Below are 71,875 nucleotides of genomic sequence, written 5' to 3'. Positions count from 1 at the left end.
TGGAAAAAATGGCCACCAGAAACAGTGGATTCATGGTGCTGGCACCTAGCCCCAGCAATAACCCTGGAGGAATAATAATAATAATAAAATAATTACATGGAGTCCGGCAGTAGCACAGCGGGTTAAGTGTAGTGGTGCCAAGCACACAGACCACCGTAAGGATCCCGGTTCCAGCCCCCGGCTCCCCACCTGCAGGGGAGTCGCTTCACAGGCGGTGAAACAGGTCTGCAGGTGTCTGTCTTTCTCTCCCCCTGTGTCTGTCTTCCCCTCCTCTCTCCATTTCTCTCTGTCCTATCCAACAACAACGACATCAATAATAACTACAACAATAAAACAACAAGGGCAACAACGACATCAATAACAACAACAATAATAACTACAACAATAAAACAACAAGGACAACAAGAGGGACTAAATAAATATTTTTTAAAAATAAAATTTAAAGGGCGGGGGTAGATAGCATAATGGTTATGCAAACAGACTCTCATGCCTGAGGCTCCGTCAAGTCCCAGATTCAATCCCCGGCACCACCATAAGCCAGAGCTGAGCAGTGCTCTGGTTAAAAAAAATAAAAAGAAGAAGAAAAAGAAAAGAAAAGAAAAAACTAAATACATGAAGTAAGTGTCATAATACTTCTAGTGTCGATTCATGGGGGGTGGAGGGAGATGCTACCATAGCATGGAAGCTTCCTTCAAGACTGTGGGTCGGGCTCAACTTTGGGCCTCACACATGGCGAAGCAGCACACTATCCAAATGAGCTATTTCATCAGCCCTTAGCTTCACCCAAATAGGCCTTTCAACACTGTCCAGACTTTCTCCACTCACAATAATCCTATCAAAAGACTTTACTTCACCCACTCTGATGGCTGCTGGTTCCCAGGGAACTCTGCAGAAAGAAATGACCCCTTTCTCTTTTGTGCTCATTTGTTTCCCTGCATTTCCTGCATCTTACTGACTGACCTACATGAAGGTAAGTTGTAATTCATTTAAATTCAGGTTCCCAGTGTGAAAAGGGGTATTGCTTCACTCCCAGGGCTGTGGCCTCCAGTGTGAGGAGAGGAGTGTCTCCTTTCACAATCCAGTGTCTTTGGCAATCAAGGTGTGGTTTCACTAGAACTAAAGAGCCCCAGTCCAGTTAAACGTGTTTCTGTACTGCTGCCTTCCATTGTGAAGAAAATGTTCACATCCGCTGCTATAATCCTCAAGGAAAGCACACAAGTGAAAAAGAGAAAAAAACAAAATCATCATCCTCAGGCAGGGGAGAGAGCATAGTGGTTAAGCAAAGAGACTCTCATGCGTGAGGCTCCAAGGTCCCAGGTCCAATCCCTGCACTACCATAAAACAGAGCTAAAAAAAAAAAAAAAAAAGAAAAGAAAGAAAGAAAAAAAAGAAATCCTAAACCAGAAATCATCAACAGTCCCTGAAAATTCATGGATGAAAGTCATGGGCCACACAACTCCTGGCTAGTCTCAGAGTGTCAGAGCAGGGCCAGGAGGAGAGAAGGGAGGGTGACAGGCCAAGGTGGCTCCGTGACAATGAGGAACTGTCGTGCAGGCCAATCAAGTGGCACAACCTTGAGCCTTGTGCTTGTCCCCACTCCTACAAATAATAAGCAAGCGGCAGGATCAGGTAGATACAGAGACACACAATTGTGGTTGCCTGACAGCTGTCTGCTCCAAGAGATCAGGAGGTTTAAGAATGAATTTGGTTGGGGCCTGGGAGGTGGTGCTATGGAGAAAGCCTTGAACTCTCAAGCATCAGGAACCAAGTTCAAGTCCTGGCATCCCATGTGCAAGATTGCCAGACTGAGGCTTTGGGTCTCTGTTTTTAAGGGATACATAAAATAATAACAATAAAGAAAGAAAAGACAGACAAGAAAAAGATGATTTCTTTACTTATAAATTTTTATTCCCCCAGAAGACTCTTAGATTTAGAAATGAATTTTCTTTTTTTTTTAATTTTCATTTATTTATTTCATAAAACAGAGAGAAATTGAGACGGAAGGGGGGAAGATAGGGAGAGAGAGACACCTGCAGACTTGCTTCACTGCCGGACAGACCTTGTCCCATGAATTTTCTTTATTCATAAATTAACTAGTTCATTCAATCATTCAATAATTGTTAATAATTAGGGAGTCGGGCAGTAGTGCAGCTGGTTAAGCACATGTGACGCAAAGCCCAAGGACCAGCGTAAGGATCCGGGCTCCCCACCTACAACAGAGTCATTTCATAGGCAGTGAAGCAGGTCTGCAGGTGTCTGTCGTTCTCTCCTCTCTCCATTTCTCTCTGTCTTATGCAACAACGATGACAACATCAACAACACCAACAATAAAAAAAAAAAAATAAGGGCAACAAAAGGGAAAATAAAATTTATTTTTAAAAAAATGAGGACAAAAAAGAAAATACATTGTTCTCAGTTTCCACATGTACAAGCAACTGTATTTACTGTCTACTGTAAAACATAAATAAATAATAAATAAAAACTTTTAAAAAGTAAATAGAAATACACTGTTATAGAAAAATTTACAGGTGGGGGTAGATAGCATAATGATTATGCAAAGAGACTCTCAGGCTTGAGGCTCCAAAGTCCCAGGTTTAATCCCCTGCACCACCATAAGCCAGAGCTGAGCACTGCCCTGGTTAAAAAAAAAAATCAGTTGTGTCTCTTTCAAAGAAGAAATGTCCTAGGGCCTGGTGGTGGCGCACCTGGTTAAGCACACATAGTAAGAAGCATAGGGAGGAGACTTCCAGAGGTGGAGCTACGAGCAGCAGCAGATCTCTCTCCTCTCCTCTTCCGGATCAACTAGGAATACCAAAGGAGACCACCCGGGACCGAAACAAGACAGGACTAGAATGACCACAGGAACCTAGTAAATCACCGGTGAGTACAAACACGCGTGGCTGGTGACAGAGGAGTGTAGGGAGAGATTAAATGACTGCTAACAGTCCAGCAGTTTATCAGTTGAGACACCACCTGCAGTCTGCTCCACCAACAAGGGGACAGCTGAAGGGAGGAGAGGACTCCCCAGAGACTCACCAAATGCAACTCTGAATCTCCATTGCTACTACCCTCAGAATCTGGAGCAGCAACAGGGAGGGACACCAGGGGACAGAAATCTAACCGGGAAACTCAGGAGAAGATCTATACCTCTGTGGCATAGCTGTGGGGCTGTGAAAGTCTCTTTGCATAACCACTGGATTATCTCTGCCACACCCTGCTTTATCTCTTGGTCAGGAGTCAGTGATTAAGCTAAAAAGCCTAATGATAGTTTAAAAGCCCTCATAGCCTACAGGGAAGAAAAAAAAAAGAGGCTTTTAAATCACTGAGCTCCAACTTAGGGATAAAAATACTATTGAAACAACTGTTAACTTCCACCACTATGAACCCTTTAATTAACTTACTTAGACACAAGTCAATCCAGGAAATAGTGATCAGTAATTTGAAAAGTACTGAGAGAGGGAACTCATAACATAATATATGAAATGGTTAAAACAAGAAGAAATATTGAAGAAATGAACCAGGACAAGAGTCCAGCTAAAATTTCCCCAGAGGGTGAAGCACAAAATAACGAGTTCAACATCCAAACACTAGTTAAGGAAATAATCACAGGAGTGAGTAAAGAATTTGAAAAAAATGTAATCAGAAATGCAGGAACAACAAATGAGACTATGGAAGAAAATACTAATTATCTCATGGTTATTAGAGAGCTGAAAGCTGAAATCGCTGAGGTAAGAACGCAACTAGCTGAACAAGCTAAAATAGTATCAGAATAGGGCAACAAAATAGATGAACTCCAGAACAGTAGAGGGCAGAGAGAATAGAATCAATGAAGCTGAAGACAGAATTAGCAAGATAGAGGATGAAATAGAGACAACTAAAAAAGAAGTAAGAGTTGCTCAACAAATTGTTTGGCTTCGTATGTTAACTCTCTTTTCAATCACCAGGTTCCAGATGCCACCAGGATGCTGGCCAGGCTTCCCTGGATTGAAGACCCCACCAATGTGTCCTGGAGCTCAGCTTCCCCAGAGACACACCTTACTAGGGAAAGAGAGAGGCAGACTGGGAGTATGGACCGACCAGTCAACGCCCATGTTCAGCGGGGAAGGAATTACAGAAGCCAGACCTTCTACCTTCTGCAACCCTCAACGACCCTGGGTTCATGCTCCCAGAGGGATAGAGAATGGGAAAGCTATCATGGGAGGGGGTGGGTTATGGAGATTGGGTGGTGGGAATTGTGTGGAGTTGTACCCCTCCTACCTTATGTTTTTGTTCATTAATCCTTTCTTAAATAAAAAATTTTTTTAAAAAAGTAAGAGATCTCAAAAAGAGATTAAGAGATGCTAAAAATAACAACAGAGTCCTATGGGATGACTTCAAAAGAAATACACATTATCGGCATACCAGAGGAAGAGAGAGAAGGAGAGGAAGAAAGAATTCTCCAGGCCATAATATATACAATATCAAAGACATAAAGATTCAAGAAGCCCAGGGGGTCCCAAACAGAATTAACCCAGACCTAAAGACACTAAGACATATCATACTTAGAATGGAAAGGAATAAGGATAAAGAAAGGATCCTGAAGGCTGCAAGAGAAAAAGAGTCACCTACAAAGGAAAACCCATAAGATTAGCAGCATGCTTCTCCATACAAACACTACAGGCCAGAAGAGAATGGCAAGATATCTATCGAGTGCTCAATGAGAAAGGCTTTCAGCCAAGAATACTATATCCTGCTAGACTGTCATTCAGACTAGATGGAGGCATCAAAACCTTCTCAGACAAGCAACAGTTGAAGGAATCAACTACCACCAAGCCTGCCCTGTAAGAAGTTCTGAAAGGTCTCCTATAAACAATCAGACCACCATAAATAGGACATATATCAGAACACCCTAAAACTCTACAAGATTGGTGTTAAAATATCTCCAATCTTTGATATCAATAAATGTCAATGGCCTGAATTCACCTATTAAAAGACACAGAGTAGGAAGATGGATCAGAAAACACAACCCAACAATATGCTGTCTACAGGAAACCCACCTAACTTAACAAGACAAACACAGACTTAAAGTGAAAGGATGGGAAAATATCATACAAGCCAATGGCCCCCAAAAAAGGGCAGGAACAGCTATTCTCATATCTAACACGATAGACTTTAAAATAGATAAAATTAATAAAGATAGGAATAGACACTACTTAATGCTCAGAGGATCAGTCAATCAAGAGGACTTAACAATTATTAACATCTATGCACCCAATAAGAAGCCATCTAAATACATCAAACTTCTACTGAAAGAGCTACAGCAATATATTAACAGTAACACAATTATAGTAGGGGACTTCAACACCCTACTCTCTCAACTTGACAGATCATCCAGGCAGAAAATCAATAAAGACATAAGGGAGCTAAATGAAGAGATAGATAAACTAGAACTACTGGACATTTTCAGAGTCATTCATCCCAAGAAACAGGAATACACATTTTACTCAAATCCACATGGGTAATTCTCTAGGATAGACCATATATTAGGCCACAAAGACAGCATCAGCCAATTCAAGAGCATTGAAATCATCCCAAGCATCTTCTCAGACCACAGTGGAATTAAACTAACACTTAACAATCAACAAAAGATTAGTAACAGTCCCAGAATGTGGAAGCTCAACAGTACACTTCTTTTTTTTTTTTTTTTCCTCCAGGGTTATTGCTGGGCTCGGTGCCTGCACCATGAATCCACTGCTCCTGGAGGCCATTTTTTTCCCCCTTTTGTTGTAGCCTCGTTGTGGTTATTATTATTGCCCTTGTTGATGCTATTTGTTGTTGGATAGGACAGAGAGAAATGGAGAGAGGAGGGGAAGACAGAGTGGGGGAGAGAAAGATAGACACCTGCAGACCTGCTTCACCGCCTGTGAAGTGACTCTCCTGCAGGTGGGGAGCCGGGGGCTCGAACCAGGATCCTTTCGCCGGTCCTTGCGCTTTGCGCCACATGCGCTTAACCCACTGCGCCACCGCCCGACCCCCAACAGTACACTTCTTAACAACTTCTGGGTCAAAGAGAAAATAAAGGAAGAAATCAAAATGTTTCGAGAGTTCAATGAAAATGAAGACACAAGCTATCAAAATATTTGGGACACAGCTAAGGCAGTCCTAAGAGGGAAGTTCATAGCTATACAAGCACACATTAGGAAACAAGAAAAAGCACAAATAAACAGCCTGATTGCACATCTTAAAGACCTAGAAGAAGAAGAACAAAGGAACCCTAAAGCAACCAGAAAGACGGAAATCACTAAAGTTAGGGCAGAAATAAATAACATTGAGAATAAGAAAACCATACAAAAGACCAATGAAAGTAAATGTTGGTTCTTTGAAAGAGTGAACAAAATCAACAAACCTTTAGCCAGACTCACAAAACAAAAAAGGGAGAAGACCCATATAAATCGGATACTAAATGAAAAAGGAGTTATCACAACAGACACTGCAGAAATTCAACATATCATGTGAGGCTTCTATGAACAACTATATATGCCACCAAGCTAGAGAACCTGGAAGAAATGGACGATTTCCTAGATACCTACCAACTTCTAAAACTAAGTAAAGAGGAAGTAGATAACATGAACAGGCCCATCACAACTAATGAAATTGAAACAGTTATCAAAAATCTCCCCCCCCAAAAAAAAGTCCTGGACCAGATGGTTTTACAAATAAATTCTACAAAACCTTCAAAGAAGAACTAATACCTCTACTTTTAAAAGTCTTCCAGAAGATTGAAGACACTGGAATACTCCCTCCCAGCTTCTATGAAGCCAACGTCACTCTGATACCAAAAGCAGACAGGGACAAAACCAAAAAACAAAGCTACAGACTAATATCTCTGATGAACATAGATGCGAAAATATTGAACAAAATTCTAGCCAACCGGATACAGCAGTATATCAAAAAGATTGTTCCTCATGACCAAGTGGGGTTTATCCCAGGCATGCAAGGTTGGTTTAATATACGTAAATCAATCAATGTGATCCACCACATCAACAAAAGCAAGACCAAAAACCACATGGTCATATCAATAGATGCAGAGTAAGCCTTTGACAAAATACAACATCCCTTTATGATCAAAACACTACAAAAAATAGGAATAGATGGAAAATTCCTGAAGATAGTGGAGTCTATATATAGCAAACCTACAGCCAGCATCATACTCAAAGGGGCAGTTCGGGTCGTCTCTGGCTCCCCAGCGATGGAACATAGCGGCACACCAGCCATGGCCTGTTCGATAGCTATTGAGGAGGGCCCAATCATAACATGCTAGGTCAAAGCCGGGTTGACGCTTGCAGGGGTCTGTGATGAGGTGTTTGTTCTTTACCTCAGCTGACTGCCAATTCTTTTTCCAAGAGTCTGGAACAGAGAAGTTCAGTGTAGGCATAGGGGACCAGATTGGGTGATGAGACGTCAAGCATTGGACAGGGTGGGTGAAGATATCCGTGTATATTGGCAGGTCACGTCAAGCGTAGACGTGGGAAATGATGTGTTTCTTGTAGGCAAATGACATCTGCCTGATACTGTATCGCCAATTGACCAATAAGAACGCGTTTGGCAAAGGACAGCCCCTCAACATTAAGTTGGAGGACTCGAAGAGCAGGACCAACAGCTTGAAAGCTGTCAGGAGCTGCTTGTTGTTGGCTTTGAAAGTGACTGGGATCCATGTGCATTCAGTCGGCTAGGAAGGATTGTCAGTTTCCCCAATGAATGGGTACTCACGGGATGCACCATGGGAAGGTCGATCCAATGCATCCCACATCTTCAATGAAACGAATCCAATTACAAAGAAGACTAAGGCAAGTATATACCTATGGGACTACATCAAATTTAAAAGCTTCTGTACAGCAAAAGAAACCACTACCCAAACCAAGAGACCCCTCACAGAATGGGAGAAGATCTTTACATGCCATACATCAGACAAGAGGTTAATAACCAACATATATAAAGAGTTTGCCAAACTCAACAACAATACAACAAATAACCCCATCCAAAAATGGGGGGAGGACTTGGACAGAATATTCACCACAGAAGAGATCCAAAAGGCTGAGAAACACATGAAAAAATGCTCCAAGTCTCTGATTGTCAGAGAAATGCAAATCAAGACAACAATGAGATATCACTTCACTCCTGTGAGAATGTCATACATCAGAAAAGGTAACAGCAGCAAATGCTGGAGAGGGTGTGGGGTCAAAGGAACCCTCTTGCACTGCTGGTGGGAATGTCAATTGGTCCAACCTCTGTGGAGAACAGTCTGGAGAACTCTCAGAAGGCTAGAAATGGACCTACCCTATGACCCTGCAATTCCTCTCCTGGGGATAGATCCTAAGGAACCCAACACATCCATCCAAAAAGATCTGTGTACACATATGTTCTTGGCAGCACAATTTGTAATAGCCAAAACCTGGAAGCAACCCAGGTGTCCAACAACAGATGAGTGGCTGAGCAAGTTGTGGTATATATACACAATGGAATACTACTCAGCTGTAAAAAATGGTGACTTCACCGTTTTCAGCCAATCTTGGATGGACCTTGAAAAATTCATGTTAAGTGAAATAAGTCAGAAACAGAAGGATGAATATGGGATGATCTCACTCTCACGCAGAAGTTGAAAAGCAAGAACAGAAAAGAAAACACAAGTAGAACCTGAAATGGAATTGGCATATTGCACCAAAGTAAAAAGACTCTGGGGTGGGTGGGTGGAGAGAATACAGGTCCATGAAGGATGATAGAGGACCTAGTGGGGGTTGTATTGTTATATGGAAAACTGGGGAATGTTATGCTTGTACAAACTATTGTATTTACTGTTGAATGTAAAACATTAATTCCCCAATAAAGAAAAAAAAAGCGCAGGGACCATTTCAAGGATCTGGGTTTGAGTCTCTGGCTCCACACCTGCAGGGGAGTTGCTTCACAAGCAGTGAAGCAGGTCTGCAGGTGTCTATCTTTCTCTCTATCCCCCTCCTCTCTCAATTTCTCTCTGTCCTATCCAATAAAATGGGAAAAAAATGGCCACCAGGAGCAGTATATTTGTAGTGCTAGTACCAAGCCAGCGTGATAACCCTTGGGGGGGGGGGGGGAAGAAAAAGAAAGAAAGAAACATTCCCATGTCCCCACACCACTATAAGCCAGAGCTTGGGAAGGTAGCATAATGGTTATAGAAAAAGGATCAATCCCCTGTACCACCAAAAACCAGACTTGAGCAATGCATTGTTAAAAATCAAGTAAACAGGGCAGGGGTAGATAGCATAATGGTTATGCAAACAGAATGTCATGCCTGAGGCTTCGAAGTCCTAGGTTCAATCCCCTGCACCACCCTAAACCAGAGCTGATCAGTGCTCTGGTAAAAAAAAAAAAAAATCAAGTAAACAAAAAATGAAACAAAAACTTTCCTCTGCAGTAAACTGTCCCTGTAGGGAAGTAGGTACCCCTGGATTCTAAGACTGACCCCTGGGTTTATCTCCCCCCCAAAAAAAATGCCCAACAAGAACAAAAAATAGTTCACAGAGACTTCCTTGTGGTAGCTGGTGATTAAAATGGTTTTGGAGGGAGAGGGAACTGAGAGATAACATGATGGTTATACAAGAGTCATCCATGCCTGAGGCTCTTACATCCCAGGTTCAATGCTGGTACCACTAGAAACCGGAGCTGAGCGGTACTCTGGCAGAAGAAAAAAAAGAATGGTGTGTGCGTGGTGGGGGTGGGGTGGGGTGGGGTAGAGGAAGTGACTTGAGGAAGCTGGGAGCTCATGCACAGGGCCAAGCCTTGCTGTTTAGAAGGTTCTGAGTTTGAGTTCAGCACCATGATGGTATTGAGGGAACTCTCTGGATAGCGAAGGATGAAAAACTTGGCAGGAAAAGATCACTTCATGTTGGCATCTCAATCGCACGAGGTTCTGGGTTCACCCTCCAGTACAGAAAAAAATAAATAAGCAAACACATGAACAAACATAATGGGTTAAGATTTTCAGTGAAACTGATAATATAAAACACATAGAACTGGGGTGTGTGTGTGTGTGTGGTGGGGGCAATAGGTATTTCCTACTTCTTTCTGACTGCCAATGTCCTTAAGGTGCCGCCAAGAAACAGAAAGAAACAGAAAAACATTAAGCACAGCACAGAGAAACACTCATGTAATTTTTTTTTTCTGGTCCTTGTTGGAGATGTCTCTTTCTGAACTTGTTTGTTTGTTGAGATAGGAAGAGAAAACACAGCACTGAAAGCTCCTCCCAGTAATGTAATGCTCCCATGTAATTTATCAGGGGCTGAAAGCTGCATAGGCACATGTCAAGTTGGGTACCTTACCAGGTCAGCTACCTTGCCAGCCCCAGAAATACTGTTAGGGGGAGTCAAGCGGTGGGGGAGTCTGGTCTTAGCGCAGCGGGTTAAGCGCACGTGGTGCATAGCACAGGGGACTGGTTAGGGTCCTGGGTTTGAGCCCCTGCTCCCCACCTGCAGGGGAGTCGCTTCACAGGTGGTGAAGCAGGTCTGCAGGTGTCTCTCTCCCTCTCTATCTCTCCCTTCTCTCAATTTCTGTCTCTATCCAATAACAAATAAATAAATAATAAAAAAAGAAAAGAAAAATACTGTTAGGGAAATTTTAGAATGGGGAGGAGAGGCTGGTACCCTGGCTTCAGCCACATGAACACTGGAACTTGTGTGCCAAGTGAATCCACTGGGAGAGCTTCCTTTTGTCTTTAGTGTCTTGTTTATTTATTTATTTATTGGACAGAAACAGAGAAATCATGGTCTGGGAGGTGGCACAGTGGATAAAGCATTAGACTCTCATTCCCAGAGGCACGTGTATAAGACTGATGTCTGGTTCTTTCTCTCTCCTATCTTTTTCATTAATAAATAAACAAAATCTTTAAAGAGAGAGAAAAAAGAGAAATTGAGAGGGAAGGGGAGACTGAGTGAAAGAGACAGAGAGACACCTGTAGTCCTGCTTCACCACTCATGAAGCTTTCCCCCTCCAAGTGGGGACCAGGGACTTGAACCCGTGTCCTTGTACACTGTAATATGTGTTATATATTTATTTATTTTAGATTTTAAAATATTTATTTCCTTTTTGTTGCCCTTGTTTTATTGTTGTAGTCATTGTTGTTGTTATTGATATCGTTGTTATTGGATAGCACAGAGAGAAATGGAGAGAGGAGGGGAAGACAGAGTGGGGGAGAGAAAGATAGACACCTGCAGACCTGCTTCACCGCTTGTGAAGCGACTCCTTTGCAGGTGGGGAGCCGGGGGCTCGAACCAGGATCCTTTCGCCGGTCCTTGCGCTTTGCGCCACATGCGCTTAACCCACTGCGCCACCGCCCGACCCCCAACAGTACACTTCTTAACAACTTCTGGGTCAAAGAGAAAATAAAGGAAGAAATCAAAATGTTTCGAGAGTTCAATGAAAATGAAGACACAAGCTATCAAAATATTTGGGACACAGCTAAGGCAGTCCTAAGAGGGAAGTTCATAGCTATACAAGCACACATTAGGAAACAAGAAAAAGCACAAATAAACAGCCTGATTGCACATCTTAAAGACCTAGAAGAAGAAGAACAAAGGAACCCTAAAGCAACCAGAAAGACGGAAATCACTAAAGTTAGGGCAGAAATAAATAACATTGAGAATAAGAAAACCATACAAAAGACCAATGAAAGTAAATGTTGGTTCTTTGAAAGAGTGAACAAAATCAACAAACCTTTAGCCAGACTCACAAAACAAAAAAGGGAGAAGACCCATATAAATCGGATACTAAATGAAAAAGGAGTTATCACAACAGACACTGCAGAAATTCAACATATCATGTGAGGCTTCTATGAACAACTATATATGCCACCAAGCTAGAGAACCTGGAAGAAATGGACGATTTCCTAGATACCTACCAACTTCTAAAACTAAGTAAAGAGGAAGTAGATAACATGAACAGGCCCATCACAACTAATGAAATTGAAACAGTTATCAAAAATCTCCCCCCCCAAAAAAAAGTCCTGGACCAGATGGTTTTACAAATAAATTCTACAAAACCTTCAAAGAAGAACTAATACCTCTACTTTTAAAAGTCTTCCAGAAGATTGAAGACACTGGAATACTCCCTCCCAGCTTCTATGAAGCCAACGTCACTCTGATACCAAAAGCAGACAGGGACAAAACCAAAAAACAAAGCTACAGACTAATATCTCTGATGAACATAGATGCGAAAATATTGAACAAAATTCTAGCCAACCGGATACAGCAGTATATCAAAAAGATTGTTCCTCATGACCAAGTGGGGTTTATCCCAGGCATGCAAGGTTGGTTTAATATACGTAAATCAATCAATGTGATCCACCACATCAACAAAAGCAAGACCAAAAACCACATGGTCATATCAATAGATGCAGAGTAAGCCTTTGACAAAATACAACATCCCTTTATGATCAAAACACTACAAAAAATAGGAATAGATGGAAAATTCCTGAAGATAGTGGAGTCTATATATAGCAAACCTACAGCCAGCATCATACTCAAAGGGGCAGTTCGGGTCGTCTCTGGCTCCCCAGCGATGGAACATAGCGGCACACCAGCCATGGCCTGTTCGATAGCTATTGAGGAGGGCCCAATCATAACATGCTAGGTCAAAGCCGGGTTGACGCTTGCAGGGGTCTGTGATGAGGTGTTTGTTCTTTACCTCAGCTGACTGCCAATTCTTTTTCCAAGAGTCTGGAACAGAGAAGTTCAGTGTAGGCATAGGGGACCAGATTGGGTGATGAGACGTCAAGCATTGGACAGGGTGGGTGAAGATATCCGTGTATATTGGCAGGTCACGTCAAGCGTAGACGTGGGAAATGATGTGTTTCTTGTAGGCAAATGACATCTGCCTGATACTGTATCGCCAATTGACCAATAAGAACGCGTTTGGCAAAGGACAGCCCCTCAACATTAAGTTGGAGGACTCGAAGAGCAGGACCAACAGCTTGAAAGCTGTCAGGAGCTGCTTGTTGTTGGCTTTGAAAGTGACTGGGATCCATGTGCATTCAGTCGGCTAGGAAGGATTGTCAGTTTCCCCAATGAATGGGTACTCACGGGATGCACCATGGGAAGGTCGATCCAATGCATCCCACATCTTCAATGAAACGAATCCAATTACAAAGAAGACTAAGGCAAGTATATACCTATGGGACTACATCAAATTTAAAAGCTTCTGTACAGCAAAAGAAACCACTACCCAAACCAAGAGACCCCTCACAGAATGGGAGAAGATCTTTACATGCCATACATCAGACAAGAGGTTAATAACCAACATATATAAAGAGTTTGCCAAACTCAACAACAATACAACAAATAACCCCATCCAAAAATGGGGGGAGGACTTGGACAGAATATTCACCACAGAAGAGATCCAAAAGGCTGAGAAACACATGAAAAAATGCTCCAAGTCTCTGATTGTCAGAGAAATGCAAATCAAGACAACAATGAGATATCACTTCACTCCTGTGAGAATGTCATACATCAGAAAAGGTAACAGCAGCAAATGCTGGAGAGGGTGTGGGGTCAAAGGAACCCTCTTGCACTGCTGGTGGGAATGTCAATTGGTCCAACCTCTGTGGAGAACAGTCTGGAGAACTCTCAGAAGGCTAGAAATGGACCTACCCTATGACCCTGCAATTCCTCTCCTGGGGATAGATCCTAAGGAACCCAACACATCCATCCAAAAAGATCTGTGTACACATATGTTCTTGGCAGCACAATTTGTAATAGCCAAAACCTGGAAGCAACCCAGGTGTCCAACAACAGATGAGTGGCTGAGCAAGTTGTGGTATATATACACAATGGAATACTACTCAGCTGTAAAAAATGGTGACTTCACCGTTTTCAGCCAATCTTGGATGGACCTTGAAAAATTCATGTTAAGTGAAATAAGTCAGAAACAGAAGGATGAATATGGGATGATCTCACTCTCACGCAGAAGTTGAAAAGCAAGAACAGAAAAGAAAACACAAGTAGAACCTGAAATGGAATTGGCATATTGCACCAAAGTAAAAAGACTCTGGGGTGGGTGGGTGGAGAGAATACAGGTCCATGAAGGATGATAGAGGACCTAGTGGGGGTTGTATTGTTATATGGAAAACTGGGGAATGTTATGCTTGTACAAACTATTGTATTTACTGTTGAATGTAAAACATTAATTCCCCAATAAAGAAAAAAAAAGCGCAGGGACCATTTCAAGGATCTGGGTTTGAGTCTCTGGCTCCACACCTGCAGGGGAGTTGCTTCACAAGCAGTGAAGCAGGTCTGCAGGTGTCTATCTTTCTCTCTATCCCCCTCCTCTCTCAATTTCTCTCTGTCCTATCCAATAAAATGGGAAAAAAATGGCCACCAGGAGCAGTATATTTGTAGTGCTAGTACCAAGCCAGCGTGATAACCCTTGGGGGGGGGGGGGGGAAGAAAAAGAAAGAAAGAAACATTCCCATGTCCCCACACCACTATAAGCCAGAGCTTGGGAAGGTAGCATAATGGTTATAGAAAAAGGATCAATCCCCTGTACCACCAAAAACCAGACTTGAGCAATGCATTGTTAAAAATCAAGTAAACAGGGCAGGGGTAGATAGCATAATGGTTATGCAAACAGAATGTCATGCCTGAGGCTTCGAAGTCCTAGGTTCAATCCCCTGCACCACCCTAAACCAGAGCTGATCAGTGCTCTGGTAAAAAAAAAAAAAATCAAGTAAACAAAAAATGAAACAAAAACTTTCCTCTGCAGTAAACTGTCCCTGTAGGGAAGTAGGTACCCCTGGATTCTAAGACTGACCCCTGGGTTTATCTCCCCCCCAAAAAAAATGCCCAACAAGAACAAAAAATAGTTCACAGAGACTTCCTTGTGGTAGCTGGTGATTAAAATGGTTTTGGAGGGAGAGGGAACTGAGAGATAACATGATGGTTATACAAGAGTCATCCATGCCTGAGGCTCTTACATCCCAGGTTCAATGCTGGTACCACTAGAAACCGGAGCTGAGCGGTACTCTGGCAGAAGAAAAAAAAGAATGGTGTGTGCGTGGTGGGGGTGGGGTGGGGTGGGGTAGAGGAAGTGACTTGAGGAAGCTGGGAGCTCATGCACAGGGCCAAGCCTTGCTGTTTAGAAGGTTCTGAGTTTGAGTTCAGCACCATGATGGTATTGAGGGAACTCTCTGGATAGCGAAGGATGAAAAACTTGGCAGGAAAAGATCACTTCATGTTGGCATCTCAATCGCACGAGGTTCTGGGTTCACCCTCCAGTACAGAAAAAAATAAATAAGCAAACACATGAACAAACATAATGGGTTAAGATTTTCAGTGAAACTGATAATATAAAACACATAGAACTGGGGTGTGTGTGTGTGTGTGGTGGGGGCAATAGGTATTTCCTACTTCTTTCTGACTGCCAATGTCCTTAAGGTGCCGCCAAGAAACAGAAAGAAACAGAAAAACATTAAGCACAGCACAGAGAAACACTCATGTAATTTTTTTTTTCTGGTCCTTGTTGGAGATGTCTCTTTCTGAACTTGTTTGTTTGTTGAGATAGGAAGAGAAAACACAGCACTGAAAGCTCCTCCCAGTAATGTAATGCTCCCATGTAATTTATCAGGGGCTGAAAGCTGCATAGGCACATGTCAAGTTGGGTACCTTACCAGGTCAGCTACCTTGCCAGCCCCAGAAATACTGTTAGGGGGAGTCAAGCGGTGGGGGAGTCTGGTCTTAGCGCAGCGGGTTAAGCGCACGTGGTGCATAGCACAGGGGACTGGTTAGGGTCCTGGGTTTGAGCCCCTGCTCCCCACCTGCAGGGGAGTCGCTTCACAGGTGGTGAAGCAGGTCTGCAGGTGTCTCTCTCCCTCTCTATCTCTCCCTTCTCTCAATTTCTGTCTCTATCCAATAACAAATAAATAAATAATAAAAAAAGAAAAGAAAAATACTGTTAGGGAAATTTTAGAATGGGGAGGAGAGGCTGGTACCCTGGCTTCAGCCACATGAACACTGGAACTTGTGTGCCAAGTGAATCCACTGGGAGAGCTTCCTTTTGTCTTTAGTGTCTTGTTTATTTATTTATTTATTGGACAGAAACAGAGAAATCATGGTCTGGGAGGTGGCACAGTGGATAAAGCATTAGACTCTCATTCCCAGAGGCACGTGTATAAGACTGATGTCTGGTTCTTTCTCTCTCCTATCTTTTTCATTAATAAATAAACAAAATCTTTAAAGAGAGAGAAAAAAGAGAAATTGAGAGGGAAGGGGAGACTGAGTGAAAGAGACAGAGAGACACCTGTAGTCCTGCTTCACCACTCATGAAGCTTTCCCCCTCCAAGTGGGGACCAGGGACTTGAACCCGTGTCCTTGTACACTGTAATATGTGTTATATATTTATTTATTTTAGATTTTAAAATATTTATTTCCTTTTTGTTGCCCTTGTTTTATTGTTGTAGTCATTGTTGTTGTTATTGATATCGTTGTTATTGGATAGCACAGAGAGAAATGGAGAGAGGAGGGGAAATAGGGGGAGAGAAAGACAGACACCTGCAGACCTGCTTCACCGCTTGTGAAGCGACTCCTTTGCAGGTGGGGAGCCGGGGGCTCGAACCAGGATCCTTATGCCGGTCCTCGTCTCTTTGTGCCACATGCTCTTAACCCGCTGCGCTACAGCCCGACTGCCTGTAATGTGTTTTTAACCAGGTGTGCCACCACCTGGTCCCCATCTTTGGTTTAAGTATAGAAGAGAAGGGACATGGGAGTCGGGCAGTAGCGCAGTGGGTTAAGCGCACGTGGCTTGAAGCACAAGGACCGGCGTAAGGATCCCTGTTGGACCCCCCAGTTCCCCACCTGCCGGGGAGTCGCTTGACAAGCGGTGAAGCAGGTCTGCAAGTGTCTTTCTCTCCCCCTCTCTCCCTTCCCCTCCACTCTCCATTTCTCTCTGTCCTATCCAACAACGACGACAATAATAACTACAACAACAACAACAACAAAAACACAAGGGCAACAAAAGAGAAAATACATTTTAAAAAATTAAAAAAAAGAAAAAGAGGGGAGTCCTATCCAACAAAGATGGCATCAATAGCTACAACAATAAAACAACAAGGGCAACAAAAGAGAATAAATAAATATTTAAAAAAATAACTAAACTATTAAAAATTTTGGCTTGTAAAGCTGAGTAGTGGCGCACCACTACTCAGGTTGAACATATGTGTTCAATGTACAAGGACTGGGATTCGAACCCCCAGGGGGAAAGCTTTGTGAGTGGTGAACCAGTGCTGCAAGTGTCTCTCTCCCTCTCTATCTCCTCCTCCCCTTGTGATTTCTGGCTGTCCTGAACCGGGACCCTTACACCGGCCCTTGTGCTTTGCACCACCTGCACTTAACCCACTGTGCTACTGCCGCCTGACTCCCTGGTCTTCTTATTTTCATCAAGTAAGCAAGCAAACAATGTTGGTGAGGTTGTATTTTCTATTTTAATTCTGCCATTTGTAAAATTAAATTTCAGTCTTGTCTGTCAGTTTCAAGATAGCAATTCTTAGTTACCACAGAATTTGCTTGTTTATATATTCCTTGAGGTGAAAGCTCAATGTCCTGACATTTTTCTGTTCTGAGTCCTGCCTACCCCCCATGTTTCACCAATGCAGGTGGACTTGTTCTGATAGAAATAGAAAGACAGGTCAGGAGAGGTAGTATAATGATTATGCAAAAATGACTTTCATGCCTGAGGCTCTAAAGTCCCAGATTTAGTCAGGCGGTAGTGCAGAGGGTTAAGCACACATGGTGCGAAGCACACGGACCTGCATAAGGATCCCGGTTAGAGCCCCTGGCTCCCCACCTGCAGGGGAGTCGCCTGTCTGCAGGTGTCTTTCTCTCCCCCCTCTGTCTTCCCCTCTTCTCTCCATTTCTCTCTGTCCTATCTAACAAGGACATCAATAACAACAACAACAATAAGAACTACAATAACAAAAAAGGGCAACAAAAAGGAATATAAAGTCCCAGATTTGATCAAGGTACCATCATAAGCTAGAGCTGAGCAGAGCTCTGAAGAGAAGAATGAAAGAGAGACAGAGACAGAGGGAGAGAGGGAATGTCACTGCAACACTGACCTTTTGTCCAGTGTCATAAGGGACTCAAACCTGGGTCAAGCAGGCACACTATCACACACACAGGTGAACTATCTTGCTTTTATTTCTTTTTTTTTTTTTCTCTTCAGTCCAACTGGAAGAAATCTCACTTTTCATTTCTCTCTTTTAAATATTTTATTTTTTTATTAAAACATTTATTTTAAATTTGATAGGGTAGAGAGAAATTGAGAGAGGAAGGGGAGACAGGGAGACTAGACAGACACTTGCAGCACTGCTTCAACATTTGCTCCGCCCCAGCTTGTGGGGACTGGGGGCTTGAACCTGGGTCTTTGCTCCTGGTAATGTGTGTGTTCACCCAGGTGTGTCACTGCCCAGTCCCTAAAGATTTTGTTTATTTTCTTTCTTTCTTTCTTTCTTTCTTTCTTTCTTTCTTTCTTCTCTTCTTCCTTCCTTCCTTCCTTCCTTCCTTCCTCTCTTCTTCTCCTTCTTCTTTTTTAAAATATTTATTTATTTATTCCCTTTTTTATTATTGAAGAAAGGAGACATTAACAAAACCATTGAATAAGAGGGGTACAATTCCGCACAATTCCCATAACCCGATCTCCATATCCCATCCCCTCCCCAGATAGCCTTCCCATTCTCTATCTCTTTCTGGGAGTATGGATCCAGGGTCGTTGTGGGTTGCAGAGTGTGGAAGGTCTGGCTTCTGTAATTGCATTTATTCCCTTTTGTTGCCCTACTTGTTTTATTGTTGTAGTTATTATTGTTGTTGATGTCATCGATGTTGGATAGGACAGACAGAAATGAAGAAAGGAGGGGGAAGACAGAAAGGGGGAGAGAAAGACAGACACCTGCACACCTGCTTCACCGCCTGTGAAGTGACTCCCCTGCAGGTGGGGAGCTGGGGGTTCGAACCGGAATTCTTATGCTGGTCCTTGCATTTTGTGCCACCTGTGCTTAACCCGTTGCGCTACCGCCCGACTCCCTTTATTTATTTATTTATTATTATTTTTTTTACCAGAGCATTGCCTAGCTCTGGCTAATGGTGGTGTGGGGGAATTGAACCTGGGACATTGGAGTCTCAGGTATAGAAGTCTCTTGGCATAATCATTATGCTATCTACCCCCAAGATTCTATTTATTAACACAAGACTAAGAGGGGAAGAGAACAGGAGTGTTGTGGAATGAATGGCAAGAGTTGAACTTGGGATCTCAAATTCAACATCCTACTCACTGCACCACCTCCCGGGCTCCACTTCTCAGTACTTGATGCCATTTTTATTTTATTCCTCCCAGGCTAGCCCATACTTGAAGACTTCTCAAAGCCTTGCCTTTTTCAGACCTTTCATCCCAAACAAAGATGGATCACCAGTGGGAGAATCATGATGTCATCTCCTGCTGTAAGGTTAGAGTTGTCTTGGCCAGGATATTCAATCAAGCAATAATCCAGGAGTGTTGCTGCTGAGACTTTTGTAGGTGGGATGGGATTAATTTTTACAGTCAGTTCCCTGTAAATAAAGCATATTATCCTCAGTTATTACTATTAATTGGATGATTATCCTCCTCCATTCACCTGGATGACCTAAAGAGCAAACAGCCAGAGGCAGAAATTCCACTTCTTGGGCAGATTACAGACTTGTCTCACCAGCCCCCAGACTTGCTTAAGGTAACAACCCCTTGCGATATGTAATCAAATAACCTAAACTTTCATGCTTCCCTTTTCCTTCTCCTAAAATTGGGACCTACTACTTAGTCTAGGGCTAAGACAGCAAAGAAATCGGGGCTGGGGTCTGAGCCTGAAGGATAGTTCACCTGGGGGACAGGTAGTGCTGCACCTGATTATGTTAACATGTTACCATACTCAAGGACCCGGGTTCAAGCCCCCTGTCCCCACCTGCAGGGGGAAAGCTTCCCGAGTAGTGGAGAAGTGCTGCAGGTAGTTCTCTGTTTCTATCTCTATCTCCCTTCCCTCTCAAATTCTCTCTGTCCTATCAAATAAATAAATAAAACTTAAAAACGGCAGTTGGCGGGGGAGAGAGGGTCCCGGGAGGCGGCACAGTGAGTAAAGCATTGGATTCTCAAGCATGTGATCCTGAGTTCAATCCTCGGTAGCACATGTATCAGAGTGATGTCTGGTTCTTTTTCTCTCTCCTCCTATCTTTCTCATTAATAAATAAACAAAATCTTAAAAAGCAACAAATAAACAAAAGACACACAAAAAATATACTATTCAACTGAGCTACTTTGGTGGTCCACCATCCCCTTTCTTCTTATTTTTTTTTTTTAAAGATTTTATTTATTTATGAAAAAGATAGGAGAGAGAAAGAAGCAGACATCACTCTGGCACATGTGTTGCCAGGGATTGAACTTGGGACCTCATGCTTGAGAGTCCAAAGTTTTATCACTGTGCCACCTCCCGGACCACAACCATCCCCTTTCTGAAGCTTGCTTCACAGTCTGTACTGACCAGCCCAGACCAACTTCCCAACATACAACTATCCTCCTCTTGCTAATAATGTCTTTTTTCTCTTCTTTTTTTGTCGGGTTGCATCGTGGGGGAGAGAGAAGAGACCAGGAACTTGTGGCAGAGCGGGAATCCAAATCTTTATTCACACAGACACCCCAGAATTGGGTGTGAGCACAGTGGTTCAGGCCATGTGGAGCTAGCAAAATGGCCACCTTTCACTATGCCCATCAGCCCTTCTCTGGGTCAGGTTGCAGAAGAGAAAAGAGCAAAGAGAGTGAAAGCTTCTACAGGAGAGGCTTTTATGGGAGAATTCTGGAAGTGGCAAGTCAGGATGGGATTGGCTAGGAAAGGGGGTGGAGAGAGGCAAAAGGCATGTTAGGAAGGTGGAAGTGTCCTTAGCAACTGTTGCAATGGTTTTAACTGAATTAGCAATACCCTGAGGGGATAACGTGGTGGTGGGGATCTTTCAGGCAAACAATGATTATGTAAGCAGAGCAGGGGGGCTGGCTTTAAGGCCCAACATTTTTTCTTTTTTTTCAGACAGACAAGAATTGAGAGGGAAAACGATAGATACCTGTTGCACGGCTCAAAGGATCACAAAGTTGTTCCCACTACAGATAGGGATGGGAACGTGAATGTGGGTCCTGGAGTATGTAACATGTGCACTCCAGCAAGTGTGCCAATGCCTGACTTCTTGCTAATTAGGTCTTCGAAAAATGGCTTTGTTTGTTTGTTTGTTTGTTTATGAGAGTAGAGTATGAAAGACTGAGTGAGAAGCCTGCAGCCCTGCTTCACTATTCCCAAAGTTTTCCCCCTGTAGGTGGGGACTGGGGGGCTCAAACCTGGGTCCTTGTGCACTGTAACATGTGTGCTCAACCAGGTGCACCACTACCCAGGCCCCCTTATCTCTCCCTTTCTATCTCCCTCTTCCTTCTCAATTTCTGTCTCTACCCATAAATAATTTTTTTTACATTTTTTTTATTTTTTAAAGATCTTTTTTAAAAAAATATCTATTTTATTTATTTATTCCCTTTTGTTGCCCTTGTTGTTTTATTGTTGTAGTTATTATTGTTGTTGTCATTGTTGGATAGGACAGAGAGAAATGGAGAGAGGAGGGGAAGACAGAGAGGAGGAGAGAAAGATAGACACCTGCAGACCTGCTTCACCGCTTGTGAAGCGACTCCCCTGCAGGTGGGGAGCCAGGGTTTGAACCGGGATCCTTATGCCGGTCCTTGTGCTTTGTGCCACCTGTGCTTAGCCCGCTGCACTACAGCCCGACTCCCAATAATTTTTTTTTTTTAAAGGGTGAATGAGCTCAAGCAGTGGCACATCTGCTGGAGTGCACCTGTCACTGTGCACAAGGACTGGGGTTTATGCCCCAGGTTCCCATCTGCATGGGGAGAAGCTTAATGAGTAGTGAAACAGTGCTGCTGGTGTCTCTCTTTCACCCTTTTTCTTTTTTAATGTTTTTTTTTCTCTTCTTTTGCCATTTTTCCCCTTTTGTTGCTCTTGTTTATTGTTGTTGTTATTATTGTTGTCATTATTGCTGTCGTTGTTGGATAGGACAGAGAGAAATCGAAAGAGGAGAGGAAGACAGAGAGAGGGAGAGACAGAAAGACACCTGCAGACCTGCTTCACTGCTTGTGAAGTGACCCCCCTGGAGGTGGGGAGCTGGGGGCTCAAACTGAGATCCTTTCGTTGGTCCTTGCGCTTTGTGCCCCGTGCACTTAACCTGCTGCACTACCGCCGGGCCCCCTCTTTCTTTCTTTATGCCTCTCTTTCTCCCTCTTTCTCTTTTAATTGTATTACTTACTATTGGATAAAGATAGAGATAAATAGAGGGAAAGGGAGACAGGGAGAGAAAGAGACAGAGAGACACCTGCAGCCCTGTTTCACCCCTCACTAATGAGAGAGATGGGAGAGAGAGAAAGAGAGAGAGAGATAAACATAGAGAAGGAGAGGAGTGGGGAGGGAGAGAGAGTCAACACCAGTGCTCTTGACACATGAGCTGCTGGGTACTGAATTTACGCCTCGAGTTTGAGATGCCAAGGCTTTAACCTCATGGACCACTTTTTTTTTTTTTATTTTTATACATATATTTTTTTACCAGAGCACTTCTCAGCTCTGGCTTATGGTGCTATGGGGGATTAAACCTGGGACTTTGGAGCCTCAGGCATGAGACTGTCTTTGCATAATCCCTGCCCTTTTAAAGATTTTTTTTTTAAAGACTTTATTTACTAATAAGAAAGATCAGAGGAAAGGGAGAAAGAACCAGACATCAGTCTGGTATATGAGCTGCCAGGAATTGAAGTTGGAACCTCATGTTTGAGAGTCCAGTTTCTTATCCACTGCACCATCTCCCGGACCACTAAACCATATTTTTAGTTGAAAAATATGATAAGTAAGTAAAGAAATAAGACTGTATCTATCTGGGCACATAGTCACCATTTAAAAAATTATATTTTTATTTATTTATTATTGGATAGAGACAGAGAAGTTGAGAGGGGAGGAAGAGGTAAAGATGGAGATAGATAGATAGACAGATAGATAGACACCTGCAGCTCTGCTTCGACACTCATGAAGCTTTCCTCTTGCTGGTAGGGACCAGGTGCTTGAACCTGTGTGTGCCTAACCAGGTGCACTACTGCCTGGCCTCCTTAGTCACCCTTTCAAAGTCATTCCATAGTTGACCCAATCTTCAGATTCCTTGAAATTGGGCCTAGGAGATAGTTTAATGGTACCATGCATGTGTAAGGTCCTGAGTTAATTTCCAATGCTGTAAATAAATAAATAAACAAACAAACAAATAGGAACAAGTTTGAGAAGATACATAGTGGTTATGCAAAAGTCTTTCATGCCTGAGCCTCTGTGGTTCCAGATTTAATCCCCAGCACCGCCATGAATCAGAGCTGAGCAGCACTCTGGTTTAAAAGAGAGAGAGAGATGCATTCTAGAGAGTTCTTTTCTGTTTGTTTTATTCCCCCAGAACCCTGCTCATTCCTGGTTTACGGTAGTGCAGGGATAGAACCTGGGACTTCAGAGCCTCAGGCATAAAAGCTTCTTGCATAACCACCTGACCTCCCCTCCGGGAAGTTTTTATGCTAGCTTTGATCAGCAGCTGGAAGTCCTAGGGAAATGCAACACTTTAAAGGCTACAGAAAAAGCCTAGTAAAGGGGGTGGGGTAGGGAATGTAGCAAGACCTATCGGTTCACATACTTTTCAGCATCCCTGTCTTCAGAGATAAGACTCCTTTCCTCAAGGACTCTAGAGGCTGCCTCTCACAGGGAAGTTTTATGTCCTATTTCAGAGGAGAGGGGGAAGGAAGTTTGATGTCTACAAGCTCTAGAGAGCTAATAAGAGAAAAAGTAAAGAGAAGCTTATTGTGTACCTCCTGGATACTGGGAGAGACCTAGGCAAATAGACATTCATTTCACGGTTTCAGAAACAGATCAGCGAAGACAGAAAGGACCCTGGGAAGGAGAGGGAAGGTCAGTTAGGCTATCAGGGGAGGCTCAGTAAAGCCTTCAGTAAAGTATGCAGATTTATGTTTGGTATTCTCCATTGAAAAGATAAGGAGAGTAAGTTTCTCATGGTGCTGCTCTAAGGGGGAGGTTTACATGCTACATGTCCCTTCCTTCCTTCCTTCCTTCCACCCTTCCTTTCTCTCTCTTTACAATTTTTTTCATTTGCATTATCTCTTTCCTCCAAGTTGTGTTGTTGTTTCTTTTTTTAAATTTTAGTTATTTAATAATGAGAAACGTAGGAGGAGAGAGAAAGAGCCAGACATCACTCTGGTACATGTGCTGCCAGGGATTGAACTCAAGACCTCATGCTTGAGAGTCCGATGCTTTATCCACTGCACCATCTCCCGGCCCACACTCTCTCTCTTTTTTACCAGAGCAGTGCTCAGCTCTGGTTTATGGTGGTGCAGGGGATTGAACCTGGGATTTTGGAGCTTCGGGCAGGAGAGTCTCTTTGTATAACCATTATGCTATCTACCTTCACCCTGTATTAGTTTTCTATAGATGTTTGATATCAATCGCTTATCACATGTATGATGTGCAACTATTTTCTCCAATTACTGGGTTGCCTGGATACCCACATGTAGTTTTCTTTCTATGTTTAGAAGAAGCTTTTTAATTTACAGTCCCATTTATTTAATCTTGTTTTCATTTTACATGCCTTTGGGGGCTGAGCCTCCAAATATACCCTTGATGTTTATGTCCTCCAGTGTTTTACTGATTTTTTTTCTATGTATTTTATAGTTTTATGTCTATTATCCTGGGCATTGACACATCTGAGCTAATTTTGTTGCATGAATGGCATTAAATGGTGATCTCGTTCCATTGTTCTACATGTGGCCTTTCAGTTTTCCCAGCACCATTTGTTGAAAATAACTTCTTTCCTCTATTGAGTGCTTTGGGTCTCTTTGCATTATATTAGGTGGTTGTATACATGTGGGTTTATTTCTGGGCTCTTGATTCTGTTCTATTGGTGCAAATGTCTATTTTTTATCCTAGTACCACACTGTTTTAACTACTATTGCTTCGTAGTTGTTGGTATGCTTCTAAAAACCCCTTCTGTTTCATTTGGTTTAATCCCCCCTGCATTCTATTTACATAACACTGTATTCTATTTACATAACCTCTGTTAACAAGCACCACCCTCCCTCCAGGGCATTGGTGGTTCAGTGGTAGAATTCTTGCCTGCTCCGCCCCCTCTCCTTGTCATACCCTGATTTTCACCAGTCACTTTTCTCTCCACCCTCTCTGCATCGCATCCTGTTCCCACCCTACTGGGCTAGTATATTTATAAGGACAAGATTGTTTGTAGTAGTTTAGTTTAGCTTAGCTTGGTATAGATTGCGCTGCATCCTGCATGAATAAAGAGATGCTGCGTACAGCTCAACCATGAGTCCCTGGTCATCTGTTACCCGCCCATGAAGCCAGCCCGGCGAAAACAACAAGTAGTATAATCTGAAATTGGGGAGCTTGAGATGTTTATTTTTCCTCTCTCCAATTTCTGTAGCTATAACATATGTCCCAGAGTGATCTGATTTTCTCCTTTTTAAAAAAAAAATTTTTTTTTAAATCTTTATTCTATTTATTAGATAGAGACAGCCAGAAACTGAGAGGAGAGGAGAAGATTAAGAGGGAGACAGAGAGACACCTGCAATACTGCTTCACCACTTGTGAAGCTTCCCTCCTGCTGGAGGGGACTGGGAGCTTGAACCTGGATCCTTGTAAATTAGAACATATGCACTTAGCCACTTGTCCCGCCCCATTTTCTCCTTTTTTTTCTCTCATGGTCTGGTTCTCTTTCTCTCTCATATAACTAAATAAATAAGGTTGGGGAGAAAGCATAGTACTTATGCAAGAAGACTTTTATGCTTACAGAACCCTGTTGGTATGCATGAGACCCTTTCTGTTTCATTTGGTTTAAATCCCCCCTGCTTACTATTTACATAACCACTTCATTCTATTTACATAACCACTGTTAACAAGTTCCACCCTCCCTCCAGGGCATTTGTGGTTTAGTGATAGGATTCTTGCCTGCTCTGCCCCCTCTTTGTCACACTCTGATTTCCACCAGTCACTTTTCTCTCCACCCACTCTATGTCACATCTGTTTCCACCCTGCTTGGCAAGTATATATAAAGACAGCATTGTGAGTTTTACAGTACCTTGAGTTTAGCTTAGCTCATCTTAGATTGTGCTGCATCCTGCATAAATAAAGAGATACTGCCTACAGCTCAACCATGAGTCCCTGGTCGTCTGTTACCCGCCCGTGAAGCCAGCCCGGCAAAAACAACCTAACCCATCGAAAACAACAGAACCCATGTCCCAGGTTCAATTCCTCTCATTACCTTAAGCCAGAGCTAAACAGTGTTCTGGTTTTAAAAAAAGTGATTCATACTAAAACAAAATATTTATGAATGAAGAGAAAACTGAGACAAAACAGAACATCACTCTGGAATTTGCTGTGCCAGGGAATGAACTCAAAACCTCACGCTTCCAAGTCCATGACCACTCTGCCCACTGACCCATCTTCAAGGTTACAACAATGTGAACGAATGTTTCAAGAAAGACTTATTTATTTACTCTGGGTCACTTCAGATATCGAGAGACAGCGGGGAGAAGGAAAGGCACCACAGCGCTAAAGCTTTTTCGCAGAGAGACTAGAGCACTGCTCAGTTCTGGCTTATGGAGGTGCCAGGGGTTAAACCTAAAACCTTCAACTCTCAAGTATGAAAGCCGATGGGGGCTGGAGGGGCTGGGCAGTAGTGCACCAAGTTAAGTGTAAATAGTATATAGTGCAAGGATCCATGAAAGAATCATAGTTCAAATCCCCAGCTCCCCACCAGCATGGGGGTCGTATCATGTGCAGTGAAGCAGGTCTGCAGGTGTCTTATCTCTCTCTCTCTCTCTAGCTCCCCTCCTTTCTCAATTTCTCTCTGTCCTATATAGTAAAATGGGGGAAAATGGCCTCCAGGAGCAATGGATTCTTGGTGCCTATAGGAAGCCCCAATGATAACCCTGGAGGGAAAAAAAATAAATAAAAAATGGGTGGGGTTAGACTTTCATGTCTGAGGATCCATAGCACCAGGTTCAGTCCCCTGCACCACCATAAACCAGAGCTGAGCAGTGTTCTGTAAAACAAACAGGGAGTTGGGAGTAGTGCAGCAGGTTAAGTGTACGTGGTGTGAAACCGAAGGACCAGTGTAAAGATCCTGGTTCGAGCTCCCAGCTCCCCACCTGCAGGGGAGTCGCTTCACAGACGGTAAAGCAGGTCTGCAAGTGTCTGTCTGTCTTTCTCTCCCCCTCTCTGTCTTCCCCTCCTCTCTCCATTTCTCTCTGTCCTGTCCAACAACGACATCAGTAACAACAACAATAACTACAACAATAAAACAACAAGTGCAACAACAGGGAAAATAAATAAATACATAAACAAAGTAACTGTTGAGCTACCATTGTGCCATCATCTCCCTAGCCCTTTGAATTTCTTTTTTTTTTTCCTCCAGGGTTATCACTGGGGATCAATACCTGCACTATGAATCCACTGCTCCTGATGTGTGTGTGTGTGTGTATGTGTGTGTGTGTGTGTGTGTGCGTGTTTTCCATTTGATTTGACAGGACAGAGAGAAATTGAGAGAGGAGGGGGAAGTAGAGACGGAGAGAGAAAGAGTGACACCTGAAGATCTGCTTCACCTCTTGTGAGACATCCCCCTTGCAGGTGGGGACCCCGGACTCAAACCTGAATTGTTGTGTGGGTCCTTGCACTTAATTCTATCTGCACTTAACCAGGTGCACCACCATCCCACCCCAACCTGTGAAAATTTGTACTAGGTTGTCATATTTTCTTCCTCTTCTTTCTCATCCTCTTTTTCCTCTTCTTCTTTTTATTTTTTATTATCTTTATTTATTGGGTAGACAGCCAGATATCAAGAGGGAAGGGAAAGACAGAGAGGGAGAGATACAGAGAGAGAGACACCTGCAGCACTGCTTCACCACTCACAATGTTTTCCCCCTGTAGGTGGGGACCAGGGGCTCAAACCTGGGCCTCTTCTTTTTTAGATTTATTTTATTTAAAAAAAATATGTTTATTTTATTTTAATGAGAAACACCTGCAGCACTAATTTACTTATTATGGGGACTGGGGGCTTGAACCTGGGTCCTTTTGCATTATAACATGTGCACTTAACCAGGCGTGCTCTCACCCAGCCTTCTCTCATTAATTCATAAACTGTGACATGTGCACCCAGCTGGGTGTGCTACCCCGTGGCCCCTACACTAATTAAGAAACCAGAGAACTGTAAAGAACCCTATGACCAGTATCTTACCAAATCAATCAAGTGCTTTACATCTGGTAATTGTTTCTAACGTTAAATAATGAAAGCTTTGGGGCTGGGTGGTGGCACACCTGGTTGAGCGCACCTATGACAGTGCTCAAGGGCCTGGGTTTGAGCCGCTAACCCCCATCTGCAGGGGGAAAGCTTTGCAAGTGGTGAAGCAGTGCTGCATGTGTCTTTCTGCCTCTCTTCCACTCCATCTCCTCTTACCCTCTTGATTTCTGTCTCTACCAAATAAATAAAGATAATAAATATACTAAAAGTTTTATTTTATTTTTAATCTGACAGGACAGGGAGAATTTGAGATGAGAAGATTGAGAGGGAGAGAGAGATAGAGAAACACTTGCAGCCCTGTTCCACTGCGGGTGGGGATCAGGGACTTAAACCTGGGTCCTTGTGCATGATGCTATGTGTGGTTAACAGGGTGTGCCACTGCCTGGCCCAATAATAAAAGTTTTAATTAAAAAAAAATCTCGGGGATTCGACTTCCAGAGGCGGAGCTACGAGCAGCAGATCGCTTTCTCTCCTCTCCTCTCCTCTCCCGGATCAACTAGGAATACCAAAGGAGACCACCCGGACCGAAACAAGACAGGACTAGAATGACCACAGAAACCCAGTAAATCACCCGTGAGTACAAACACGCATGGCTGGTGACAGAGAGGAGAGAGGGGGCTAAGGAGAGATTAAGTGACTGCTAACAGTTTAACAATTTGTCAGTGGAGAAACCACCTCCAGTCTGCTCCACCAACAAGGGAACAGCTGAAGGGAGGAAAGGACTCCCCAGAGACTCACCAAGTACAACTCTGAGTCTCCATTGCTACTACCCTCAGAATCTGGAGCAGCAACAGGGAGGGACACCAGGGTACAGAGATCTAACCAGGAAACTCAGGAGAAGACCTATACCTCGGTGGCATAGCTGAGGGGCTGTGAAAGTCTCTTTGCATAACCACTGGATTATCTCTGCCACACCCTGCTTTCTCTCTTGGTCAGGAGTCAGTGATTAAGCTACGAAGCCTATTGATAGTTTAAAAGCCCTCAGGCTCCCATAGCCTACAGGGGAAAAAAAAAAGGCTTTTACACCACTGAACTCCAACTCAGGGATTGAAAAAACTGTTAACTTATATAAAATGGTTAAAACAACAAGAAAAAATATTGGAGACTCGAACCAGGACAAGAGTCCAGCTAAAAGTCCTCCAGAGGGTGAAGCACAAAACAACGAGTTCAACATCCAAACATTAACCAAGGAAATAATAACAGGAGTGAGTAAAGAATTTGAAAAAATTGTAATCAGAAATGCAGGAACAACAAATGAGAATATGGAAGAAAATTCTAATAATCTCATGGTTATTAGAGAGCTGAAAGCTGAAATCGCTGAGCTAAGAAGGCAACTAGCTGAACAAGCTAAAACAGTATCAGAGCAGGGCAACAAAATAGATGAACTCCAGAAAGCAGTAGAGGGCAGAGAGAATAGAATCAATGAGGCTGAAGACAGAATTAGCAAGATTGAGGATGAATTAGAGACAACTAAAAAAGAAGTAAGAGATTTCAAAAAGAGATTAAGAGATGCTGAAAACAACAACAGAGTCCTATGGGATGACTTCAAAAGAAACAATATACGCATTATTGGCATACCAGAGGAAGAAAGAGAAGGGGAGGAAGAAAGCATTCTCCAGGCCATAATAGCTGAAAATTTCTCTAGTCTAGACAACACCAAAGACATAAAGATTCAAGAAGCCCAGAGGGTCCCAAACAGAATTAACCCAGACCTAAAGACACCAAGACATGTCATACTTAGATTGGAAAGGAATAAGGATAAAGAAAGGATCCTCAAGGCTGCAAGAGAAAAACAAAGAGTCACCTACAAAGGAAAACCCATAAGATGAGCAGCAGACTTCTCCATACAAACACTACAGGCCAGAAGAGAATGGCAAGATATCTATCGAGTGCTCAATGAGAAAGGCTTTCAGCCAAGAATACTATATCCTGCTAGATTGTCATTCAGACTAGATGGAAGCATCAAAACCTTCTCAGACAAGCAACAGTTGAAGGAAGCAACCATCACCAAGCCTGCCTTGAAAGAAGTTCTGAAAGGTTTCCTATAAACAACCAGACCACCACAAATAGAACATATATCAAAACACTCTAAAACTCTACAAGAAATATCTTGTATTATCTTAAAATATCTTCAATCTTTGATATCAATAAATGTCAATGGCCTGAATTCACCTATTAAAAGACACAGAGTAGGAAGATGGATCAGAAAACACAACCCAACAATATGTTATCTACAGGAAACTCACCTAACGCAACAAGACAAACACAGACTTAAAGTGAAAGGATGGAAAACTATCATTCAAGCCAATGGCCCACAAAAAAGGGCAGGAACAGCTATTCTCATATCTGACATGATAGACTTTAAAATAGATACGATTAAAAAAGATAGGAATGGACACTACTTAATGCTCAGAGGATCAGTCAATCAAGAGGACTTAACAATTATCAATATCTATGCACCCAATGAGAAGCCATCTAAATACATCAAACTTCTACTGAAAGAGCTACAGCAATATATTAACAGTAACACAATCGTAGTAGGGGACTTCAACACCCCACTCTCTCAACTTGACAGATCATCCAGGAAGAAAATCAGTAAAGACATAAGGGAGCTAAATGAAGAGATACATAAACTAGAACTATTGGACATTTTCAGAGTCATTCATCCCAAAAAACTGGAATACACATTTTACTCAAATCCACATGGATCATTCTCAAGGATAGACCATATGTTAGGCCACAAAGACAGCATCAGCCTATTCAAGAGCACTGAAATCATCCCAAGCATCTTCTCAGACCACAGTGGAATTAAACTAACACTTAACAATCAACAAAAGATTAGTAACAGTGCCAAAATGTGGAAGCTCAACAGTACACTTCTTAACAACTTCTGGGTGAAAGAGGAAATCAAGGAAGAAATCAAAATGTTTCGAGAGTTCAATGAAAATGAAGACACAAGCTATCAAAATATTTGGGACACAGCTAAAGCAGTCCTAAGAGGGAAGTTCATAGCTATACAAGCACACATTAGGAAACAAGAAAAGGCACAAATAAACAGCCTGATTGCACATCTTAAAGACCTAGAAGAAGAACAACAAAGGAATCCTAAAGCAACCAGAAGGACAGAAATTACTAAAGTTAGGCCAGAAATCAATAACATTGAGAATAGGAAAACCATACAAAAGATCAATGAAAGTAAATGTTGGTTCTTCGAAAGAGTAAACAAAATCGACAAACCTTTAGCCAGACTCACAAAACAAAAAAGGGAGAAGACCCAAATAAATCGGATAGTAAATGAAAGAGGAGATATCACAACAGACACTGCAGAAATTCAACATATCATGCGAGACTTCTATGAACAACTATATGCCACCAAGCTAGAGAACCTGGAAGAAATCAATGATTTCCTAGATACCTACCAACTTCCAAAACTAAGTAAAGAGGAAGTGGATAACATGAACCTGCCCATCACAGCTAATGAAATTGAAACAGTTATCAAAAATCTGCCCAAAAATAAAAGTCCTGGACCAGATGGTTTTACAAATGAATTCTACAAAACCTTCAAAGAAGAACTAATACCTCTACTTTTAAAAGTCTTCCAGAAGATTGAAGACACTGGAATACTCCCTGCCAGCTTCTATGAAGCCAACATCACCCTGATACCAAAAGCAGACAGAGACACAACCAAAAAAGAAAACTACAGACCAATATCTCTGATGAACATAGATGCGAAAATATTGAACAAAATTCTAGCCAACCGGATACAGCAGTATATCAAAAAAATTGTTCATCATGACCAAGTGGGGTAGCAAATGCTGGAGAGGGTGTGGGGTCAAAGGAACCCTCCTGCACTGCTGGTGGGAATGTCAATTGGTCCAACCTCTGTGGAGAACAGTTTGGAGAACTCTCAGAAGGCTAGAAATGGACCTACCCTATGACCCTGCAATTCCCCTCCTGGGGATATATCCTAAGGAACCCAAAACAGCCATCCAAAAAGATCTGTGTACACATATGTTCTTGGCAGCACAATTTGTAATAGCCAAAACCTGGAAGCAACCCAGGTGTCCAACAACAGATGAGTGGCTGAGCAAGTTGTGGTATATATACACAATGGAATACTACTCAGCTGTAAAAAATGGTGACTTCACCGTTTTCAGCCGATCTTGGATGGACCTTGAAAAAAATCACGTTGAGTGAAATAAGTCAGAAACAGAAGGATGAATATGGGATGATCTCACTCTCAGGCCGAAGTTGAAAAACAAGATTAGAAAAGAAAACACAAGTCGAACCTGAAATGGAATTGGAGTATTACACCAAAGTAAAAGACTCTGGGGTGGGTGGGTGGGTGGGGAGAATACAGATCCATGAAAAATGATGAATGAAATAGTGGGGGTTGTATTGTTAAATGGGAATCTGGGGAATGTTATGCATGTAAAAAAAAAAAGAAGTAGAAACGCAAAGCAGAAAATAACTGAGTTTGGAGTATGGCACCAAAGTAAGAAAGCAGAAGTATACTAGAGTTTGCAGTGAGTACCTCCCTAATACTTCCTCTCCACTTTTCCAAGCTTTGGGTCCATGATTGCTCAACAATTTGTTTGGCTTTGTATGTTAACTCTCTTTTCAGTCACCAGGTTCCAGGTGTCATCAGGATGCCGGCCAGACTTCCCTGGATTGAAGACCCCACCAATGTGTCCTGGAGCTCAGCTTCCCCAGAGACCCACCCTACTAGGGAAAGAGAGAGGCAGACTGGGAGTATGGACCGACCAGTCAACGCCCATGTTCAGCGGGGAAGCAATTACAGAAGCCAGACCTTCTACCTTCTGCAACCCACAATGACCCTGGGTCCATGCTCCCAGAGGGATAGAGAATGGGAAAGCTATCGGGGGAGGGGTGGGATATGGAGATTGAGCGGTGGGAATTGTGTGGAGTTGTACCCCTCCTACCCTATTAAAAAAAAAATCTCGGGGCCAGCTGGTGGTGCACCTGGTTGAGCGCACATATTACAGTGCACAAGGACCCAGGATCGAGGCCCGGTCCCCACGTGCAGGGTGAAAGCTTTTTGAGTGGTGAAGCAGGGCTGCAGGTGTCTCTCTGTATCTCTTCCTCTCTATCTCCCCTTTCCCTCTCGATTTCTGGCTGTCTCTATCCAATAAATAAAGATAGTAAAAAAAATCTAAAATAAACCTCAATCTGGGTGGAGGAGACAGTGTCATAATAGTTATGTAGGGAGTCGGGCGGTAGCACAATGGGTTAAGCACAGGTGGCACAAAGCTCAAGAACCTACGTAAGGATCCCGGTTTGAGCCCCCGGCTCCCCACCTGCAGGGGAATCGATTCACAAGCAGTGAAGCAAGTCTGCAGGTGTCTGTCTTTCTCTCCCCCTCTCTGTCTTTTGCGCCACATGCACTTAACCTGCTGCGCTACCACCCAACTCCCTCCTCTCTCTATTTCTCTCTGTCCTATCCAACAACAATGACATCAATAATAACTACAATAATAAAACATGGGCAACAAAAGGAAATAAATAAATAAATAAATAAATAAACCCCTTTGATAGTTATGCAAAAGGACTTTCATGCCAGAGGCTTCAAAATAAAAGATTCAGTCCCTCACACCACACCATAAACTAGCGCCTAGCAGTGTCCTGGTGCCTGTCTCTCTACTGTAAAATTCTGTTTCTTTTTTAAAATTTTTAAAATTATTTTTATGTATTGGATAGAGAGCCAGAAATCAAGGAAGGAGGGGGAGAGACGCCTGCAGTACTGCTTCATCACTTGCAAAGCTTTCCACCTGCAGGTGGGGGTTGGGGACAGGAACACATGTCAGCACCCAGCCTCATAAATTTCTCTCGGTATCTCTCCCCCCCTCCCTCTATAGAGACAGCCTGAAATTGAGAGGGAAGGTGTTTATAGAGACGCACACAGAGAGAGCGAGAGAGTGATCTGGGAGGTGGCTCAATGGATAAAGCATTGGACTCTCAAGCATGAGGTTCGAAGTTCAATACCTGGCAGCACATGTACCACCAGAGTGATGTCTAGTTCTTTCTCTCCTGTCTTTCTCATTAATAAATAAATAAGGGGCCAGGTGGTGGCGCACCTGATTGAGCGCACTACTATAATGCACAAAGACCCAGGTTCGAGGCCCCGGGCCCCACCTGTAGGGGAAAAGCTTCATGAGTAGTGAAGCAGGGTTGCAGGTGTCTCTCTGACTCTCCCTCTCTATCACCCCTTTCCCTCTTGATTTCTGGCTGTCTCTATCCAATAAATAAAGACAATAAAAAATTTTAAAAATCTTTAAAGAGAAAGCGAGAGATAGATAGATAGATATGTAAATAGACAGACCTGTAGCATTGCTTTACCACTCGCAGAGCTTTCCCCCTTCAGGTGCAAACCAGGGGCTAGAACCCGGGCCCTTGCACATTGTAACACGTGCTCTTAACCAGGTGCACCCTGTAAGTTTTTAAAAAATTTTTTAAAATTATCTTTATTTATTGGATAGAGACAGCCAGAAATCAAGTGGGAGGGGGTGACAGGGAGAGAGTCAGAGAGACACCTGCAGCCCTGCTTCACCACTCGTAAAGCTTTCCCCCTGCATTTGGGGACCGGGGGCTCAAACCCGCATCCTTGCACATTGTAATACATGCGTTCAACCAGGTGTGTCACCACCCACCCCTGTAACTTTCCTATGTTTTAAAAAAATCTCGGGAGTCCTGCAGACGATCCCGGTTGGAGACACTTCACAGGCGGTGAAGCAGGTCTGCAGGTGTCTGTCTTTCTCTACCCCCTCTGGTCTTCCCCTCCTCTCCCATTTCTCTCTGTCCTATCCAACAACAACAACATCAACAACAACAACAATAATAACTACAACAATTAAACAGGGGCAAGAAAAGGGAAAATAAATTTTTTAAAAATTTTCATTCTGAGATTCTTTAAAAAATATTTACCTTGGAGTCGGGCGGTAGTGCAGTGGGTTAAGTGGACATGGCACGAAGTGCAAGAACAGGAGTAAGGATCCTGGTTCGAGCTGTCTTTCTCTCTCCCTCTCTCGCTCTCTGTCTTCCCCTCCTCTCTCCATTTCTCTCTGTCCTAACAAGGATGACATCAATAACAACAACAATAATAACTACAACAGTAAAAAACAAGGGCAAGAGAAGGGAAAATAAAAGTCCAAAGCTTTACCACTGCACCACCTCCTGGACCACTACTGCCATTTATTTTTATTAATTAACTTTTTTATAGAGACAGAAAGAGAGAGAAACAGACCATAGCACCAGTGTTGGGGGTTCAAGACTCAGAGCCAGCTGATGGAGTCAACAAGAAGGAACTTTATTGAGATTAACAGGCCACAGAAAGAGCTCGGTGCTCTTAAAGAATTCTGGGCCTTGAACAAAGGGAAGGTCCAAGTTCCACAGGAGGCTGCAGGGCTGAGAGCAGAAAGCATTCTCCCAGAAGCTGAGGCTGCAAGGTGAAGGGGGTGGGACTTGTCCCCACTGCTCAGGCCCTGGTTGCCTTAGTTACTGTTATGGTTCCCTTCATAACTGTGTCTGGGGAAAGTTTAACCTTAGAAATTTAGAAGCTTCCTGACCTGTGTGTGTGTGTGTGTGGGGGGGACACCTTTCTCAAGGCCTCCTGTTATCTGAGGCTTCTCCCTACCCTTTGGTTAGTTAACTCTTTCTTTGCCTTAACATATTCTCTCTCTCTCTCTCTCTTTTCTTTCTGCCTCCAGGGTGGCTGGGACTTGGTGCCTGCACTATGAATACACTGCTTCTGGTGGCCATTTTTTCCCTTTTGTTGCCCTTGTTTATCATTATTGTTACTGCCATCATCGTTGTTGGATAGGATGGAGAGAAATCAAGAGAGGAAGACAGAGAGAGAGAGAAAGATACCCGCAGACCGGGGGTCGGGAGGTAGTGCAGTGCGGTAAGTGCACATGGCGCTAAACTCGAGGACCAGCATAAGGATCCCGGTTGGAGCCCCCGGCTCCCCACCTGCAGGGGAGTCGCTTCACAGGCGTTGAAGTAGGTCTGTAGGTGTCTGTCTTTCTCTCCCCCTCTCTATCTTCCCCTCCTCTTTCCATTTCTCTTTGTCCTATACAGCAACAACGTAAATAAAAACAGTAACCACAGCAATGTTAAAAAAGGGTAACAAAAAAGGAAAATAAATAAGTAAATAAATAAATAAATAAAATAAAAAGACAGCTGCAGACCTGCTTCACCGCTTATGAAGCGACCCTCCTGTAGGTGGGGAGCCCGGGGCTGGAATCGATCCTGATTCTGGTCCTTGTGCTTAGGGTCATATGCACTTAACCTGCTGTGCTGAGTTACTGCTGTTACCACCTGGCCCCCAATATTCTCTCTTTTTCTTTTCTAATTCACCAGAGCTTCCCTCAGTGTGGTTGGGGACAGGCTTGAAACCGGGTCACACATACGGCAAAGCAGTGCGCTATATATTTCTCTGACTCATTTGGTTTGTATTGTAATTAAAAAAAAAAAAATCGTCAGCGGCTTTTTGCTGGAGTTTTAACAAACTGCAGTTTTATTACAGTGAGGGTTATTTAGGTACATAAAATCTAGTAGCAGGATAAGCAAAGGGGGAAAGCCTGGTTAGCTAGGTGGTAGGGAGTCCTTAGACTCAGTCCCCAGTGTTCAGTTGTTACATGAGTTCAGGTCCTATCCTAGGGGAGGTGGCATGCGTGATAGGAAACACAGCCAAATGGAGGAAGAGCTAAAAAGGGTGAACTGCTGCCGGGTGCTTGCTTACATAGTCTCTTGTACCCACAATCCCTTGTGAGTTTGTGCACAGCTCTTGACATTAGGCTGACGTTAGCCGTATACTAATTATGTCCATGTTCCATAATCCATTTTGCTCACCTTAAGTAAGAACAAAGTTCCCAACAGATTTGTTTAGATTTTTTTGTTTATTTACTTTTCTGGAAGGCTTCACCGATTTGATTGTCATCCTTGTACAGGGGCCATGGTAATCTTCCCTGAGTCTTCCCAGCGCAGGTGCCGCTGAAGGGGTAGCGCCTGTTCTAGTGTAAAAATTCTAAATTCGGGAGTCAGGAGGTAGCGCAGCGGTGAAGCACATGTGGCGCAAAGCGCTAGCACGGAAGTAAGGAGGATCTGGCTCCAGCCCCCGGCTCCCCACCTGCAGGGGAGTCCCTTCACAGGTGGTGAAGCAGGTCTACAGGTGTCTGTCTTTCTCTCCCCCTCTCTGTCTTCCCCTCCTCTCTCCATTTCTCTCTGTCCTATCCAACAACAACAATAAAACAACAAGGGCAACAAAAGGGAACAAATTAAAATATATAATAAAATTTAAAAAAATGTTTAAAAGTTCTAAATTATTGTTTTGTCTGTTTGATTAACTTGACAACTGGGGACGATGTTGCAAGTTGATGCTTGGCCATTGGTTTTGAAATTGGGAATTAAAAACATTTATTTTACCTTATTTTTAATTTTTTAAAATTATCTATTGGAGGGTGGAGGGTAGATAGCATAATGGTTATGCAAACAGACTTTCATGCCTGAGGCTCCAAAGTCCCAGGTTCAGTCCCCCACACCACTATAAGCCAGAGCTGAATAGTGCTCTGGTTATATATATACATACATACACACACACACACACACACACACACACACACACACACATATATATATGGTAGAGACAGCCAGAAATTGAAAGGGGAGGGGGTGGGAGGGAGGGAGAGAGACAGACACCTGCAATACTGCTTCACCACTCGAAAAGCTTTCCCCCTGCACGTGGGGACCTGGGGCTCAATCCTGGTTCCTTGTGCACTGTAATATGTGCGCTCAACCAGGTGCACCACCACTTGGGCCCCTATCTTATTTTTTATTGCCACCAGGGTTATTGCTGGGGCATAGTGCCTACCCAAGACATCCACCACTCACAGGGGTCTTGTTTTTTCTTCTGTCCATTTATTTTGAACGGGCAAGAGAAAGAAATTGAAAGGGGTGGGAGAGAGGGAGAGGAAAGGGGGAGGAGAGGGAGAGAGTAAGAGCAGCACTGTTTCACTGCTTGTGGAGCTTCCCCCTGCAGGTGGGGACAGGAGTTCTGAATCCTGGTTTTCACTTAGGTGTGTCTTACCTTGCTGCGCCACCACCCAACCCTTCATTTGTTTGTTTCATGCTACTTAGTGTGTCTGTCTCCATCATTTGACTAGTTAGAGGTTAAATTCCAATGTTGGGAATTTGTAAACAAATTCATTTGCTAATCTCTTCTGTATTTGGGTGGCTATTCGTTGCATTGGCATATGGTCAAATCAGAAGCAAAAGGGAACATACAAAACCCAGAACTTGTTTCCAAACAAAAGCTGCCAATTTCCTTCTGTGTGTACACGGGTTGTCTTTTGTTTGTTTTGTGCTGGGGATCAAAGCTGGGGCTTCACACATGTGAAATATATGCCCTGTCACTGAGCTATATTCCCAGGGGCCTGGTGGTGGCACACCCAGTTAAGTGCACGTGTTACTAGCTATACTCCTGGCCCCAAACTTGGTTATAAGAAGCATAATGTATAATAACCCCCTGTCCCCCAGGAGCACTGCTCAGTTTTGGCTTATGGTGGTGCTTAGGACTGAACCTGGGACCTTGACCTCTAAGACAAGCAAGCCATTAGCGTAATTATTATGCTATCTCTCCTAACAAGAAGTTTTTAGTGCCCTGTTCTTTTTTTTTTTTAATTTCTTCTTTTTTAATATTTATTTACTCCCTTTTGTTGCCTTTGTTGTTTTATTGTTGTTGTTATTATTGTTGTTATTGATGTCCTTGTTGTTGGATAGGAAAGAGAGAAATGGAGAGAGGAATGGAAGATAGAGAAGGGGGAAAGAAAGACAGACACGTGGAGACCTGCTTCACCGCTTATGAAGTGACTCCCCTGCAGGTGGGAAGCCGGGGGCTCAACCCAGTATCCTTACACTGGTCCTTGATCTTTGCACTACGTGCACTTAACCCGCTGCACTACCCCCAACTCCCTAGTGCCCTGTTCTTACCAGAGTTCAGAATATGTATTTTATGAGCCATGCTTTTCTGTATTTTCTCCATATGTATACTATGATATATTTTTATGATTAATTTACTATTTATTTATTTTTTAAGATTTAATTTTTTAAATATTTATTTTCCCTTTTGTTGCTCTTGTTTTTCATTGTTGTAGTTATTATTGTTATTGATGTCATCGTTGTTGGATAGGACAGAGAGAAATGGAGAGAGGAGGTGAAGACAGAGAGGGAGAGAGAAAGATAAGACACCTGCAGACCTACTTCACTGCCTGTGAAGCGACTCCCCTGCAGGTGGGGAGCCGGTGGCTCGAACCGGGATCCTTAAGCTGGTCCTTGCACCTTGCGCCATGAGCACTTAAGCCGCTGTGCTACCACCAGACTCCCCTAATTTACTATTTATTAATAAAAAAGAAAACCAGGACATGGACTTCTGGAGGCGGAGCTACGAGCAGCAGATCGCTTTCTCTCCTCTCCTCTCCTCTCCTCTCCCGGATCAACTAGGAATACCAAAGGAGACCACCCAGACCGAAACAAGACAGGACTACAATGACCACAGGAACCCAGTAAGTCACCCATGAGTACAAACACGTGTGGCTGGTGACAGAGAGGAGAGAGGGGCCTAAGGAGAGATTAAGTGACTGCTAACAGTTCAAGTTTATCAGTGGAGACAACACCTCCAGTCTGCTCCACAACAAGGGGACAGCTGAAGGGAGGAAAGGACTCCCCAGAGACTCACCAAGTGCAACTCCGAGTCTCCATTGCTACTACCCTCAGAATCTGGAGCAGCAACAGGGAGGGACACCAGGGCACAGAGATCTAACCGGGAAACTCAGGAGAAGACCTATACCTCGGTGGCATAGCTGAGGGGCTGTGAAAGTCTCTTTGCATAACCACTGGTTTATCTCTGCCACACCCTGCTTTATCTCTTGGTCAGGAGTCAGTGATTAAGCTAAGAAGCCTATTGATAGTTTAAAAGCCCTCAGGCTCCCATAGCCTACAGGGAAGAAAAAAAAAGAGGCTTTTACACCACTGAGCTCCAACTCAGGGATTGAAAAAACTGTTAACTTCCACCACTGTAAACCCTTTAATTATATTACTTAGACACAAGTCAATCCAGGCAATAGTGATCAATAATTTGAAAAGTACTGATAAAGGGAACTCATAACATAATATATAAAATGGTTAAAACAACAAGAAAAAATATTGGAGACTCGAACCAGGACAAGAGTCCAGCTAAAAGTCCTCCAGAGGGTGAAGCACAAAACAACGAGTTCAACATCCAAACATTAGCTAAGGAAATAATAACAGGAGTGAGTAAAGAATTTGAAAAAATTGTAATCAGAAATGCAGGAACAACAAATGAGAATATGGAAGAAAATTCTAATTATCTCATGGTTATTAAGAGAGCTGAAAGCTGAAATTGCTGAGCTAAGAAGGCAACTAGCTGAACAAGCTAAAACAGTATCAGAGCAGGGCAACAAAATAGATGAACTCCAGAAAACAGTAGAGGGCAGAGAGAATAGAATCTATGAGGCTGAAGACAGAATTAGCAAGATTGAGGATGAATTAGAGACAACTAAAAAGAAGTAAGAGATCTCAAAAAGAGATTAAGAGATGCTAAAAAAAACAACAGAGTCCTATGGGATGACTTCAAAAGAAACAATATATGCATTATTGGCTTACCAGAGGAAGAAAGCATTCTCCAGGCCATAATAGCTGAAAATTTCTCTAGTCTAGACAATGCCAAAGACATAAAGATTCAAGAAGCCCAGAGGGTCCCAAACAGAATTAACCCAGACCTAAAGACACCAAGACATGTCATACTTAGAATGGAAAGGAATAAGGATAAAGAAAGGATCCTCAAGGCTGCAAGAGAAAAACAAAGAGTCACCTACAAAGGAAAACCCATAAGATGAGCAGCAGACTTCTCCATACAAACACTACAGGCCAGAAGAGAATGGCAAGATATCTATCGAGTGCTCAATGAGAAAGGCTTTCAGCCAAGAATACTATATCCTACTAGACTGTCATTCAGACTAGATGGAAGCATCAAAACCTTCTCAGACAAGCAACAGTTGAAGGAAGCAACCATCACCAAGCCTGCCCTGAAAGAAGTTCTGAAAGGTCTCCTATAAACAACCAGACCACCACAAATAGGACATATATCAGAACACCCTAAAACTCTACAAGAATGGTGTTAAAATATCTTCAATCTTTGATATCAATAAATGTCAATGGCCTGAATTCACCTATTAAAAGACACAGAGTAGGAAGATGGATCAAAAAACACAACCCAACAATATGTTGTCTACAGGAAACTCACCTAACTCAACAAGACAAACACAGACTTAAAGTGAAAGGATGGAAAACTATCATACAAGCCAATGGCCCACAAAAAAGGGCAGGAACAACTATTCTCATATCTGACATGATAAACTTTAAGATAGATAAGATTAAAAAAGATACTACTTAATGGACACTACTTAATGCTCAGAGGATCAGTCAATCAAGAGGACTTAACAATTATTAATATCTATGCACCCAATGAGAAGCCATCTAAATACATCAAACTTCTACTGAAAGAGCTACAGCAATATATTAACAGTAACACAATCATAGTAGGGAACTTCAACACCCCACTCTCTCAACTTGACAGATCATCCAGGAAGAAAATCAGTAATGACATAAGGGAGCTAAATGAAGAGATAGATAAACTAGAACTATTGGACATTTTCAGAGTCATTCATCCCAAGAAACTGGAATACACATTTTACTCAAATCCACATGGATCATTCTCAAGGATAGACCATATGTTAGGCCACAAAGACAGCATCAGCCAATTCAAGAGCACTGAAATCATCCCAAGCATCTTCTCAGACCACAGTGGAATTAAACTAACACTTAACAAAAAAAAAAAAAAAAGAAAACCAGAGCATCACTCTGGCACCTGTCATACCAGGGTTGTATTCTTTACAACTTCCCAGACCATCTATACTATGATATCTGGAATGGCATGTGTGTGTTTTGTGTGTGTGTGTGTGTGTGTGTGAGAGAGAGAGACAGAGAGAGAGAGATCTTGCTGGTTTGAAGAAGAATGTGCCATGTAGTCTTTTATAAATCTGTGGATACATATTTTAAAGTTTTATTATTATTATTATTTTCCCTAACCTGAGCACACTTCAGCTGCGGCTTATGATGGCAGTGGGGATTGAACCTGAGCCTCAGACATCCAAGTCTTTTTGCATAACCATTATGCTGTCTCCTCAGCCCTGTCTGAGTGCTCATGCACGAGGATGTGGGTGAAGTCCGTGGCATCTATGCGGGCAAAGCTCACAGGTGATAAAGCAGAGCTGTAGGGCTCTTCCTTTCTCCTCTGTCACCTCTCCTCAATCTCTCTGTCTGACTGGCAAGACAACATAAGGGTAATGCAAACAACTTTTTTTCCCCTTTTGTTGCCCTTGTTGCAGCCTTGTTGTGGTTATTACTGTTGTTGTTGATGTCATTGTTGTTAGATAGGACAGAGAAAAATTAAGAGAGGAGGGGAAGACAGAGAGGGGGAGAGAAAGACAGACACCTGCAGACCTGCTTCACCGCCTGTGAATCCACTCCCCGGCAGTGGGGCTCAAACCGGGATCCTTACTCGGGTCCTTGCACTTTGCACCACATGTGCTTAACCTGCTGCGCTACTGCTCAACGCCTCCCTCCCTCAACAACTTTTAAGCATGAGGCTCTAAGTTCCCAGGTGCAATCCCCAGTATGACCATAAACCAGAGCTGAGCATCTATTTAGATATCTGTCATCTATCTATCTAGTCAAATAAAAAAGAAAGAAAAACAGTTAGCAGGAGCAATGATTTGTCACACAGGCGCCGAATCTTAGTGATAGCTCTGGCGGCTAAATAAAGAAACACCTCCTTGAAGTTTGGATTGTGCCTTCAGGTGCTGTTGAATCCTAGCCCATGAGTAGGTTTTTGTGGCCTCTTCTTTCCTTTTTCCTTTTCATTGTTGGAGTTTCACTACTCTGGGTTAAATTTTTTCAGGCAGAAGGAGGGGTGTGTGTGTGGGGGGGAGTGTGGGGAGCATGAAATTCCCTCCACTGTTGTGGGGGCTGGGCTCAAATCTGAGTCTTGTGCATGGCCAAAGCATGTACACTATCCAAGTGAGCTATTTTGTCATCTGCATAGGGTATGTTTGAGTCTCAGAATTCCTATGTTGTTTCAGTGTTGAGGTTTTATCCTCCAGACTGGTTCTATGTATTTATGTCTTATACCAAGAGTGAATTATGGTGGATTTTCCATTAGATTCTAATGTAAGCTTACTGATTGGATGAGTTCCTATTAAGTTGAAAAATTTCTAATTGCCTATTGGGCATCAGAGAGATATGTAATGCTGTTTGCATCAGACCCACATGACCAGTTCCCCAGAAATCTCAGGTTCAGTCCCCTACAAGCCACCATCACCCAATGCTTGAATAAATAAAAAAAAACAACAACAATTTGGCTACTTCCAGGGACAAGTTTTAATATTTAAAATGTTCTTTTTAAATTTCTTTATTGGGGAATAAATGTTTCACATTCAACAGTCAATACAATAGTTTGTACATGCATAACATTCCCCAGTTTCCCATATAACAATACAAGCCCCATCAGGTCCTCTGTCATCCTTCTTAGACCTGTATTCTCCCCCACCCACCCACCCCAGACTCTTTTACTTTGGTGTGATTAAAATATTCTTTATTTAACTTAATTTTTAAAAATTCATTTATTGGCTAGAAACAGAGAGAAACTGAAAGGGAAGACGGAGAGGGACAAAGAGAGATATCTGCAATGTTTCACTACTTCTCAAGCTCCTCTCCACTCCACAGGTGGGGACCAGAGGCTTGAGCCCAGGTCCTTGTGCGTGGTGAAATATGTACTCAATGGAGTGTGCCTCCACCCAGCCCCAATATTTAAAACTCGCTTAACAGAAATGATCGGAGGATGCCTTTATAGTTCAGTTATCATTAGGGTCTCTTTGAGTTCCTCAAACTGTCATGTGCCAGACTCAAAACCTCTAGGCTTCAGGAAAGTTAGACTAATTAGGATTCATGAACAACGAACTGAAAGTCAGGTGAATCTTACTGCCTTGTTTCCTTCTTCCTGAATCTGCCACCATCAGTAGATTCTCTTTTGTGACCAGCAGCCATTTGGCTTCCAAATGGCTGGACGGACAATAGCCATGTGGGGCTCTGCAATCATAGACTTTGCTTCAAGAAAAGGTCTGACTTAAAGCAAATGAAGGAAAATAGCTCATGTGTGCTGCTTTGCCATGTATGCAGCCCAGGTTTGAGCCCAGCCTTCACTACCTTGAAAGGAAGCTTTGGTACTGTGATCTTTTTCACTCTGTCTCTTCTTAAAACAAGCAAATGAACATGGCTAGAGGAAGGAAGAGGTTAACAAGTAGGGTGACTGCTTTGTCATGTGCCAACGGCATGACCCAGGTTCAAGTCCCATCTTAGGAGTGCCATGGAGGGAGAGAGCAGCTATGTTGCTGTGGTGTCTCTCTCTATATGAATGAAAAAGCAGCCCAGGAGAGACCAGATCCCAACTTCATCAAAAACCAATGTGGAGGGACAGGGTGGTGCTTGAGCACACATGTTGTAATGTCCAAGGACCCTGGTTTGAGTCCCTGGTCCCCACCTGCAGGGGGGAAAGCATTGCAAATGGTGAAGCAGTGTTGCAGGTGTCTGCCTGTGTCTGTCCCTCAGTATCTCCCCCTTTCTTCTCGATTTCTGGCTGTCTCTATCCAATAAATGAGTAAATATTTAAAACAAAAAAGAAAATGATGTGGTTTGGGAGGTGACAAAATCGATGAAGTGACAGACTCTGTAGCACGAGGTCTAGAGTTTGATTTCTGGCATCGCATGTGTCACAATGACACTGTAGTTATCTCTCATAAATAAATGTCTTCAAAAATAACAAGAACTGGGGTTAGACAGCAGAACAGTTACACAAAGAGAGTCTCGTGCCTATAGCTCCAAAATCCCAGGTCCCATCCCCTACACCACCATAGGCCAGAGCTGAGCAGTGCTCTGGTAAAAATAAAATAAAATAATAAAGGTAAAAATAAGAAGGAAACAAACAAACAAACACCCAGAGCCAAGGGAGTTGTAGAATGGTAGCACACCACATTTTCATGTTTGAGTCCCCAGGAGTCCCAGATTTAACCTTGGAAATTACTATATGCTTGAGTTGGACAGTACTCTTATCTCTTTCTTTCTTCTTCTTTTTTTCTTAATATTTATTATTTATTTCTTTTTTTTAATCTTTATTTATTGGATAGAGGCAGCCAGAAGTCAAAAGAGAAGACGGTGATAGAGAAGGAGAAAGACAGAGAGATACCTACAGCACTGCTTCACCACTCGCAAAGCTTTCCCCCTGCATTTGGGGACCAGGGGCTTGAACCCGGGTCCTTGTGCATTGTAATACATGCGCTCAACCAGGTGCGCCATCACCTGCCCCCTATTATTTATTTCCTTTTGTTTCCTTTGTTGTTTTATTGTTGTAGTTATTATTGATGTTGTTGTTGGATAGGACAGAGAGAAATGGAGAGAGGAGGGGAAGACAGAGAGGGGGAGAGAAAGACAGACACCTGCAGACCTGCTTCACCACTTGTGAAGCGACTCCACTGCAGGTGGGGAGTCCAGGATCCTTATGGCTGTCCTTTCGTTTTGCGTCACCCACTGCGCTACTGCCTGACTCCCGTGCCCCTCTTTCTTATTAATATCAAATAAATCTTAGAAAAACAAGAAACAAAACAACAACAAAAAATTCTATCTGTATGTACATCTTAAGAAATTCATAGGCAAAATAAATAAATAAATAAACAAGAACTACCTTTAGGAATATCATTATTTGATACACAAATTTAGGGAAAGACTTTTTTTTTTCTTTTTTATTTAAGAAAGGATTAATTAACAAAACCATAGGGTAGGAGGGGTACAACCCCACACAATTCCCACCGCCCAATCTCCATATCCCACCCCCTCCCCCGATAGCTTTCCCATTCTCTATCCCTCTGGGAGCATGGACCCAGGGTCATTGTGGGTTGCAGAAGGTAGAAGGTATGGCTTCTGTAATTGCTTCCCTGCTGAACATGGACGTTGACTGGTCGGTCCATACTCCCAGTCTGCCTCTCTCGGGAAAGACTTTTTTTTTTTTGAAAGACTGTTAAATACAGAAAAAAAGAACCATTTAAAACGTAAGTAGATCAATGCAACTAGTACCACCTCAACATGTTTCACTTCGGACTGTGTCCACAGACAGGCCTGTGATGTTAACCCTTCAGCTGTAGGACTCTGGTGAGACGATTCCTAGCTCATAGGACTCCTTAATTCCATTTCAGGCGCTGCACTTCCCACCAAAGGCACAGAACCTAGATATAGACCAGGGCCCATGAGGTAAGTTAGGGGAAAATACATACCTTAAGGTAAAAGGCTGCAGTGACTCGGTAAGTGCGGCAAGCAAGTAGAAAGACCTGAAAGAGACACCACAGGGGCGGGCAGTGGCGCACCTGGTTGAGCCACATGCTACAATGCTCAAGGACCTGGGTTCAAGCCCCTGGTCTCCACCTACAGGGGGAAAGCTTTGCAAATGGTGAAGCAGTGCTACAGGTGTCTTTCTTTCTTTTTAAATTTCTTTATTGGGGAATTAATGTTTTACATTTGACAGACAGTAAATACAGTAGTTTGTACATGCATAACATTTCCCAGTTTTCCATATAACAATATAACCCCCACTAGGTCCTCTGGCATCCTTTTTGGACCTATATTCTCCCCACCCAACCACCCCAGAGTCTTTTACTTTGGTGCAATATGCCAATTCCAGTTCAGGTTCTACTTGTGTTTTCTCTTCTGATCTTGTTTTTCAACTTCTGCCTGAGAGTGAGATCATCCCATATTCATCCTTCTGTTTCTGACTTATTTCACTTAATATGATTTTTTTTTTACCAGAACACTGCTCAGCTCTGGTTTATGGTGGTGCAGGGAATTGAACCTGGGATTTTGAAGCCTCACGCATGAGAGTCTGTATGCATAACCATTATGCTACCTACCCCTGCCCCTAACGTGAATTTTTCAAGGTCCATCCAAGATCGGGTGAAAACGGTGAAGTCACCATTTTTAACAGCTGAGTAGTATTCCATTGTGTATATAGACCACAACTTGCTCAGCTACTCATCTGTTGTTGGACACCTGGGTTGCTTCCAGGTTTTGGCTATTACAAATTGTGCCGCTAAGAACATATGTGTACACAGATCTTTTTAGATGAGTGTGTTGGGTTCCTTAGGCTATATCCCCAGGAGAGGAATTGCAGGATCATAGGGTAGGTCCATTTCTAGCCTTCTGAGAGTTCTCCAGACTGTTCTCCACAGAGGTTGGACCAATTGACATTCCCACTGGCAGTGCAGGAGGGTTCCTTTGACGCCACACCCTCTCCAGCATTTGCTGCTGTTACCTTTTCTGGGGTGTCTCTTTTTCTTTCTCCCTCTATATCACCCCTTCCCTCTAGATTTCTGGCTGTTTCTATCTAATAAATAAATAAAGATAATAAAAAATTGAAAAAAAACCCCAAAACATTATTATTATTTTGCCTTCAGGGTTATCTCTGGGGATCGGTGCCTATGCAAATCCACTGCTCCTGGAGGCTATTTTTCCCATTTTGTTGCCCTCGTTCAGTGGTTGTTAGGTAGGACAGAGAGAACTTGAGAGAGGAATAGAGAGAGATACCTGCAGACCTGCATCACTGCTTGCAAAGCGACCCTCCTGCAGTGGGGAGCTGGGGGCTCACTCAGACCAGGATCTTTTGCACCGGTCCATGCACTTTGCGCCATGTGTGCTAAACTTGCTGCATTACCACCAGGCCCCCTGAGACCAGCATACTTCAGTGATGGCACTTTTGGTCACTACCAACCCACCCCATCACCTGGGACCCTGGTCAGGGAATCCTGGGATTCCCACACAGGCATGATGAGCCTAGACCTCTAACAGATCCATCCCTCTCCCCACTGTCACTGGTCACCTCCATTAGGAACAACATAATGGACCCTTTTGTGGGCCCCTACGGGACCTTGCCCTTAATGTGGTCCAACAATGGTAGGGACTGCCTCATTTGCTGAAGGGAGGTTGGGCCAAAATATTGTACCACTTGAGGAAGACGGGTTCTGAAAATCGTGCAACCTAGAATGTTCCTAGCCATGACCACAGAATGTGAGCTCAGACCTACAGGGATGCAGAGGTCACACAGGCTCCTGTGCTGAATATGGGCCCCAGATCAAATTGATGGGGTTTACAGTTAACGATATTTATGTTCTTTTCCCACATTTGGGAGCTACTCTCTTCCCTGTCCCAGCTGTCTAGTCCTTTTTCCAATTATGATACCGTCTCCCTAGACACTACATTTGATCCACTTGCATGTTAGCTGTCGGGCTCAGGCAAAAATGAATAAAGTCATGGGCCTCTTGGAATATAACTAAAATAGACCTACTAGCTTTTTTTTTTCCAAAATGGAGACCCCCCCAAGATCTCATCTGCTATATCGTTGCCTTTAGGTTCCTGATTATTAAACAATTTGTTCTGCTTTATATCTTTTTTTAAAATTTTTTATTTATTTTCCCTTTTTGTTGCCCTTGTTTTTCATTGTTGTTGTAGTTATTATTGTTGTTGTTGATGTCGTCATTGTTGGATAGGAGAGAGAGAAATGGAGAGAGGAGGGGAAGATAGAGAGGGGGAGAGAAAGATAGACACCTGCAGACCTGCTTCACCGCCTGTGAAGCGACTCCTCTGTAGGTGGGGAGCCGGGGGCTCGAACAGGGATCCTGATATCGGTCCTTGTGCTTTGCACCACGTACGCTTAACCCGCTGTGCTCCAGCTGGACTCCCCTGCTTTCTATCTTTTAAGTTTATTTATTTATTCCCTTTTGTTGCCCTTGTTTTATTGTTGTAGTTAATATTGTTGTTGCTATTGATGTCCTTGTTGTTGGATAGGACAGAGAGAAATGGAGAGAGGAAGGGAAGACAGAGGGGGAAAGAAAGACAGACACCTGCAGACCTGCTTCACCGCCTGTGAAGTGACTCCCCTGCACGTGGGGAGCTGGGGGCTCAAACCGGGATCCTAAGCCAATCCTTGCACTTTGCGCCACCTGTCCTTAACCTGCTGCGCTACCACCTGACTCCCTCTGCTTTATATCTTAATGCTTTTCAGCAACCAAGTTGCAGATGCTACCATGATGCCAACCTGACTTCCCCGAGCAGACAGCCTCATCAATGTGTCCTGGAACCCCACCTCTCCAGACCCCCACTCCACTAGGGAAAGAGAGAAACATGCTAGGGGTAATGGATCGACCTGCCAATGCCCATCTTTAGCGGAGAAACAATTACAGAAGCCAGACCTTCCACTTTCGGCACCCCATAATGACCCTGGGTCCATGCTCCCAGAGGGATAAAGAACAGAAAGCTTCCAAGGGAGGGTGTGGGAAATGGAACTCTGGTGGTGGGAATTGTACCCCTCTTATCCTATGGTCTCGTCAATATTTTCAGTTTTATAAATAAAAAAATATGTAAGTAGGTTCCTTTGTCCAAACTTGAAAATAAGAACACCTCTCAAATATTAGATAAGACCGTGTGAGGGGGCAAATTCAGGTTTCGTAACTATAAACTAATAAATTTTTCATGTGTGTAATGTTTTTACTAGAACTAAGAGTTCTTTGTGTATGTTTGTGACTAAATTCATACTCACATTTCCTTTTTATGTAACTGTAGCACCAGGCAGTTGACCCTTATTTAGTTTGAAAAAGACAACGAGGCTTCTCACTTAAAAGTGATTTCACTACAGAGACAGAAACAGAGAGACATCACAGCATTGCTCTGCTGTTCATGAAATTTCTCTATTAATTGTACTCCTATGTGGTGTTGAGTATTAGAACCCTGGTCCTTGGGGCCCGGTGGTGGCGTACCAGGTTGAGTGCACCTGTTACAATGCTCAGAGACCCAGGTTCGAACCGCTGCAGGTCTCCACCTGCAGGGGGAAGGCTTTGCAAATGATGAAGCAGGGCTGCATTTCTCTCTCTTGCTAACTCCTCCTACCCTCTTGATTTCTGACAGTTTCTATCTAATAAATAAAAACATTGAAAAATAATGAGCCCTGCTCCTTGAACATGGTAAAGTGTGCCCTTCTGGTTCCCTAGGGAGACAATGAGCTTTATTTTTATTACTTAAAAATTTTTTTTTAATTTATTAATGAGAGAGATAGAGAAGCAGACATCACTCTCATACATGTACTGCTGGAGACTGAACTTGGAACTTCATGCTTGAGAGTCTAATACTTTATCCACTCTTGAACCAATATAATAAGCTTTAATGGGCGGTAGCGCAGCGGGTTAAGTGCACTTGGCACAAAGCGCAAGGACCGGCTCAAGGATCCCGGTTTGAGCCCCCAGCTCCCCACCTGCAGGGGAGTCTATCTTTCTCTCCCCTCTCTATCTTCCCCTCCTCTCTTCATTTCTCTCTGTCCTACCCAACAACGATGACATCAATAACAACAACAACAATAACTACAACAATAAAACAAGGGCAACAAAAAAGGGAATAAAGAAGTATAAAAAAAAGAAAATGTTAAAAAAAAAAACACATGTACAAGACTTTTTTTCCCCCTGACAGATATAATAGGGGAGTCTTTACGTTTCAATCACAAGGTTGGAGAGAGGCACATGGCCTGCCTAAATTCAGCGTGAATGATGCCCTTACAGGTAGGTGATCTGGACACACAGACACAGATAGAAAACAGCCATCTGAGAAAGAGGCAGAAAATGGGCATCATGGGGAAAGCAAGATTGCTAGTTCACTTGGATAATGTCAGGGGTATCGACCAGGTTCAGATTCAACTCCCATTGCACTGAGGGAAGCTTTGATGCTATGGCGTCCTTCTGTCTTTCCAGAGGGAGAGAGCAAAGCACACCCAAGCATTTAAGCTCCCTCTAGTGTGGTGGGGGGATGGGCTGGATCGCGGGCTCTGCGCATGACAAAGCAGGTGTACTACCCAGGTGAGTCATCGTGCTAGCTGGAGAGGATTTTGTAAAGGAATAGCACTGATTAGAGTACTCCTCAGTTCAGAAGTCCTTCCAGGCTCCCTACTGTCACTAGAATGATGAAATCTTAAAACTTCTGCTTGACATACATTGTTCTTCACATTTTGACCTCTGTGTTCAGCTTATTCAAGCCTGTTGTATTTCTCAGACTGCCTATATATTCTCAAGTTCTATGTACATGCTGTTTTGCTTGTAATAATTTTGCGTTCTCTATTTCCTCTAAACAAAGTTCTATTTATTTATTTTGCCTCCAGGGTTATTGCTGTGCCTCAGAGCCTGCACTACAAATCCACTGCTCCTGGAGGCTATTTTTTCCTTTTTGCTTCCCTTTTTATTTATCGTTGTTGTTATTTTTGTTGTCACTGTTGTTGGATAGGACAGAGAGAAATCAAGAGAGGAGAAGAAGACAAAGTGGGGGAGAGAAAGATAGACACCTTCAGACCTGCTTCACCACTTGTGAAGCGACCCCCCCCCCCCCCCCCCGCAGGTGGGGAAGCAGGGGCTCTAACCCGGATCTTTACGCTGATCCTTGCGCCTGTCTTTGTGCTTTGCCCCATGTGAGATTAACCCACTGCGCTACTGCCCAGCCCCCTTATTTTTTGTTTAAAGTTAGTCTCTAACCTGCCTCCTTGGTGAAGCCTATCCAGATTTCCTAGCAGAAATCCTAGCATATGGTTGCTCCTTGGACTCACAGTTTATTTTTAATTTACATTTACATATTTCTTCAATAGGTTCAGTTTCTTCAATTTGTTCCCCAATGGACAAAGGCCATTTTTCATCTGGTCTCACCAGCACTTACCACAGTGCCCAGAAGTAAGTCAAACTCAGATGCTTTTTGATGGACTTCAAGGTCTTAGGAAGACGACCAGGAGGGAATTTTGTAGTAAATACACAATCCTCTTCCTTCCCTTGGTTTTTCAAATTTCTTCCAAATCCTGAGCTGGTGAAATAGCTCACTTGGATAGGGCACTAGCCCCCACAGCATTGAAGGAAACTTTGGTGCGGTGGTCTTTCATTCTCTCTGCCTTCACTGTTTCTATTAAGAAAAAATTTCCAAATCCCAAATCATAGCAGGCAGGCTACTGTTACATTCTTTCTATCACTTTAGGTAGAAGTGACAATTCCTTCTGTGTTACTGTGTTAGTACTTAAGTCTTCCTCAGTTGTGCTTAAGTCTGCAGCACAAGCTTTCGACGATATTCATACAATTAAGTCAATTGTTTCAACTGCTTTTTATTACTATCCTCCTTGATGTTCTGTTGTTGTTGTGCTTGTTTATTTCACCAAAGCCCTTTCGGCTGTTCTTAAAACATTCCAGGAAAACTTCTCACTTTTATGCAGTCTCTCTCTCTCTGTGTCTCTGTCTCTCTTTCTCTCTCTCACACACACACCAATTCAAATGATACTTTTTGCTATTTATTATTATTATTTTACCAGAGCCATGCTCAGCTCTGGTTTGTGGTAGAACAGGAGGACTGAACCCTGGGTCCTTGGAGCCTCAGAAATTTGAGTGTTTTCTGCATAACCATTATGCCATCTCCATTGTCCCAAATGGTATTTCTGAAAATGCTGCATCCTCCAGATACGTTGTCCTTAGACAAAGGGTCAAACCTTGGCTATGGGGCAGCCAGAGTGGTGGCACAGACTAAAGTTGTAGATGTGCAAGTATGAGGTGCTCATTTCCACCCCCAGCATCGCTTTTGCCAGAATGAAACTCTAGTTCTTTCTCCATATTTCATTACTTTGTGGAAAAAAAAAAGAGCTTCGCCTTGCCAATCAAATGCAGAGAAAATCGACTATAGGACCGAGAAGACGGTGCCTGGCTGCTAGTATTGAGAAGTTTCAAGTTCTCCTCATCTCTACGCTTGAGCCAGGAATCCGCCAGCTGCTGAAAACCGGGTTTTTGAAATACGGTTTTTGCATCGGAAAGAAAAAAGTAACCTATCAGGGAGAACGGAGCAAACCCACTTACCAATCAAGAGGAGGGAAGCAGCCGAAGCCCGGGGATACCCAGCACCAACGAGGACGTCATTCTCTCGTCTCCTCCAATGAGCGGTCGGGCGCGGGGCGGGGCAGCAGGCGGGCCAATCGCCCTGAAAAACAAAACAATCTGTGATACAACTGTGCCAATTACGATCCTCGCTCGGCAAGCCATTGGAACAAATTCCTAGGCAAGGTGCTTCCACAATACCTTCCACTCTCCTTGTCTCCTGGAGACAGCCATAGTGTTCGTGCAGAATAAAGGCTTTCTTTCCAACTACTGCCACACACCACAGAAAGCATGCTACAACTTCACACTTTGTACCCTGCCTGCAGGAATTAGCAGTTCAGAACTACCTGGAGACAAAAAAAAAAAAAAAAAAAAAAAAAAAGGAGTAGGCGGAGCCGCGCTAGTACGCAGGCGTGCCTCCCTCGAGGGGGCGTGGCCAGAGAAGCCTAGAGCACCTTGGGAGTTGTAGTGTCGGGGTTGGCAAACCACCCACTGAGCCGGAGGCCTCTGAAACTATAATTCCCAGGAGCCTCCGCGACTTTGGGGCGGGCGGGCTGGTTTGTTAATGAGTTCGGGGAAGCCACGGCGCGGCCCACCAGGTTCCAAAACAAGGAAATGAAGGGGGGAGGCGGGACTGGGGCTGCCTGCGGGAGCTGCCGCCGCCGCCGCCGCCGCCGCCGCTGCTGTTGCTGCTGCTGCGGAGGAGGAGGCGGAGGTGGACGAGGGGGCTGCCGCGGCCGCCGACGAGTGCCTTGCTGAAGGCGGTCCGCGCGCGCCCAAGAGGCGGCGGCGGGAGAAGTGGAGCGGCGGCCGCGGAGGGAGGCGGAGGGAGGCGGAGGAGGAGGCGGAGGAGGAGGCGGCGAAGGAGGAGGAGGAGGAGGAGGGACTGAGCGGCGGCGGCCCCCGCGTCCCGGTGCCTCTATGGGGGAAGCAGACAATGGATTATGATTTCAAGGCGAAGCTGGCGGCGGAGCGGGAGCGGGTGGAGGATCTGTTTGAGTACGAAGGGTGCAAAGTGGGACGCGGCACCTACGGGCACGTCTACAAGGCGAGGCGGAAAGATGGGTAAGAGCAGGGGCGGGGGGAGCGGGCTCGCCGGGCTGGCGGCGCGCGGGATGGGCGGGTCGGGCCGTGGCCCCGGGGGCGAGGCGGGGCGGGGGTGGGCGCGTCCCGGGGCGGCGGGGTCCCGGTGCGCCCCTGCTCGACTCTGGAGGCGCAGCCGGGGCGAGGGGGTGGGGGGCAGGCGCCTCGGTCGGGTTGGGGAGGGCGCCCCCGCGTGCACGGAGGCGGCGGCGGGACCCCAATCCAGACCCCGGCTGGAGGTGCAGTGGGTGGTGGTGGTGGTGGTGGTGAAGGGGGTAGGGGGGAGGTGTCGTCTTTTGGAAGAGGGGACGCGATGGCCGTCGTGGAACTTGCAATCGTCCGAGAGCTACCTGCCCGGGGACGCCCCGCCGGGAGCCCTTTGCGCCCTTGGGTTTCCCTGGGGCCACCTTCCTGCGAAAGTCCTGTGCGCTCCCCACCGCGCAGTCTCTGGGGTCGGTGACCTGTGCCTTCCTCTTCCTCACCTCTCCCCCGATTTAGCGCTTTGATTCCCTCGATAGCGCTCTGTCTCTCTCGCTCTCTCGCCTTCCCTGGGTTGTAGGCTCTCTGGAGAGACTCAGCACTTCTAGCCGGAACAACTTCAGAGTTGTGCTTAGTTCTCCTGCATCTCCTCCCCCCCTCACCTCGGGCACATTTAAAAAATTTTTCTTTATTGAAGATTAATGTTTTACAGTCGACAATGAATACAGTAGTTGGTACGTGCATAATATTTCTGTTTTCCACATAACAGTACAAACCCCACTAGGTCCTCGGGCACATTCTTAACCCTGTCCTCCTCCTCCTCCCTTGGCCACTGAGGGATCCAGAAACGATGCCCAAGTGACAACAAGAGTTGGGTCACCACCTTTTTTTTTTTTTTTTCCTTTCTCCTGGTAGTGGAGGCAGAACTGTAGGGGACCCCTTGCGATCGATTATTCCTGTAGGTATAGAGGAGTTGGCTCGTGTCTTGATGATGCCGGTATTCTGGAAGGCAGATGGACGCACGCGGTGCATGACAGGTGGAAACAGCTCTCGGCCTGCAAAGGGCAGGCTTGAAACCCGAATTCCGCATCTCTGGGTGCACGCACCTTCCCTAGCTAGGGTGCCAGGAAAGTCCCGTTGGGACTTAAAAAAATTTTTAAAAAGGTTTGGATGGAGAGCAGAGAGAATAAGTAGGATCGCGGCTGCACATGTCTCATCAGCCTTAAGTCTATCAGCCACAGGGATGCTCTTAAGCTTTGAAGTGCTGCGGGAAATCTCTTGTAGTTGATGCGACTTATTTATAAACTTCAGGACCAAAATGGGTAGTTGTGTGTGTGTCAGTGCAGGTGCTTGTTTCATACAGGGTTGGGGGGGGGGTTACAACTTTATAAGGCTATCAGGAAGAATCTTGACAACTATAAAGTACTATAAAGTGTAAAGTATGTTGTTACTGCAAATAATTTTTCCCGTTTAACTAAAGAGACTCCATTGTTTGTAAACTTTCTTCAAAATTTAATTGCCAGGTGTCCTTGAATGCATATTTTTGGAATGTGAGGTAATACTGTACATTGCTTATTGCTTTTGGAATACTGACTATCTTACACTAGTGTTTCTTTGGGAATTTCTTTTTTTTTTTTTCTTATAAAGATTTTGTTTATTTATTTATTGATGAGAAAGATAGGAGGAGAAAGAACCAGACATCACTCTGGCACATGTGCTGCCGGGGATCGAACTCAGGACCTCATGCTTGAGAGTCCAGTGCTTTATCCACTGTGCCACCTCCCGGACCACTCTTTGGGAATTTCATCAGATATATTTGGGAGAAACACACCTAGTTGTTTTTTTTTTAATTAAAAAAATTATCTATTTATTGGATAGAGACAGCTAGAAATTGAGAGAATGGGGGGAGATAGAGAGGGAGAGAGACAGAGACACCTGCAGCCCTGCTTCACCATTTGCAAAGCTTTCCCCCTGCAGGTGGGGGGCCAAGGGGCTTGAACCTGAGCCCTTGCTCACTGAGACATGTGCGATCAACTAGGTGAGCCACCACCTGGCTCCCACCTAGTTTTTTTATTTGGGTATTGGTATTCAAACCAAATCAGTTTTTCCCTTCTATCTTTGATCTACTAAATATGGATTTTTAAAAAATGTGTTTTATTATTATTATTTTTGTTAAAATAGCTTCCTTTTAGTAAAATTTTGAGAGAAGTTTAAAAACTTCTGAATTGTTTTTGAACAGCATGGTCTGCAAAACAAAAAACTTCTGCCTCTGTTTGTTTCTCTTGAGTCTTTCCCTTTGAATAAAGTTCTTGATTTAAGTACTTCTTCATGAGTGACATTTGCTTGATTCAAATTAATGAAGTTTCTATTCTGTATGTATGTATTTACTTTTGGCCACCAGGGTTATTGCTGGGGCTAGGTGCTGGCAGTACGAAGGCACCATTTTTTCCTCCTCTACCCCCCCCCCCCCCCTTATTTGAAGGAACAGACAGCAACTAAGTGAGGGGAGGTGGACAGAGAGAGACACCTGCAGATCTGCTTCAGTGCTGGTAAAGCTTCCTCCCACAGGTGGGGTCTGGGGACTTGAACCCTGGTTCTTGTACATGGTAATGTGGGTCCAACTGAATCCACCACCACTCAGCCCCCTCCCCCCCCCATTTTCTATCAGACACTGCACAGCTCTGGTTTATGGTGGTGCAGGTGTTGTTGACCCTCTGACTTCAGAGTCCTAGACGTGGAAGTCTTGCATAATCAGTATCTCCCTACCCATAGTTCCTTCTTAGAGTCAGATGGGTTTATCTTCAACATACACTTTAAAAACAGGATCTGAATACATTAGTTTAATTCACCGTATGTCACCCAACACAAATCAATATAAGATCCCCCCCCCCGTTTGAAATTTGAGGTTTTACAGTGAGACACTCACATGTCTCTGGAGTTGTTGCAGGATTAGTTTTATGTTCATTGATCCCCAAAAGAAAAGCTTTTTACTGTTGGTTCTAAATTGTTTTACAGATTTGTATGGTAAAGGATTTTATACTCTATACTAAATTACAACCTAGTTATTTGCAGACTTTATTTTGGTTAACTCAGAAAAATGTGTAATACTGTTCAGAGACCAAAAAATAAACCAATTTGCTGCTGCATATTATGTATATAACCAAAAGCCTCAAGATCTTTAGAAAAGCCATTGACAGATGTAACACAAAACCTCACTAGAAGAGCGTCCATGCTTTTGTCTGATAACTAGAGGGTTTTTTTTGTTTTTTTACCAGAGCTCTGGCTTATGGTGGTATGGAGGGGGTGGGTTGGATACTTAGGAACTGAAAGCCTCAGGCCTAGAAGACTCTGTTTTGCATAAAAGTTATCTCCCCCACCCTGTTCTCTTGAAATATGACGTTAACTTAGGCTATACTAATTGTTATCACTCAAATAGCATTAAAAAACAACTGGAAACACATGATTCACACCCAGATTTTTAATCTTTTATATATAAAAAAATGTATCTGTTGAGTTGTCAGAAAAGTCAACACATTTTCGCATAGGAAAAAAGTCATGACTTTTCTGACAATAGACTTTTTCATATGACTAAGAATTTGTAACGGGTGGAGGGTAGAAAGCATAATGGTTATAAAACAGATTCTTTTTTTTAAAATTTTTTTTTATTTATTTCCTCTTTTTGCCCTTGTTTTATTGTTGTAGTTGTTTTTATTGATATCGTCGTTGTTGGATAGGACAGAGAGAAATGGAAAGAGGAGGGGAAGACAGAAAGGGGGAGAGAGAGAGACACCTGCAGACCTGCTTCACCGCCTGTGAAGCGACTCAACTCCGCTGCAGGTGGGGAGCTGGCTGGGGAGCTGGGGCCGGAACCGGGATCCTTACTCTGGTCCTTGAGCGTCGTACCACCTGCACTTAACCCCTTTGCTACCGCCCAACTCCCTATCAAACAGATTCTTATGCCTGAGGCTCCAGAGTCCCAGGTTCAATCCCCTGCACCACCGTAAGCCAGAGGTGAACAGTGCTCTGGTAAAAATTGAAAAAAAAAAAATTGTAATGTAATTTCTTTCTTTCTTTTTTTTAAAGATTTTGTTTATTAATGAGAAAGATAGGAGGAGAGAGAAGGAACCAGACATCATCCTGGTACATGTGCTGCTGGGGCTTGAACTTAGGACTTCATGCTTGAGAGTTCAGTGCTTTATCCACTGAGCCATCTCCCAGACCACAACATTGTAATTTCTACATTAGTAAGATGTCACAGAATAATTTATGGCTACAAGTTTCTCTCTTACTCTACTGGTGGCCATTAACCCTTTTTCTTTGATCGAGGAGATGAGGGAGAGGGAGATGCAAAGAGGCATTATGTTTTAAAAAGCTGCCCTTTGCACTTACTTAAGTGGACATTGACTTTTTCTTTTTTTACCAGAGCACTGCTCAGTTCTGGCTTATGGTTGTTCCGGGAATAGAACCTGGGTCATCGCAGCCTCAGACATAAAAGTCCTGTTGTATAACTGTTATGCTGTCTCTCTAGATCAGTGGTCCTTGGCTTAGACTTAGTCAAAAACTTTATTTTTAAGTTCCCAGGGAGGTTTTCTTTCCAGCGTAAGTCACTTTTCTGGAGCTAAGTTTGACAAATTTTTTTTTCCCCCTTTTGTTGCCCTTGTTGTTTATTGTTGTTGTTATTATTGTTACTGCTGCCGTTGTTGGATAGATAAGAGAGAAATCGAAAAAGGGGGAGACTGTGAGAGAAAGATAGACACCTTCAGACCTGCTACACCGCTTGTGAAGCGACCCCCCTGCAGGTGAGGGAGAAAGTTAATATTTTAGGCATGCGGGTTACACCCTTGATATGACAGTTGAACTTTATGTTGTGCTGAAGTGCACACAAAATATAAGAATGCCTGTGTGTTCATAGAACTTCATTTACAAAAACAGGTGTGGGATGAATTTGGCCTGTAGCTGAAGTTGGCTTCTAGAGCAGAGATGTCCAGTAGTGATGAAAATACAATAGCACTATCCTGTATGGTAAGGGCTCTAGAAATGTAGTCAGTGTGTGATTGAGAACATTGCCTAGGGGTGTGGGTAGATAGAGACTCATGCCTGAGGCTCCTCTGGTTCAATTCCCGTCTCTTCCCTCCATCCTAACACTATAAGCCAGAACTGAGTAGTACTCTGGTTAAAAGAAGACAAGAAGGGGATTGGGCGGTGGCGCAGTGGGTTAAGCACAGGTGGCGCAAAGCGCAGTGACCCGCGTGAGGATCTTAGTTCCAGCCCCCCCCCCCTTTAGGGGAGTCCCTTCACAGACCGTGAAGCAGGTCTGCAGGTGTCTGTCTTTCTCTCCCCCTCTCTGTCTTCCCCTCTTCTCTCCATTTCTCACTGTCCTATCCAACAACTAACGACATCAACAACAACAATAATAACGGAAACAAGGCTACAACAACAAGGGCAACAAAGGGGGGAAAATGGCCTCAGGAGCAGTGGATTCAGGCACTGGGCCCTAGCAATAACCCGGAGGCAAAATAATAAAAAAATTAAAAAGACAAGAAAACTGACTGGGGCTCACACATTGAACTTGGCAGGCTTTATTTTATTTTATTTTATTTTATTTTATTTTATTTTATTTTATCTTGTTTATTTTTTTTTACCAGAGCACTGATCAACTCTGACTTGCAGTAGTAGTGGTGGGGTGTGTGTGTGGGGGCTGTGGGGGGGTTTGAACCTGGGATTTAGGAGCCTCAGGCTAGAGAGTCTCTTTGCATAAGCATTATACTATCTACCCCCACCCAGGTTTCTAATCTTTAGGACAAGTGATCTAGCAACACATAGGTACTGAATCCCTGGAGTGACTTTTTAGTAAAAGCATGTGAATGAAAAATTGGAGAAATGATACGGGAAACCTCTTGTCTTTCAAGTTAAAGGAGAAAATGAGGCTAAAATATCTTGATTTAAACAAGTACTTGAACTAAAGAAGTCTCTTTGTTGAGTGAAATCAAGGATTTTTAACTAATTTTTCAAAAAAAAACATCTTTAGTATTAAGTATATTATTCATAAAAAGATGTACCATGTAATCAAATTAATGTAATCTAATGTAAGCTTCTATTCAACATTTTCCCTTTCTAGAGGAAACCTTTTTTTGTTTTTCTTTATGCATTTATGTTTAATGATAGATGGTGGTACTATTTTTTTAAAAAAGATTTTTTTATACCCTTTTGCTACCCTTGTTTTATTGTTGTAATTATTGTTGTTATTGATGTCATCAGTTGTTGGATAGGACAGAGAGAAATGGAGAGAGGAGGGGAAGACAGAGAGGGGGAGAGAAAGATAGACACCTATAGACCTGCTTCACTGCTTGTTAAGCGACTGCCCTGCAGGTGGAGAGCTGGGGGCTTGAACCGGGATCCTTCTGCTGGTCCTTGTGCTTTGGTCCACGTGCGCTTAACCTGCTGCGCTACCACCCGGCTCCCTTCTGTTTTTGTTTTTTTTTTAACCTTAAATACTGAAAGCTATTATGTGTCTTCTGTACTGAGATTTCTATTTCCTCTTACCAGTTTCATTGCCTTTCACTGTGTTGATTTACACTACTTATCCCTCCTTGTGGAGACCTCAAGAGTTTTGCTAGTATCAGCAGTGGAGTGAATGGCAGGTACATTATTTAGCGCATACTAGTATAACTGTTAATTTCCTAGAAGCCGCTTCTCTTTGGAGGTAATGAAATCCTTTTTTTTTTTTTTTTTTTTCCAATTTGAGATATCTCTAAGAACTGGGGAGAATGGACAGAGATAAGGAAAAATTTAAGGCTTTAAAATAATAATTAGTAATATAATACAAAAAAAAAAAAGAATTCTACATGGCCAAAGTGATTGGGAAGATCACAGGACTTGGCATACCATTCATTTGCTCTATCGGAAATGCAGGTTAATTTTTTAGCAAGGGAAGACATTTTTCTGAGCTCTAGATAGAAAGGAAGTAGGTCCATGGAAAGGTTTTGAAAAGATACAATGAGTGTCAATACTGACTAAGGATTTTTTTTTTTTTTTTACTTCTGTGTTCTCTATTTGAACTAGATGGTTGTGACTGAAAAGGATCGCAGTGCTCACCATTGTTTCTCAGCGCGCTTAGATAGTGTAGTGAGGGTTAGACACCAATATGGAGGACTTTGGGACACTACATTACAACTGGAAGTTTTCTCTGTGACAAACGAATATGTGGGTACAGTGGTTTTTAAGATCAGCTTACTCATCTGGTGATGTTGTAATGTTGATGTTAGTGTTACTTCTGGATTCTAAACCCGGGAGGATACAATTCCCTCCTCTCCCCCTCAGGGAGCATTTTGATATATTGGATCACTAACTAAAGTATTTCTTTAAAAACAGGTTTTTAGGTCTAAGCCAGAAAGCAGTAGCTGACAGACCTATTTAAAGACTTTTGTCCATTTATAAATAGTTAATAGTTCAGCATTTCCTGTAATAGCCATTTTGAGCATGCATTGTGCTGGATAAAAGAGCCTCAAGAGAGATGGCAGGATGTAATTCAGGATACAAGTGTGCAGCGGTAGTCTCTTATTGAGGGATTGAGTGAGTGACGGATCAAAGAGAAGTAAAAACCTTTAAAGTCCTCACATCACTGGTGTCCTTAGCTTTCATTTTTAATACAGTATGCTTGCTAACGGAAAAGTACACCTTCCTCATAGAGGCTGTAAGACAGGCAAAGAAGAACGGCTGTTCCGCACTACTTAGTTTATGCAAGCAGGCTGTGGGGTGAACTTGGCCTGTAGCTGCTGGCTTATTGACCCTAGACCCACCTTTCTACAGTGATGTGAAGGCATCATTGTTGTCCATCGCGGTAACCACTAGCCACACGTGGCTCATGAAGTGTGGTGAGAAACCGATACCAGTGGCTGTGTATTTTCTCCTTACAAGTACTGTTTCATTGAGATTTTGTGGTTGATGATCTCAGTTACTAAAGTCATTGGAAAATGGATTTATTTAACAGATAACTCCCTTCTGTGACTACAGACCAAAATCTAGTTGTGACAACTCTTCTGTAGGTATTGACATTTGGACAGAAAGGTAAATCCAAGTGCCTGGAGGGAACTCACCCAGTAGGGTGCATGCCTTCCATAGTTGAGGCCCTGGGTTTGAGTCCTGACATCACATGGGAGTATTAGGGAAAGGAAATGGTGGGAACATGGCACGCGCGTGCGTGTGTGAGCTCCAGTAGTGGATGGTGGAGAGTGCTATGGTCATTCTCATCTGTCTGCCTGTCTCTCCTCTCTGAAATAAAGAATGAAACATATGTCCCCAGGAGGCTGCTTAGACTTGGTATTGCGCATGTGCAAATCTCTGGATTCATTCTCTGTGCTCCGTTAAACAAACACACATCCCACAGCTGCTTGAAAATTAAGACAGGACTCTTGCCTTTCCAGATGGATTAGTGTGTCTTTCTGTCGAAAAGCTATCATTTTGTTAAGATTGATAAATAAGTTGACCTGAAGTACAAAGATATCTTGCTTTTCACAAAAGTTACTTTTCTTTTTTCCTTTCTGTTCTGCAAAATGATTATTATAATTGCTCTTTTTTAATTTCTTGTCGTTAATAGTGGATTACAAGATTGTAAGATTACAGGGTACAGTTGTGTGCCACAGCCGCCAAAGATGATGACCACCATATTCCTCACACAGTCTTAGAGACAGTTTGCTCCTGTTTTTCTTTTCTTTTTTTTAACTTGTATAGAAATTTTTCTTTATTTTGATTACTAATATTTAGGGAGTTAAAACAGTATAATCTATTGAATTCAACTTTGAACTTTAAATTTGAAGCCCTTGTGTTTATTGTTGCAAGGACTGAATTAAACTGGCTGTTTATATCAAACACTAGAGGGTTGGGCCGTAGCACAGCAGGTTAAGTGCACGTGGTGCAAAGCGCAAGGATGGGCGTAAGGATCCTGGTTTGAGCCCCCAGCTTCCCACCTGCAGGGGGGTTGCTTTACAGGTGGTGAAGCAGGTCTGCAGGTGTGATCTTTCTGTCCCCCTCTCTGTCTTCTCCTCCTCTCTCCATTTCTCTCTGTCCTATCTGGCAACAACATCAATAATAACAATAATAATAACCACAACAATGATAAAAACAAGGGCAACAAAAAAGGGAAAGTAAATAAATATCAAATACTAATTCTTTGCCATGGAGATAACATTGAGCCGGCAGATCCTATACCAGAGTTGAGTGGTGCTCACTGACTCTCTGCTTCACAGCTCCAGACTGACCTTCAGGTACAGGTAGTGTGACCCAGGAGGTAGTCCAACGAGTGAAGGGTTGGAGCTTTCAAGTATGAGGCCCCTGGGTTTAATTCTTGGCACTGTGTGTGCCAGAGTAATGGCTCTGGTTCTCTCTCTGTTATTGTAAAGCTATAAAGAAGGACAGAGACAGAGAGGCAGAGGAAAAGACACCATAGCACAGAAACTTGCTTCAGTATGGTAGGGGCCAGACTCCCAACTGGGTTATGCGCATGACAAAGTAAGCACATTATTCAAGCACATTATTCAAGTGAACCATCTTGCCAGACCTTCTGTTTCTTTCTATCATAAAAATAAAGAAGTTCTTCTTCTTCTTCTTTTTTTTTTTTTTTTGTAATTTTTTCATACAGAAGAACTAGCAGGACTCAGTCATGGTAGGGAGATGGAATGTTATGAAGAATCAGAATAGCTGAAAAGGTGTATTTTTATTTATTTATTTATTTATTTTCTTTTTTATTTAAGAAAGGATTAATTAACAAAACCATAGGGTAGGAGGGGTACAACCCCACACAATTCCCACCGCCCAATCTCCATATCCCACCCCTCCCCCGATAGCTTTCCCATTCTCTATCCCTCTGGGAGCATGGACCCAGGGTCATTGTGGGTTGCAGAAGGTAGAAGGTCTGGCTTCTGTAATTGCTTCCCCGCTGAACATGGGCGTTGACTGGTCGGTCCATACTCCCAGTCTGCCTCTCTCTTTCCCTAGTAGGGTGGGTATCTGGGGAAGCTGAGCTCCAGGACACATTGGTGGGGTCTTCAATCCAGGGAAGTCTGGCCGGCATCCTGATGACACCTGGAACCTGGTGACTGAAAAGAGAGTTAACATACAAAGCCAAACAAATTGTTGAGCAATCATGGACCCAAAGCTTGGAAAAGTGGAGAGGAAGTATTAGGGAGGTACTCACTGCAAACTCTAGTATACTTCTGCTTTCTTACTTTGGTGCCATACTCCAAACTCAGTCAATTTCTGCTTTGCGTTTCTACTTCTTTTTTTTTTTTACATGCATGACATTCCCCAGATTCCCATTTAACAATACAACCCCCACTATTTCATTCATCATTTTTCATGGACCTGTATTCTCCCCACCCACGAAAAGGTGTATTTTTAAATATTTATTTACTTTACCTTTTGTTGCCCTTGTTTTACTCTTTTTTTTTTATTTTACTTTATTTTATTTTTATATTTTTTTCCTCCAGGGTTATTGCTGGGCTCGGTGCCTGCACCATGAATCCACCGCTCCTGGAGGCCATTTTTCCCCCTTTTTGTTGCCCTAGTTGTTGCAGCCTCGTTGTGGTTATTATTGCCATTGTTGATGTTGCTTTGTTGTTGGATAGGACAGAGAGAAATGGAGAGAGGAGGGGAAGACAGAGAGAGGGGAGAGAAAGACAGACACCTGCAGACCTGCTTCACCGCCCGTGAAGCGACTCCCCTGCAGGTGGGGGGCCAGGGGCTCGAACCGGGATCCTTATGCTGGTCCTTGTGCTTTGCGCCACGTGTGCTTAACCCACTGCGCCACCGCCTGACCCCCTCTTGTTTTACTCTTGTAGTTATTGATTTCGTTGTTGGATAAGACAGCGAGAAATGTGGGGAGGAGGGGGAGAGAAAGATAGACACCTGCAGACCTGCTTCACCATCTGTGAAACAACTCCCCTGCAGGTGGGGAGCCGGGGGCTCGAACTGGAATGGAATCCTTAACGCAGGTCCTTGGCGCTTTGTGCCACATGCACTTAACCCACTGTGCTACCGCCGACTCCCTGAAAAGATGTATTAACCAGATCAGTTATGAAAGGCTGTTTAAGCCAAGTAGTCATTTCTCAGGAACATCCATCTATCCACATCTCTGTTCTCTATCCAAATTTCTTTGCTTCGTTTGTCCTCCATCTGTCTGCGTTCTATTGTATTATCTTGCAGCTGAATGTGGGCTGGTGGCCTGGTGCCACAGAAAGCCAAACACTGTCACTTCAGCTTCTTCTGCTGGAAAAGGAAGGCTCTGTTGCTGTTCTGATACAATGCAGTCAGGAGCCCTTGCTCACATCTACAACTCGAGTCCTGCTTACGGGAAATACTTATACTGGTAGAAGTGGGGCTGCAAAACCAGGAGGTGGCTTCCGGCAAGGAGAACGGGAACCTGAGGCCATCAGGCCATGTTGCTTCCTGGACTCTGAATACATTTTCTGTGGATGCTCTTCTAAAACAAAACTTCTAACAGACCTTTTCTCATTGGTCCTAAGAATCTAGGTTAAGTAGGAATAGAGTGGAATGTGTGAGTTTCTGTTCCTTGTCGTTTCCTATTTTTTCTTTTTTTAAATTTTTTAAATATTTATTTTCCCTTTTTGTTGTCCTTGTTTTTTATTGTTGTTGTAGTTATTTTTGTTGTTGTTATTGATGGATAGGACAGAGAGAAATGGAGAGAGGAGGGGAAGACAGAGACGGGGAGAGAAAGACACCTGCAGACCTGCTTCACCATTTGTGAAGCGACTCCCCTGCAGGTAGGGAGACGGGGGCTTGAACCAGGATCATTATGCCGGTCCTTGCACTTAAGACAAATTCATGTATATATGCACATAATCTCAGGGACAGGAATAAAGATAAATCGGGCTATTGAAGTCTACACATTCTGTTTACCCTTTCAGCAGTGGATGGACATTTGGCTTCACCCCCACTGGTTTTTTCCTGTTTTGAATAATACTACCATGATTGTGTGCACATTTTAGTTTTTGACCATGTTTTAAAAAAATTTTTTTTATATCTATTTATTTATCTTCCCTTTGGTTGCCCTTGTTTTTTATTGTTGTAGTTATTACTGTTGTTGTTATTGATGTGGTCATTGTTAGATAGGACAGAGAGAAATGGAGAGAGGAAGGGAAGACAGAGGGCAACAGCTTGTGGAGTGAACCCTCCCCCTGTAGGCGGGGAGCCGGGGCCTCGAACCGGGATGTTTACGCTGATCCTTGCGCTTTGCGCCACATGCGCTTAACCTGCTGTGCTACTGCCCGACTCCCCTTGACCATGTTTTAAGTTGTGTTGGTATATGCCTAAGATGGGAATTACTAAGGTTATGTTGATTATTTATTTATTTGAGTTTATTTCATTTTAAAAACTATTTGATAGGACGAGATTTAGAGGGAGATAAAGAGGGAGACAGAGATACCTGCAGGGTGGGGGTAGTTAGCATAATGGTTATGCAAAGAGACTTTCATGCCTGAGTCTCCAAAGTCCCCCATATCACCTTAAGCCAGAGCTGAACAGTGCTCTGGTAAAAAAAAAAAAAAAAAACACCTGCAGACCTGCTTCACTACTTGTGAAGCTCTCCTCCAGGTGGGGACAGGGGGCTTGAACTCAGATCCTTTTGCACTGTAATGTGTGCACTTAACTAGGTGCACCTCCTGATAATTCTATACTTAACTTTTGGAGAAACTGCCACACTCTTTTTCTTTATTTTTTTTTAATATTTATTTTTAAGATTTTATTTATTTAATGAGAAAGGAGGAGAGAGAGAGAACCAGACATCACTCTGGCACATGTGCTTCCAGGGATCAAACTCGGGACCTCATGCTTAAGAGTCCAAAGCTTTACCACTGTGCTACCTCCCAGACCACAACACACTAGTTTTCAAAGCAGCCACATAGTTTTTTTAAAAATATTTAAAAAAATTATTTATTTTCCCTTTTTTTTGCCCTTGTTATTTTTTATTGTTGTAATTATTATTATTGTTATTGATGTCATCGTTGTTGGATAGGACAGAGAGAAATGGAGAGAGGAGGGGAAGACAGAGAGGGGGAGAGAAAGACAGACACCTGTAGACCTGCTTCACTGCCTGTGAAGCGACTCCCCTGCAAATGAGGAGCCAGGGGCTCGAACCGGGATCTTTACACCGGTCCTCGCTCTTTGTGCCACGTGCGCTTAACTCTCTGCGCTACCGTCTGACAGCAGCCACATAATTTTATGTTCTTTTTAATTTTTCGCATTTTTATTTATTTGATAAAGACAGCCAGAAATTGAGAGGAGGGGGGGATAGAGAGAGGAGACAGAGAGACACCTGCAGCGCTGCTTCACCACTGGTGAAGCTTTTCCCCTGCTCGTGGGGACCGGGGGCTTGAACCCAGGTCCTTGTACATTGTAACATGTGCGCTCAACCAGTTGCACCACTGCCTGGTCCCCCCTTTAGTTCTTATTCTTAAGTGAATACATATATTTTTTTCCTTTTTAACTGAAGGGAAGTGTGATAGGATTCCAGCTCTAGGATAGATGTTGTATTTGGCTAAATTAAATATTTATACAGTGAAAAGTTAATCATGTAGTAATGATCCATTTGACACTCACTGAATAATTCTCTGTAAGAATTAATGGTGTAGACATAGTTCCTTTTTTAAAAAAAATTTACTTTTTAATTTTTTTTGTTTTTTAACCAGAGCACTGTTCAGCTCTGGCATATGGTGGTGTGGGGGATTGAACCTGGGACTTTGGAGCCTCAGGCATGCGAGTCTGTTTGCTTAACCATTATGCTATCTACCCTCTGCCTGACATAGTTCCTTTTTTCTATTTAGAAATTGAATAGATTATAAATTATTAGATAGTCCTATAAGAGAAGAAGCACTGAACTGATTTAGGATTATGTCAGTTGGGGGCTGGGTGGTGGCACACCTGGTTGAGCCCACACATTACAGCGCGCAAGGACCCGGGTTCGAGCATACCCCCCCACATGCAGGGGGAAAGCTTTGTGAGTAGTGAAGCAGGGCTGCAGCTGTCTCTTTCTCTCTCTGTCTCTCCCTTCCCTCTCGATTTCTGGCTGTCTCTATCCAATAAATAAATAAAGATGATAAAGAAATATGTCAGTGATTTAGAGCGAGAGAGAACCAGAGCATCATCCCGGGGTATGTGGTATTGAGGTTCCAGCTCAGGACCTCATGCTTGTTAGTTCAGCATTTCATCTTCTCTGCCTCCTCCTAAGCTGTCTGTGTTATTCTATTAAGCTTCTAGCTAATGGTCAGGGAGGTTGAATGTCTCCATTTATTCAATGACTGCATTCATCTTTTTGATGCTTTGCAGTCATCTCTGTATTGAATAGGTAGTGGCTTATTGGTAAAAATGGGTTTGTAAACATTTAATTTAATTTAATTAATTAGTTTATTTATTTATTATTATTATTTTGCCTCCAGGACTATAGCTGGGGCTCGGTGCCTGCACTACAAATCCACTGCTGCTGGAGGCCATTTTTCCCATTTTGTTGCCCTTGTTGTGGTGGTTGTTGTTATAGCTGTCATTGTTGGCTAGGACAGAGAGGAGGAGAGAAAGACAGACACCTGCAGACCTGCTTCACTGCCTGTGCTTCACAGGTAGGGAGCTAGGGGCTTTAACCGGGATCCTTATGCCGATCCTAATTATTTTTAATGGCTGCCAGGAATGGTGGATTTGTAGTGCTGGCAGCCCCAGCAATAATCCTGGAGACATTAAAATAATTAATATCTTATTACTTTATTTCATTTTTACCAGTGCACTGCTAAGCTCTGGCTTATGATGATACAGGGGATTGAACCTAGGACTCTGGGGCTTCAGGCATGAGAGTCTGTTTGCATAACCGCTATGCTGTCTCCCTCACCCTTAAATTGAGTTTCTAAATTGCATTTGCTGGATTTTTGATTTGAGCTATATACTATGATACTTAATATCTGTATGTAAGATGGAAACATTAGATGGTCGGGGTGAAACCTTTGGCCTAATGCTTGAGAGTCTCATTCTTTTCCGTTGTGCCATTTCCCAAGTTCCTCCACCACTTTAAAAAAAAAAAAAACATTTTACCAATAGTATTATGGTCATTATTCTGTTTCAGTGATGTGTTTCTATATTTATTGAAAGTTTTGAGAGATCAAAAGATTTAACATGTGAAATTGTATTTATTCGACTTGGAAAAAACATGTCAAACATACAGGAAAGTTGGACGACAGTCTTGTGATAACCGCTACCTGTGCTGTTAGTTCAGGAGTCAGTGATATTTTTCTGTAAAAGGTGAGATACTTTTTCTGATTTTTTTTTTTTTTTTTTTTTTGCTTCTAGGGTTATTGCTGGGACTCGGTGCTTGTACCACAAGTCCACTGCTCCTGGAGGCTATTTTTTCCCTTTTGTTGCCCTTGTTGTTTTATCGTTGTTGTGGTGACTATTGGTGTTGTTACTGTTACTGGATAGGACAGAGAGAAGTTGAGAGGGGAAGGGGAGAGAAAGACACCTGCAGACCTACTTCACTGCCTATGAAGCCATCTTCTGCAGGTGGGGAGCCGGGGGCTTGAACTGGGATCCTTACACCAGTCCTTGTGCTTTGCGCCACGTGCGCTTAGTCCTCTGCGCTACCGCCTGACCGCGAGATACATTTTTTAAAAATTTATTTTTATTTAAGAAATGATAAATTAACAAAACCATAGGGTAGGAGGGGTACAACTCCACACAATTCCCACCACCCGATCTACATATCCCACCCCCTCCCCTGATAGCTTTCCCATTCTCCATCCCTCTGGGAGCATGGACCCAGGGTCATTGTGGGTGCAGAAGGTGGAAGGTCTGGCTTCTGTAATTGCTTCCCCACTGAACATGGGCGTTGACTGGTCAGTCCATACTCCCAGTCTGCCTCTCTCTTTCCCTAGTAGGGTGGGTCTCTGGGGAAGCGGAGCTCCAGGACATATTGGTGGGGTCTTCAGTCCAGGGAAGCCTGGCTGGCAGCCTGATGGCATCTGAAACCTGGTGGCTGAAAATAGAGTTAACATACAAAGCCAAACAAATTGTTGAACAGTCATGGACCCAGAGGTTGGAATAGTGGAGAGGAAGTGTTGGGGGGGTACTCACTGCAAACTCTAGTGTACTTCTGCTTTCAGGTATATATTTTGCACTTGTTTATGGATACGTGTGAACGTATGCTCTCTCTCACAGAACCTGGTGTATATCTAGGTTTTGGGACTTTGTTAGAAAGTGAACCACCTGGGATGGAATTAGAGAATGCTGTGAAAGGAAAGGTCTTACCCGAGTAATGGTTGTCATTCCACACCTGAAGTCTCTGGACACAGTATGAGCTGAAGCATGTTGGGGTGGCAATCGTTGCGTTGATTAGGTTGCAATCGGCTGATGCAATATTATTTGATATGAATTGGGAGAGGCATGCAGGAAAGTGGGCCCTATCCTAAGGTTCCAGGACTGGGAGAAATATAGGCTCTATAGTGGAGATGTGAGGTTCCTGCTGTCTTAGGGTTCAAAAAGACAATGGATAGTTAATGTTATCACATTATTTGGTAATTGGATTAACTTTGAAAAGTCCTTATGTTAGGGCTTGCTGTATAGTACCCAGTATCTTGTAAATAGCTGTGCCACTGGTTGCCTCTGATCTACTTGGTCTAGGCTTTTGAGAGAGTCCGCATATCAAATACACAGCCTATATATTAAGAAGACTCAGTCTGTGTTTTAAAAACTTCGAGACCTACAATTAATTTTTCCCCTCTCATATTAATTAACTAGTGATTTATATGACTACACTTTACTAGGAGTGTACATAAACACCATTCCCACCACCAAAAGACTGTGTCCCATCCCACCCACCCACCCCCATCCCCCACCAGCCCAGGAAGCCGCATGTCTACCCTTCACTACAGGGTTTTTAGTTTGGTGCCCTACTTTCAATTTAGTCAGATCCTGCTTTTAGTTTCTCTTTCAGATCTTCTTTCTCAACTTCTGTTGATGAGTGGGATCATCCCATACTCATCTTTATCTTTCTGATTTAGCTCACTTAACATAATTCCTTCTAGCTCTGTCCAAGATGGGTCAGAGAAGGTGGGTTCATTGTTCTTGATAGCTGCATAGTATTCCATTGTGTATATATACCACAGCTTTCTCAGCCACTCATCTGTTGTTGGGCACCTGGGTTGCTTCCAGGTTTTAGCTATTATGAATTGTGCTGCTATGAACATA

General features: G+C 43.3%; 1 long non-coding RNA gene and 1 pseudogene across 1 annotated transcript; both read right to left on the bottom strand.

Annotated features, from left to right (window-relative positions):
• Nucleotides 1–19,353: 19,353 nt before the first annotated feature.
• Nucleotides 19,354–53,954, bottom strand: LOC132538163 (uncharacterized). Its single transcript, XR_009549621.1, has 3 exons — nt 53,780–53,954; nt 53,561–53,681; nt 19,354–19,595 (listed from the first exon to the last, which is right to left on the bottom strand). It is a non-coding gene; the product is annotated as an uncharacterized LOC132538163 (long non-coding RNA).
• LOC132538470 (U6 spliceosomal RNA) lies at nt 37,379–37,479 on the bottom strand (annotated as a pseudogene).
• Nucleotides 53,955–71,875: the final 17,921 nt, after the last annotated feature.

The sequence above is a fragment of the Erinaceus europaeus genome, chromosome 4 (genome assembly GCF_950295315.1).
Source record: "Erinaceus europaeus chromosome 4, mEriEur2.1, whole genome shotgun sequence".
NCBI lineage: Eukaryota > Metazoa > Chordata > Mammalia > Eulipotyphla > Erinaceidae > Erinaceus > Erinaceus europaeus.
The sequence above is the reverse complement of the archived record's forward strand: the minus strand, read 5'-3'. Positions and strand labels throughout refer to the sequence as shown.